At 32.0% G+C, this 72,089-nt stretch overlaps 1 protein-coding gene across 1 annotated transcript; it reads right to left on the bottom strand.

Annotated features, from left to right (window-relative positions):
- Positions 1 to 12,323: 12,323 nt before the first annotated feature.
- On the bottom strand, positions 12,324 to 46,033 carry LOC140438861 (uncharacterized). Its single transcript, XM_072528504.1, has 3 exons — positions 45,948 to 46,033; positions 17,346 to 17,382; positions 12,324 to 12,491 (listed from the first exon to the last, which is right to left on the bottom strand). The coding sequence occupies exons 1-3, from the start codon at positions 46,031 to 46,033 to the stop codon at positions 12,324 to 12,326; spliced, it is 291 nt and encodes a 96-aa protein (XP_072384605.1).
- Positions 46,034 to 72,089: the final 26,056 nt, after the last annotated feature.

The raw sequence follows: 72,089 nt of genomic DNA on the forward strand, positions 1-72,089 counted from the left end.
GTATTCTTCCTTGTATTATTAATTGCAGCAAGTTATAACGCTCGCCCCTCATGACATGTCCCAGATATTGCAGTTTTCTGACTTTAATTGTATTTAAAACCTCTTTATCTTTTCCCACTCTTCTAAACACCTCGACATTCGTGACTATCTACCCAACTTATTCTATCTAATAACCTTCTATAGGTCCATAATTCGAAGGCTTCTAATCTCTCCGAAACATCTTTCTTTAATGTCCAAACCTCCAACCCATAAAATAATACGGAGAACACGTAGCATCTCAGAAGTCTTATCTTTAAAGAAATTGAAATGTCCCTGCTGCAGAGTACTTTTTTCAGTTTGTTGAAAGAGTTTCTTGCCTCTCCTATTCTTGCCTTAATCTCTTCTGTGTACTTATTATTTTCGTTAATTATTGTACCCAGATATTTATTCTCAAGCTATTTTCTTGTGGCATTTTAAAGTAATTACTATTTAAATGGGAATAAGCCACAATTAAAGGTTAAAGTACGTTTATTGACGTTTTAATTTCCACTTCAGAAATCGTTCTCAAAATACAAACATTGTTATGGGCCCAGGGTTATTCAAAATTTTCGGAGATTGGAAATTCTATACAAGAAACTGGCACATTGCCAGATATTTATATTTTTCAACTTTTTTAATTTGTTCTCCATGTATTGTGATGTTTTCTTGGCGCTGTTGGGCTTTTGTAATTACCATAAATTGTGTCTTTTTTGTGTTTAGGGACAGTCCGTTTTCTTTACTAACTTCTACCACTCTATCAACCATTTTTTGTGAATCCTTAAAACATTCCGCTAATAAAATAGTGTCGTCGGCAAATCGTATATTATTGATTGGTCGGCCATTTACGTTTATTCCCATAGTTAGTTCTTCTAGTGCTTCCTGGATTATTTCCTTTGAATACAAATTGAACAAAGTAAGAGACAGGACACAGCCCTGCCTGACGCCCCCCTCAATCTGTATCTGTATCAAATTTCATTTGAAAAGACGTTGTTCTCTTTAACCACAGCGATCTGATTATAATAGATAGCGCTAATGATCCTGATGTCTGTCATATCTAAGTTTTGTTGTTAAGTAATTCGATAAGACGGTTATGTCTGACCTTATCGAAAGCTTTGTTGTAATCCAAGAAACACATATATACTGGCTGATTAACACCCATGCACCTATGCACAAGTAAATTCACAGCGATTAGCGCTTCCCTCGTTCCCATTGCATTTCTAAATCCAAATTGTGTGTCACTTATGTCCTGCTCCTCAAGTTTGTTATGTATTCTCCGGTGTATAATTTTTAAAAATATTTTAAGCGTATGACTCATTAAACTTAGTATCCGGTGGTCCTGGAATTCTTTTGCATTTGGTTTTTTTTGGTAATGTTATGAATGTTGACATCAGCCAATCTTTGGGAATGATTCCTGTACTGTATGTTGTATTGAATAAGTCGACTAATATTGCAATTCGCTGTTCTTCTATTAATCGTATTATGTCTACAGGTATTTCGTCAGAACCTGTTACCTTGTTGTTCTTTGTTCGCTTTATCGCCTCTAATACCTCATCTTCTGTTATGTCTGGGCCGTTGTCGAACTTTTCCTGCTATAGTACTATCTCAGTCCTTTCACCGACGTCTGTAATTATTTTGCCGTTTTTATCCAGCAGTATATTTGATTTTTTCTTAATAGTAGTTATTTCCCTAATTTTTTTTATGAATATTTAAGCTATCATGCTTTTCTACCAACTGTTTAATCTCTTCGCATCTGTCACTATAATATCATCTTACCTTTGCATCTCTGATCTTTCTCTCTATTTCTGTGTGTATAATATTATACATGTTTTTGTCTTTGGTTTTATAAGATCCTTGCTTCAATGAGATCCAGAATCTCATCTGTCATCCATTCATTTATGCTCTTGATCAGCTTAGGTGTTAGTGTTGTCTCACATGTGCGTATAAGAGTATCTTTTAACATATGCCATTTCCTGTTCAAATCTTCAGTGGGAATAATTTCTATTTTGGTGAGCTCTTCTTTTTTTTTAGTGTGACTTGCTCTTTTGTTGATGAATCTCTCAAACGGGATACTTGTATCCTGTCTACTTTAGTTTTAGCCACAAGCTTTTTTAGATTAATTCTAAACCTTCCTACAACTGGGTTGTGATCTGATATCACATTACCTCCGGGGTATGATTTTACTGATTTTATGGAATTTCGGTATCGTTTTCAGATGATAAGGTAATCAATTTGGTTTCTGATGACGTTATCTTGGTTGTCTGCTGGAGATTTCCATATATAGAGTCTCCTGGGCGGCAGATCATAATAAGTATTCGCGAAAGTAAAATCGGTCTTTTGGCAGAATTGAGCCAATTTGTCTCCTCTCTCCTCTCTTGGTTACTTATAAAGCTTGTTGTAATTCATTATAAAACTGTTTGAGCTCTTCATCCGACTTTTCTGCTGTGGAAGCATTATACTTGAATTATATTGACTCTAGATTGAGCTGTTTTTAGTGTTACCATCATAACTCTATCCGAGATGGGTAAGAAGCCGGTTACAAATTTCTAGGTAGTTTTGTCAACTAAAACTGTGTATATACCCATAGATAAATGTATATTCTATAAATAAATAAATATTCTATAGTGTCGGAGACCGGTGAATATCAAGCCCAAAATTGGAATTTAACTCAAACCATTCACTTGTTTTTAAAACATCGCTTATAACAAATCTATAGCCTCTAAAAAGAAAATGAACTTGAAAAATAAATTCATCAAATAGCGAGAACTTTCTAGTCTTGTTAGTCTTGTATCTTGTCCGTCAAAGAAATAACCTTTACCCAATTACGTGGTTCGTATGCGCCAAAATACTGACACAACTTGATAGCTCCATTTGGCAAACTGAAAAATTAAAAAGTTTTATATGAGTTTAAAATACAAAAAAAAATACGATATTTGTAATTTATTTCTAGGTAAAAGTAAATCTTTTAAACAGTTTTCCAGATTCATTTTTAAGCTTATAAAATCAGACTTTTAGTGTTAACATATTGTAAGTTATAATTATGTCAGTCTCTTAAATTTCGCAACCAAAGTAATATTTTTATTACATGCTTTTGTTATGTTTTGTGATTAAATATCACTTATGGTTTTGAATATTAAATACATTCTTACTTGCTGTAGACATCAAGTTTATAGAGGTTCTGAAACTATTTTTTTTTGAACATTTAACTAAAATATTATTTATATCTGATTAAACCAAAATTTATTATTGTAATAAACATTACAATTTCCGTTGGTTTTAACGTTTTGATTTTCACCCCGTAAATTGTTTCAAAAAAATAGTATTTTAAACATAAAATAACAAACTTAGTTAAGGGTTGACGGTTACCAGTTGAGGGTGTGATGTGTCAATATTGACCAAACAAAATTAAGTTTGACAATTCAACCAATATTGCAATCGGCGCACGGCTCTGACCAGCTATGAATTCTCCTATTTTCATTTCAGTACTCTCAGTTGACCTACGACCATGGTGCGTGCGGGCGACTGTTTTTTAAAAACTTAAGAATTCGAGTCACAGTTGACCCAGTATACCTTTAGTGACATTATTTTTTGTTTTTGTTTTGTTTTAAATAATGGACCGCCGCAACAGACCTCTTACACAACATAAACTGGAACAATAGGTTTTAGACGCTTATATTAGTGATTATTCCTTTATTGTGAGTAAGTGAAGCAATCATACGAGGAAGAATTCAACATAGAAAGGCAGTAGTTTTTAAAAAAAAATTAATACAAGTGGTCTAAAATATCTCCAGAGCTCAGAAAAACTCGAGCAGAAAACATAATCAGAACACGCATACCTGCTGTGATAGGTAATACATACAGGAATAAACTAACCAAACTAGTACAAACATAGAATTTGATATCTGACAATCACATGCTTGAGGTTATAATAAAAGAAATACTATTAAAAAAATTACTGATTTGACAATGTCTACGGTGATAGGGCCTTAAACAGTCTAAAAGCCCTAAACCATGTAAAAAGCTGAAAAGAAAGCCTCCGTTGGTCTGCTTGTACTGTCTGGTGCTTTAATAATAAATACGTTAGTTCGTTATGGGCCACAGATCTAATGAGTCGCGACATTTTTTGCGCACTATGAGACTGAAACATTGTTTTGATATTATTATAAAAAGAAATGAACGAATCTAGAATGGAGATAAACTTGCTGATATTTCGGAAATGTTTAACCTTATAATTGTCAACTTCTAATAAAATAAAGCCTGTGGTGAGTTATTGACTATTGATAAAATGCTTTTAGGATTTAGGGAAAGATTTCAATGAAAGATGTATAAATATACCAAATATCTCCAATAAATATGGCTACAAATAATCTGTTTGTGTAATTATTTATTGCCAAACAGATTATTTATTGACTGCGTTTATATATAATGCTGGAAAACATGATTCTCCCAATCCGGAAAAACTATCAATGCTCACACTTAACGTTTTAAAACTTGTACAGCCTATTGTAAACAGTAATCTAAACATCACGTCTGATATCTGGTTTTCATTCATTGAATTGGCCAATGAATTAATATAATGTGGACTAACCTATAGTCAGTTCGCTATATTTACGCGGGTTTCGGATTAACAAAATTATGCTAATGACTCATTGATAACCAGTTGCAGTAAACGACTTCCCAGAAAATTAGGTAAAAACTGCATTACTGGTCATATTTTAAAATACATTAAAATAACATTAGGGTAGGTATAAATTTGTTACAATATTGCAGTTGAATTGATTCTTTGCCAGTGTTGACATTGTATGTTTGGTGGAAATATTTAAAAATGCCTAGAAGTGTGTTAGATGTAGATAGTCTAATTTATAGTGTACATAAGTATTTTACGGATGAAAAAGAAAATGGCGGTCCTTTAAAATCGGTAATGTCTGTGATGCTCTAGGAATTAGTGAAACCAAACTAAGAGGAGTATTACAAAATCGCAATAATGAACGGCCGAAAGAAGATCACCGAAAAACTCGCCTATCATTGAAAACGAAAGATATTCCAGATGGAAAAAAATTTGAAATTCGTGATACCATTTATCGAATGCGAGCCAACAAGGAACATGTGACCCTAAATACAATTCTCTCGGAATTAAAAGATAGAAAATTTGACAAAATTGGCAGAACAAGTCTATGGCAAGTGATACATAATTTGGGTTCCAAATTTCAAAAGGAGGATAACAGAAAAGCCCTTTGTGAAAGAAGTTCTGTTGTGCATAAAAGAATTAATTTTCTAAGAAAATATTCTAAATTAAAAGAAGAAAGGGCAAATTTTATATATTTAGACGAAACATGGATATTTTCTAGCGGTGCAACCAAGAGAATATGGCAAGATGATAACGTAAAGTCTATCAAACATACTGATGGAGAAGGGAAGCGACACATAATTTTACATGCAGGAGGGAATTCGGGTTTTATAGAAGCTGCCGATTTATTATTTTCATATGAATTAAAATCAAGTGACTATCACGATAATATGAACACAGAAATGTTTGTAAAATGGTTACATGAAAAACTTCTCCCAGGTTTAAGTGAGCCCAGCGTAATTATTTTAGACAATGCACCTTACCATTTTGAAGTATTAAACAAAAGTCCAACGAATTCTTGGACTGTTAATAAAATTAAAGAATGGTTGACAAAGGAGCATATACCATTTACACAACATATTTTAAAATCAGAATTATTACGCTTGGCAAATATCCACGCAAAACCAAAAACCTTTGTTGTGGATCAGATTATTGAAAGTTACGGTCATCAAGTTTTACGTCTGCCACCGTATCATTGCCAGTTTAATCCCATCGAATATATACGGGGAATAGCAAAACAATATTATGACAACCATATTGGGCCTAACGGTTATAGCGACGACGCAGTTCGGGAAACTTGGCGAAAGGCACTTTCAATTGTAACTCCAGAAGTGTGGTGCAACTGTATATTCAAGTGCGAGAAACTAATAGAAGATTGGTGGACTCGTGAAAATAAAATAAACGAAATAAGTCCAATCATAATAACAATTAATGGTGATGACAGTGATGATGATGACGATTATGATATTTTTGATGATAATGACTGATTTTCATTTTTGTTGGCAAGTTAAATTTTTTTATTTTTCATTAGAAATTCTCTCCATGGAACAAATATACATAGACCATATTTTCTGTGTGAAGTGTAATATAAAATTATTATTAGGTTTATATTAGCCACATTAGACTCCATTAATGAAGTAATTCTCCTAATTATACTGTCAATTATATAAAAGATTTTTCATTATTATTTAATTAAAAAAAGTTATAGATTATTTTGATTTTATTTGACCAATTAATATTTCCCCAAAGAGCAGGTAATTAAAACTGGGTACTTACAATAAAATTTTTAATCCGAAACCCGCGTAAATATAGCGAACCGACTATATACAGTGTGGCATGCTAATTTTTTCTATCATTGGCCTGTATTTGCAAGACTATTCCTAGAGAGATTATTCATTTTTATAGCTTCGAATGCCTATATGTGTTTAAAATACGCCTGTTCTTAAAAGAACTTTTTCGTCATAAATTATGTTTGGGCTATATTATTACATAGACGAATACTTTTTGTTTTAAAACACTCCATTCAAGTATCAATTATACATAAACCCTTTGGTGATAAATATTTTAAACCACAGTGCACATCCCCTTACCAAAAACTAATTAACTTGGGCCTAATTTATAAAAAGTCAAAATCCCATTTTAGTTGTCAGTTCCAAGTTAATATATGAATGTTAACATGCATTCAGACATGTATCTCTGTAATTATTAAGAAACTCAAAATTTTGTGGTAAGTTGTTTACTGTTCGTTATTAATTAATTAAAGACATTCTTTTTTTTTTCTTTTAATATAGATTCCCTCTCTAGCAATTTAGTTGCCGATATTATTCACTCACGAGCTCCTGTTATCAGGTCGAGGCCCTTTGAAATATGTTTGCCAAAGAGGTAAAAATGTTGTAGCGTGTTTTAATAAAACGAGCGGTTTGAATTTATATAAATATATCTTTATTTATAAGTTTACAGCACGATTATCTCTTATCAACTAAAAACTACTCCTAGAAAGTACGCTTATATATAAAAGTCACTATGTACTAGAACATTCGGGATAGCCCACCTCTAATTCGCCTATTTGACGGGTTGATCTCTCTCTCGCGCCCGAGACATCGCCGGAAAGTTCTAGTCGTTTTCGAGATGCAACCGTTACACGGGCCACGCCGAATGCATGTTCGTAACAATATTATATTTCAACCTCTCGATCTTGATAACTAGGAAGACTACGAAAACAATGGAACGAGAACTTACTGGAGGCACATTGAAGAACAAACTGAGACATGTCTATATAAAAAGAAGAAGAAGAACCTCTCGAAGACCATCTGTTTATCACCAGGCAAACGGCCCTATCATCACAGTTTACCAAACTATAGTGAATGAATATTTATAAATGTTTATTTTTGTAAGGGACAATAACTCTTATCATTTTTGGTTGATATTTTATTTTTAGTTTATTTATTTTTTTTTATTTTTAGGTTTTTAGTTTTTTATGTAACATAATTTTGTAACGTTAATTAAGTAACTAAAACGAAACAATGGCCAGTGATTTTCGGTTCAGGTTGTAGTCAAAGATTCAGTTGATTCAGTTGACTACAATCTGTTTTAAAGTTTAGGATTTTTAATGACAGTATGTGTCGTTATATTTTTTATTAATATGTTTTTAATAATAATTTTTTTTTTTGAGAATTAGTAACACTGTTTATTTTTTATTTTTTACGTCAGGTTTTTTTTTGAAAGTAAATAAACATTAATTTTTTGGGGCGTATTATTGTATTTTTGAGTGGAGACGATATAAATTATTTAAATCTTGTCGTAGAAGATAATATTAATTCTTCTGAAGTATTTTATTAAATACATAACTTTTCTTGCAGCTTATAGTTAGATATATCAATTTTTATAGTCGTCTTTAGTCGATAATTTGCTAATATGTTTTCTGGCGTGTGTTCTTTATGTTTTTCTGATGTTTTTCAGACAAATTTTCAGACATTTATATTTATAATAAATGTTATCATTTATACTTTATGATCAGAAGAATAACAAAGATAAAATTAAATTAATAAATGTTAGAATGAGGTTTTCCAACAACATAATATGTGAATTCGTTATTGTAATGCATTGAATTAATAAAATTAAATTAAATATGTAAAAATTGAATTGAAATTAAATGTAATATCTAATGGTGGTTTCCTACCAAAATTTTGATTTATTGACTTAAGAAAGGCCTCTGGCTGAGTTCAAAATAAACAATCGATCGAATTCTAACATGCGACATAGAAAATGAAAGGGGAGCGGATAACGATTAAATTAAGATAGACAAAACAAATAAGATGACTACCAAAACGGCACTACACAGCATCTTCGTTATTAATGGACGTATAGTTACATACGAGATATCATAGGACGCTATGGATGAAAATAGATTTACTATAAGACAAATTTTGATTTATTAAATCAAGGAAGGCCTCTGGCTGAGTTCAAAATAAACAACTGATTGAATGCTAACATTCAGCATAGAAAATGAAAGGTAAGGGGATAAAGATTCTATTATGATAGACAAAACAAAGAAGACGACTACCAAAAGGGCACTACACAGCATGTTCGTTATTAATGGACGTATAGTTACATACGAGATATCATAGGGCACTATGGATGAAAATAAATTTACTATAAGACAAATTTTGATTTATTGACTTGACCCAAGAAGGCCTCGGGTTGACTACAAAATAAACAACTGATCGAATTCTCTCATTCGCATAGAACATTAAAGGGGAGAGATAACGGTTATATTAAGATAGAAAAAAATCGGCATCTTTGTTATTAATGGACGTATCGTTTAAAAAAAGATTCGTTTTATCTTGTAATGTAATTGATTTTCTATCTTAATATATTCGTTATATACTTCCCTTTTATTTTCTATATCGCGTGATAGGATTTGATCAGTTGATTATTTTGTACTCAGCCAGAAGCCTTCTTAGTCAATAAATCAAAATTTGGCATACGGTTTTGCTTTCGTATTAAATTATTAAAACAGAAGTGCCGCTTCTGGCGGCATTTTTCCAAGTGTAATACCTTATTTTTTTTAAAACAAAATTTTCGTTTATGAAAACATTTTAAGTTAAGGTATATCTGTATTCAAATTTGTATAATGGGATTTCAATTTCTGGTAACATTTGTAATCTGGATCACGTGAGCTTTATTGTTTTTCAAATAAAAACTGAAAAGATAATAATAAGTTACTACTTTTGATGCGAACTAACACACAATTTACTTTAAAAAATAAGTGTATTTGATGTTTCGATTTCGATCGCTTAAGTGTCAAAACAACGTTGCCTTTACTGCTTTATTATTTTTGTCAAACCATAAGTTTTTTTTTATTTTACAGTAGGGAAGCTAATTTTGAATCTCCTTGAAAATAATACGAACATTGTATATTTTATCTTCGTTGTTCATAGTAAACAAATCTTTAATTGTACATACTGTTTTATTAATTTGATAGGAAATAGGACATATGAAAGCAAAACCGCACGCCTATGGAGTCTTACGTAGCATAGCCTGGTTTTGTTTACATACTTTTAATGCACGTCGAATTTGAATGAACTGTATATTTTCAGTCCAACATTATGGCATCCTCGAGTAGAAAAAGATACGTTCACCCCAACGATAATAGTTATTAGGAAATCTAACGTACAAGGATGACAACGATTCCATAACTAGTGAAAGTGAAGTATCGGAGGCTGATGAAGAATACGAGCAGCCTACAGTATACAAAGATAGTTCAGACGAGTATTTCGAAAATTCTTCGAGTAGTGATGATATAAACTTGAATTGAAATAATTCAACAATTAAAACAGCAGATACACCATTTATTAGCAGAAACAATTTTGAATGGAAATCCACGCCACCTTTGCAAGGAAGAACAAAAATTCACAATCTATATCGTTTCACGGCGGGGCCGAAATTAAGAAACGAAATGTTGTCTCCGAAAAATGCTTGGGATAATTTTGTGACTGCTGAAATGGTTGAAGAAATAAAAATATGTACCAATAGAGAAGCCAACCGAATATTGGAGGCCAAGGGAAAGGTTTGGCCAAAAATTGAAAAAGATGAAATTAACGCATTTTTTGGCCTGCAGCTACTGGCTGGTGTCGAGAAGAACTGGGATACGCCTGTCAGAGAGTTATTCTTAGATAAATCATCAAACCCACCGTATAAAGCTACAATGACAGTAAATGACAGTAAATCGGATAAAGACGATTCATACGATTTGACGACCGATAAACACGTTCAACTAGGTTGGAAAATGACAAATTTACTTATGTCCGGTATGTATGGGAGTTGTTTGTGAAAGAGTGCCGAACAGTTATGGTACCAGAATTGAATGTAATCATTGACGAACAGTTACTCGCATTTAGAGGTCGTTGTAATTTTATTTAATACATGCCATCGAAACCTGCAAAATACAGCATTAATTTTTTTTGGCTTTGTGAAAGTGAAACAGGATATGTGGGCAGATATACTTAGGTCGTCAACCTGGTGAAAATATTCAACAAAATGTAGGGGAAAATGTTGTAAGGTCCTTTACCGCTTTCATAAAAAATTCTGGTCTCAACTTGACAATTGACAACTTTTTTACTAGCATCCCTTTAGCACACCATTTACTGTCTATAGGAATAACTTGTGCTGGGACATTACGAAAAAATACGAAAGAGAGAAAGAAAGAATTTCAAGCTTTAAAAGAAAGATTCGTTTTTTCCTCTATTTTTGGATTCAATGATAATTTTTTTTTATGTATGTATGTATTCTTTGGTAAGTTACATGCAAAAGAAAAATAAACCTGCCATTCTTCTTAGTTCCACCCACCATGATCAATCTGTAGATATTGATAGTCAAGCAAAAAAGCCCAAAATTAAGAAACTTTACAACCAAATAAAAGGTGGTGTTGATAAAATAGACCAGATGATCGGTAACTACACGGTAAAGCGTCAAACTAGATGTTGGCCTCTTGCCGTTTGGTACAACATTATGGATGTAGCAGCTCTTAACGCGTTTCTCCTTTATACTAATCAAAATAAAAATATTGCTTTAGGAAAAATAAATAAAACACGATAATTTCTCAAAGATTTAGTAAATGAGTTAGTTTTACCATTTATGAAAAGAAGGGCTAGAAACCCTTAATTTAAAAACACAATCCGAAGACCTATGGGTAATTTGATCGAGTTTCTTCAAGAAAATGTAGGGATATATTTGGCTCATAGAAAGAAAAGGAGATGTTCCGAGTGTCCTTTACACATTGCAAGAATGAGTACACAAGTTTATCAAAAGTGTAAGTGTCCAATTTGCAAAGAATACAGTATTTTAATATGCAAGAATTGTATTGAGTAATTCCTTACCAGGTATTTATTATTTGTTTATGCTTATAATATTATAAATAAAGAAATATTAAATAAATATTAGACTACAATTAAAGAAAATATCTATTTTAGTACTTTATTTAAAAAGCGAGTCTGCGCGACTCATGTTATGCCAAAAATAATAAACTCATTAGAGGAGTTAGTTATGTCACAACTTTAAAATCTTCAAAAAAATTGATAATCATATTAATCTTTGACTACAATCTGACTAGAATCACTGGCCATCTTTCCGTTTTACTTAGTAAATTAACGTTACAAAATTATTTTACATAGCATACACCAAAAAAGCTAAAAATAAACTATTAACAAAAAAAAAATGATAAAATTATTATCCCTAGCAAAAAACATTATCATTATAAAATATTCACTCACACTGGTTTGTTGACCTGTGATGATAGGCGTAGGCCTGGAGATAAACAGATGGTCTTCAAGAAGTTGAAATATGATATTTTTACCTCTTCGGCAAAATGACGTGACTACAGGAGCTTGTGACTGACTACAGAGAGAGGGACTCATAATTATAGTGAATTTCTGTAGAACTGAACAACAAATAACTACGTCTGAATGCATATTGACATTCAAATGGAATATAGCCCCCGACATAATTTATTACTAAAAAGTTATTTTTAGCACAATGGTCTTTTAAACACTTATACGTACTCAAATTGATAAAAATTAATTACCTTAAGACATAGTTAAATAAAAATACAGACCAGTAATAGAAAAATTTTACATGCCACGCATATAAATCCCAAATTCGTATATTTGACAAATTTATTTAATTATAATTTTTGGGTTACCTGTTTTGCTAAATTGAAATCCAGCAAACATATTCCAGGAACGTGTTTAAGCATAGGTCTCGAAGTGATTAGTAGTAAGACTAATAATAATTTTCTGTTGCTCTCATTCCAGTACACCCAATTAGTATTATATAATGCCTCATTTAATCGGTTTGACTAAAAGTTATAAAGTTATAATATATATATATATATATATATATATATATATATATATATATATATATATATATATATATATATATATATATATTCGAAGTGATTATTTCGACCAAAAAATGATTTATAAATACGTTCGAATTATCGGGTAAAGTGGTCTGTAATGAAAATCTTTCTTTTTTCTGAGATACTCAATATTTCGCCATTTATTTAATAGCTTCCTTAGGAGTAAAAGAATTTAAAAGATTTCGCAAATAAAAACTGACATTGAAGTTTTTATTTCCGAAAATACTTCAATGTCATTTTTTATTTGCGAAATCTTTTAAATTCTTTTACTCCTAAGGAAGCTATTAAATAAATGGCGAAATATTGAGTATCTCAGAAAAAAGAAAGATTTTCATTACAGACCACTTTACCCGATAATTCGAACGTATTTATATATATATATATATATATATATATATATATATATATATATATACATATATATATATATATATATATATATATATATATATATATATATACATATATATATATATATATATATATATATATATATATATATATATATATATATATATACATATCTATATATAAAATAAAGTTTTATTTTGAGGTTGCAGTCATTAATAGGGCAGGAAAGTGAAACTCTTTGTTCTTATATCAAGCTTTAACAAAATTTATTTGCTTCTTCAGGATATGCTAAAATATGGTATTAGTAAATACAATGAAATTATAATTATATAACATTGTATAAAACTAGTATAAAAACTTACAACATGAGGCTAATCCATTAAATTTTTAAATTGACAAAACATTAAAACTTAACTTATTAAAATTATATATTTATGTAAGTACAATATTTTAATTTTATTTAATTTTGTATAAATTCATTATGACATTGATTATTATATTGATGTTTGATTTATGTCAAAAAGACACTCGTTTCTGATTATTATATGTTTTGTTGTTGATAACTAGGTAACGTACAAAGTGGCGCCAAATATGAATATTTAAATTTTTTGAAACTATAGTATTTATCGTCAGAAAATCTAATTTTAGAAAATTATAGTATTAATTTTCGTAAGACAGAATGTAATTATAGATATTGCTTAGTTTATCAATATCAGTTTTTTTATTAACGCATTGATATTTATTTATGCATACCATGCAATATGTCTGCCGTTTTACTGCTGATCTTTTACCGTCTGGTCTCTCAAAAAACACTCTCTTTAGCACTCTGCCTTCATTTGATCTTACCACATGACCTGCCCATCTTATGCGGTTTGCTTTTATATATCTGACGATTTTTTCAGTACCATACAAAGACACCAATTTAGCAATGCTGCCTCTTATCTACTCTTCCGACAATTCATCTCTTTAAGGGCCAAATATTATTCTGAGAACATTCCTTTTAAATAACAGCAGCTCATTTATTTTCCGCTAATGAAGTGTCCATGTTTCACTTCCATATGTAACAATTTGATGAATAATTACTATGTACAGTAGGGTAGAGCGCTGTTATATAGAGAAAAATTAATAAGAATTTTCACAAGGGGTGTAAAATCAAAGATCCTGTGAAAAGGATTCGAAAAAATCGTTGTCATTTTTTGATATATTCGCTCTGACATCTGCCCCAACGTGATCATATTTTGAAATTTAAAAAAAATTCATTTTTACATACGCGGGATGCGGTATCAATCCACTTCTAGGATATAAATCGAAAACTTCTCGCTATTTTTATCAGAATATCTACCCCGGTGCTATTGAAATAGATCTATTTTAAATTTTGGGCCAACTAACTTTCTAAAGGTGCAACAAATCAGGTATAACCTGTCACAGGAGTCGAGCCCCACTTTTTCACTTAATTTCAATCCTAGGTAGGTACTCATTATTCAGTAATGTTTTGTAAATCGGTGGATTTAGTATCGTTTTCTAAAGCATAAAGCGCAATCGTCAATGTTTACTATTGTGAAAAATTTTGAGTGAATTTGTTTACAGTTGTTATAATACGGTTACAAATATGGTACTACTCCGGAGTGAAGTATCTTGTCCAATAATTGGTTCTGACAGTGAGCTCCCTAAAAATGTTTTATCTACTTATGATGAAGCTCTTAATATTCGTATCTCAAAGCTATAAAAATAGTATAGCAACTGTGTGAGCACAACCAGTAAAATTATAACGGAAAGAGTAGAGGAGATGTGCTGCAAAGCTTCAATGTCAACCAAAGAATACACAAAATATTGGCTAGACTTATAGGTTACCACGATAAGTATAGAAAATTATAAAAACCTTATAAACACAGGAAGGACGAAAACATTTACAAAGAGAAGATGTTCAAGTATGGTAAGAATAGCAATTAATTGTTTAATATTGTTACTTGCGAATGTTTACTGTCTTAGAAACCACAAAATTCCAATACCAGAATAAAATTTCTTAATCGGACAACTGACTGACCTTAAAATGATGATTGGCAGTTTCAATAGTAAAGCCACCAAAAAACTGAGAAGAATTTACATAGATTACACCAAACAATGTGAAGAACAAAGAGTCTTGCAAATAAAGGTAAAATTTATTTTTATTACCAACTTCTAAATCATTTACAAGGTCTTTAAATCGCAATCGATTATTTTCGTTTCTTTACTCACAATGACTGATGTCACATTTTCGGTTGTTACCAGAACATTAAATTGTTATGGGGTTTTAGATTGTAAAGCTGCACCCATTTGTGCAATTTTTCAAGACATTGGTCTCATTACTGAAAACGATTTGGTTCGTTTTATGCGATTAAACTGTATCTACAAATATGTCAGTATATCAATAGTGGACATTGTGATCAAAATTCTACTAAAAAAAAAATCCTGGTAAGCTAGTACGCTCCAGACGATTGATAATGTCGGACCGGATATATATTTCAGGATCAAGATTGGGCCAATTTGAATTTTTGGTGCCAAATATTTATATGACACGATAAATATTTCGCTCGATTTGTCAGTTATATAGATAAATGCATTCTCTGGATATTTAGGCAATGTTCCACTAGAAATGCTAGCCGACAACGCACAGTACGTCAGAGAACTTGCACTCCGCAGAATATTGAAGACCACAGAGACATCAGACATCGGATCCGTATACAGGGTGGTCCTTAAGTAATTGTACAAACAGAAACCGTAGATTCTGCACTTTAAAATATTACGATTTAAGTCAACTTGCTTTAATAAAATGTTGATATTAAGAAAGATACAGGGTGTTAAAGTGGAAATTTAAAATTTTATTTTTCGCTATAACTTTTACTTTTCTAAATATTTTTAGACAAAAAATTTACAATCGGATGCATTTAAATAGGATAAATTATAATTTTACTCAAACTTTAATGTAACTGATAGAGGGCGCCACATATGTGTGGTATAAATTTGCGCGTAACTTTTTTGCTCTTTAAGTTAGCTCTATTTGTGTTAAAAAATATTAAAGATACATTATTTTTACAAAGAAAAGATATACTTATTAGCAACCTGAAAATTCAACCGTTTTCGAGATAAATGCATTTTATAAGTCAGCTGCACAATAATTCTTAATTTGATATTTGTGCGGTAAAGCACTGAATATCTGTAGAAAATCATAATTCATAGTTTATTCTTATGAAAACAACTCAAAGATTATAATGTTACATCAAAAAAGGCTTTATTATGGCTGCTAAATATCTTATTGGAGAAAAGATTTTTCATCTTTTTCTTTAGGTGTAGTGTCCGTATTTAGACGTTGGCCGTCATTATGTTTACAATATCCCTTTTCTACCGCTTCTTAAGTTTGTATAATGGCGTTGTATAACTTTTTCTTTATTGTACAATGCTAAAAACCCAAAATATGTGAGTAAGATGGTATACCTCCATATTCTAGAGAGAAGGCAGTGAGAACATACTTAAATACAACTTTTCTAAACGTTGAATTTGTCGTGGTAATTCCTTGGCAATGTGGTGAGATTTTGATATAATTATCTAATTCATAAAAAATCCCAAAAGAATACTTATTATTCGTTACATAGTAAACACACAGGCAATTTAGTTCAGCATAATATTAGTTCGTTAGTAAATCATAATAGTTCATTTGTTCGAGATGTAATTATAGTTACTCGTAAACTGTAATTTAATCATATAAATAAGTAATGTCATCGATAGGATATACTGTGTGGATATAAGTAATCAATGAACAAGATACATCACAGCTTAATACATTATTTAGCCTCTGCGACAACTAAGGTATAGTTCCACAATATACTTAAGATTTCGATATATAGCCAAAATAATATATTCATCCATTATACATTATAGCCACCACGTAGCCCCGAATTTAATCCGCTTGAGTTTGGTGTATGGGGTGCATTAAATCAACGTGTTTATAAGAATCCCATAAACATTCGCAACCAACTCTGGGAAGAAATAAATACTGCAGCAGTTTCTTTAGACCCAATGATACTATTTAATATGAGACGATCTTTTATGGAATATTATGACAAATAAATTAAAGAAAATGGTGGACACATCGAACACTTGCTTTGACAAAAAGTTATGTTATTTAGTTTAACTATTTCTTAATTTGGTTTGTAAACAAAATGTTTTGATTATGACTTTAATTTAACATAAAACGTAAAATGTTTGATGTAAAATCCCATTATTCTGGTATTTTGTCAAATCTTATTATTAATTATCCTGCTGATATATTTATTTTATTTAATATTTCGTTAACTATTAACTTAAGTTAAAGGTATTTTATACCAAAATTCAGAAGTATTACTGTTTTTGTCTATTTTTCTTTGGTTACCTGGAGTAATTGCCTTAAATCAGAATTATGCAGCTGATTTTTAAAATGCGATTATCTGGAAAACTGTTGAGTTCTGAAGTTATTAACAGGCATACCTTTTTTTTGTTAAAATAATATATCTTTAATATTTATTGTCGCAAATGCAGGTAACTTAAAGAGCAAAAATGTTAAGTGCAAATTTATGCTACATATGTGGCATATGTGGCGCCCGCTATTAGCTACATCAAAATGTACATTAGATTAAAATTTCTCATATTTAAAAGTACTCAGTTGTAAATTTTTATACATAAATGTTTACAAAAATGAAAGTTATAGCGAAAAATAAAATTTTAAATTTGCACTTTAACACCCTGTATCTTTCTTAATATCAAAATTTTATTAAAGCAATTTGGCTTAAATCGTTATATTTTAAAGTGTAGAATCTATTGTTTCTTTTTGTAAAATTACTTAAGGACCACCCTGTATATAGTACCTACTTTAAATATGGAAGCTAATGATTATATTCATATGATAGATTGAAAAACCAAAACAGAACCTCCGCTTATAAAAAATATTAGTAGTAAAATAATATCTCAGGCCATCCAAGAGCCAGAGATTGTGGCAAATAAATCCTAAGAAGTATTAAAAAAATTCCGTGTCACACAAAATCCACTAAAAGGTGTGTCAAATTAGTTACAAAAGCAAGTGTTGCCACCTGTGGACCACAGAAAAGAGACGGGTTCATTAGGAATAAGATCAAATCATGTCTTTTGGTGCCTGAGTTTGATACTAAGAAAAGTTCATATTGATTTTTTTTTAATCTTCAATTTGTAAGCATAATTTTTCATTTTTGTACTGACTATTTTTTTTCCTTTCTTCATATCATAGTCTCAATAGCTGAAATGAGTATATCAATGAATAAGAAACAGTATCGATGACTCATATTGAATTTTTTCTTGAAAAGTTGAAACACAATCATCAAAGTTTTAAAAGTACTGGAAAGTTGTCAAAATGAAAATAAAAAAAGTGTCTTAAAGGTTTTTCCGCATCAATTGCAAAGTAGCATCAATTCCGCACCTCGCGAAAATGAAATTCGAAAAAATAAATTTGAGCTCCACCTTAATGTAGTCTTAATTTAGATTGTCTTTTCAACAGCATAGATCATAATATTAATGATAGTAAGTGTAATGCTCTATACCCCGCAGCTATCCTTGCTGAAACCTCTACTTCTATGTGGTTGTCATCTGTAATTGTTTAACTGAAAAGATAATAAATCACGTACTTCATAATTCTATAATTTACTGTGTACAGGCATATGACAATCGAAACCGAGTTATCCATAGCGTAAAATAAAATAAACAGAAACGACTGTTCTTTTTCTCTTTCTTCTTTAGTTTATTGGCCTTCACCTACTTAAGTATTTGGCCAGCTCATCGTCGCGGAATAAAGGAAAGATTCCTTATTCACCTACAATTTGGAGTTAGTATGGGACAAACAAAACAGAGGTAAGAGCTTTTATCCCTCAGGGGCAACTGGTGACCATTAGACAATCCTCAAATATTGTTTAGGATAAGGATAGTGAAAAATAAAGTTGATTAGAAAATGTTTATCTAGAAATAAGATCTAATCTAAGAAATGCTTGGTTGCTGCATTACCTAGATTTGTCTTGCGAATAAATTTTTATACACCCGGTATAACACAGTCAATACAAATTAACTATTATACTGCTAATTAAAGAATCGTTAATAAATTACACTTATTGAATGTGTTGACAAATTTATTTGATGAGAAGTAATTGACCCTAATTTTTCTGTAAAATATACACGATTAATTTTGAATTTTCAATGATTCGTTCACCGATCAGAAAGGCATTTTTATATATACTTAGTAAAATTTAAATAATATTTATTAAATATTAAAACATGTGACTTTTATAAAAAAAGGTAGAATTATAATTAGAACTTAGTAAATAATAAAAAAATAAATGTCCTTTATACAAAATCGTATTACTATCTTTAAAAACAAAAAATAAATCAGTTTATGAAAGTTGATACAAATTTACGGAATTTTATTTTATTCAGAATTCTCGCTTGGAGCACTGGAGAAAAGAAACAAGAAAAACCACTTCCAAGGTTTTTATCACTCTATTTATCAAAAACCCACCCACACCAATCGTTACTTGCATGCCAACTCTCATCATCTCCCTTCACAATTATTACATTCATTCATTTATTCATTACTTCACATTAACTAATTCAGTTAATAATGCGCTTGTCTCCAGAATAAGCCCTCATCTAAAACGGTTACCGCGAAAATCACATCAATGGGAGCATGTACAGATATCAATCTTCCACTCAATCTCAACTCAAAGACTCAGACTCTTATCATATGAAAGCTTTTCTTCCTTACATCATAGGTGTCACTGACAAAGTCGACAAAATTCTAAAATCAAGAGATATAAAACAATATTTACCCCCAACAAAAACTTTCACCTCTTGTCCTATCAATCAAAGACAACATTCCAAATGAACAACACGAATAAGTAAAAGAAATAAAATAAGACTTAGTTACAATCAATTTAATTTTACTACCAAAACGACCGGTTTCGCCTTCTACAATTTGCAAAGCATCTTCAGGTTAAACGGTACAAAGTAAATTACACGCTAAAATTATAAAAAGCCCATATTAGGATGCTGTCTTATAAAGATAAAAATCAAAAAAGGTTATAGTAATTATGCCAATATTACCTGTCTGTGTTTATTAATATGCATAAAATTGATTTAGCAGACAAAGTGAAAACCCACAAATTGGTAAGAGATAATCTATTGAATTGTAATAAATTAGAAACAAACAAAATACTAATGTACATGCCGGTACAATAATTCTTGTATCCAAGCTCTACTCTCAGAAATATTCGCTCCAACCCCCGCGGCAAACTCCGTGCCAATTACCACGCTAACCCCCACGCCAACCTTCACCCAAACCAGTTCATCATTGGCGGTATAAATAAACCGTCCGCTTTCCCAATAACTGTCATCGAATGCGATAGTCTGTGGACTAGTACGCATTTCGATGCGCATCGCCAAACCAACCAGTTCATCATTGGCGGTATAAATAAACCGTCCGCTTTCCCAATAACTGTCATCGAATGCGATAGTCTGTGGACTAGTACGCATTTCGATGCGTATCGCCCCGCCTCGAATTTTCCCATTGACCTGGAAATCCCTATTTATCGCTCGAACAGCGCATATAAATATTGGCGATTTTCAGGTCAGCCAGGTCAGTCCCTCACGGGCTTTCCGACAGCTTAGTGCTCTCGGGGCTCTGCTTCCTGCATTTATTTTCCATACTCTGTGGCTGAGAATTGTTTCAACTTAACTTGGTGTTTTTATTTCGACAAAGAAATTGTCATGTAAGAAATATCTTGCCTTTTTCAAGGCAAGACACCGAAGATAAATACTTTCCAAGTCCTTAACCCGAAAATGGACTTAAGTAGAGTAGCTCTCGACAGTATATTCGAAGCCCTCTACAGAGCACCCGGGGATATCAGAAGGTGGTTAGACCCTTAATTGTTCCCCCGAGGTGACATAACAGTAATACATGGGTTGGTGATTAGAGTAGTAGTGTCTGGGGGCTTGGGATACTGAGACCTTGGAAGCTCTAAAGAAGATGTCAAAGAGGATGTCGAAATCTCGGCGCACTGATAATCGACACGGTTTAACTCGGAAGACTGTTGGCAAAGGGACTCCAGTCATCCCCAAACGATCTTAGCCATTCATAAATCTGCCTCAGCCATGTTAGGTCGTCCTTAGGTATCCATACGACCTCTACAAATCATCCATACGTCCTGTTTAGTCCGCCAGAAGAGACAGCAACTAGGAGTATCTGCTTATTTGCATTCCAACGCAGAGAAAAAACTTAAATTGGACGACCAATAGCACTAACGACGAACACAATAGTCCAATATTTGCAAAAAAAGATTACTATTTTTTTCTTTGTAAAGAAGTGGGAGAAAAGCTGTAAATACCCTATTCACACTTACGCCGATAGAACGTAGCTTATACAAAAAATTTAACGATTACCCGAGTTATGGAAAAGTACTACATTTCCAAAAGTTTTTTAGCTTTTATTTTAGCTGTTATAAGTAATACTTAATAAATACACAAAAACTAAAAAACTTAATTTTTGAAAAAAAAAAAAAAAAATCTGGCACTAGTAGGTTATTAAATTTTAAAAGAATATTGTGTATACTTACAGCTGTTACTAAATCGTCCCAGATGTAACAACTACTAAATAATGCACTCATACACACAAACGTTATTGGTACACCAATAAATGGACCTTCTTTGCCCCCCTAAAATATTGTTATTAGATATTAAAAATGTATTTTTTAATATTGTTAAATTAGTTAGCTAGAAATAAATACCGGAATTATATTAAGGACTATAATGAGTAATACGATGGAGAATAGTTATAATTATAAAGAAATATTTCACAAGTTGAAAAAATTTAACCATATTTATCACTAGGCTGAGTGAACGTGGTTAATTTGATCAAAACCAAACCGAATAAATCTGTTCTACAATAGCCTACAGTCTCTTTGTTCTTATTGTCAGTGTTTATTCGAGGTAGTTCAATAATAACAAATCTTGTTTTATAGTATTTTTAATACCATAATTTTAATTCAAAATACATTGATGTTTTGATTTTTATGGAAATATTTCTCAAAACACAAATTAATATTATACAAATTATTTCTAAAGTGAAAACATGTTAAATATTTCACGACCATATTAAGAAATCGTTACGGACCTATCGTTACCCACGCAAACCGGTTAAAAACTGGTTTTTGTTCTTTTTAATGACCAACATAGACCGATGAAGTTATAAATAAGACTTTTTTCGTCATAACTATATAGACGGGTTTGAGAATTGTAATGTGTAGTATGAGAGAGAACAAAAAGATTCTTATCTACGGATTCATCAATGTTTAAATGGAAATTGTTTAAATAAACAATCAAAACGTCAAACTTATTATTTTGCTTATAACTTAAAAACTTGTCTATTTAGAGATTTGACGTAAAGGGGCAACTTTTTCAGAAATAAAAGATAACTATCCAAAATACAATAGATGTTATTATTTTAACGTTGTACCCCAGTTTAAAAAAAGAACGACCAAGTCAACTAGAATCTGATATGTCATTTTTTTCCGAGTTCTCTATGTTGAAACTCTGTTGGATTTTTTGAAGAATGTGGCTGGCGCTTCACTTGGCTAGGCCCACTTCTTTTACTTTAGTCGAAACGAAAAGTACTCTTTGTTTGCAACATTTCTTGTTAACCATTATGTCAATACCCAAGTACCTGATACGGGAATCTATACCCGTGCTACCTAGGTACCCGGCATTGTTTCGGTAAACTTTGCTTGTACATTCCGAAAATAACAAACAATTGGGATTTTTCTGTTTGCTATCAGTGTTTATTTAACTGTGCTTACAAGTTGTTAATATTTTTGTGACTATATGCGTGTTTTATGTTGTAATTACTTGTAATAATGGCAAGAAGAGAAGTGAGTGCTAGCGAATTTAGAAGGTAAGTTATTACTGTTTATTTTTACAATGTTTTATACATAGATCATTCAATTTTAGAATGACGTATGAAAAGCAACAGAAGTACTTGCAACAATTTATAGACGATATAGATGAGGAAGTAGACAAAAATATCGAAAACCAGGAATCAGATGAGGACTATGTTTCGCAAAACAAACCAGATGAAGATGAAGCTTCTAACGTAGAGGACGTTTTTACTGATATCAATAATAAGATTGAAATCGATACCGACGGCGACTATAGTAGTGATGAAGATTTTGACGATTTTCAAGAAAGTTCTTCCCAAAGTGATGTTCTGGTTGCAAAAGATAAAACGATTTGGCAACGAAAACCGTTTACTGCAAGTCGAACACTAAAACGTAACCTTTTGCGTGAAAAAACGGGCCCAGTACGTTCTACTAAAACTCTTTCGATTAGAGATACATTCAAATGTGTTTTCAGTGACGTAATGTGTGACATAATTATACGCGAAACCAATCGAAAAGCTAATAGCGTTTGTGAAAAGTATAATGTTGAAAACCCTGACAAACCTCGAAATGTTTGGAAGTCACTCACAACAGAAGAATTTGATGCATACGTAGGTATTCTTATTACAGCAGGAGTACGGCATTTAAATTCAGAGCACTCGAAAGATTTATGGAAAACAGACTCTTATCTTTTGTACCGAGCAAGTATGGGCATAAATCGCTTTTGGAGCATCAGCAGATTCTTACGGTTTGACAATGACAAAACACGTGCAGAACGTTTGCAAAATGATAAAGCTGCAGCTATTACAGATATATTCCATCTTCTTAATGATAATTTACGTCGTAACTATGTACCGTCGGATTCTCTTACTGTGGATGAACAGTTATTTCCTTTTAGAGGTAGGACACTTTTCACGCAATATATGCCAGCAAAACCTGCCAAGTATGGCATCAACGTTTGGTGGGTTTGTGACGCCAATAATTTGTATCCACTTACTGGACAAATTTATACTGGAAAAAATTCGACTGGACGTGAAACTAATCAAGGTGAACGCGTAGTAAAAGATTTGTGTTACTGATACAAAAATTCTGGACGAAACATAACAATGGATAATTTTTTCACAATTCTTCCACTAGCCCGTCTCCTGTTGTCTTGGAATTTATCATTAGTTGGTACTTTGAAAAGAAACAAACCATATATTCTACAAGAAATGCTGCCAAAGCGTGAGCCTGAATCGTCATTATACGGATTCAGTGCAGATCGTGTTACTATTTGTACATATGTACCAAAAAAGAAAAAAAGCTTTATCTTGCTGTCAACAATGCATGACAACGATAATGTAAGTGGCCCAAAAAATAAACTTGAAATAATTCAGTTCTATAATACAACTAAAGGAGGCGTAGACAACATGGACAAAATGGTTTCTCATTATTCCACTAAACGCAGAAATGTGCGTTGGCCAGTAGCCTTCTTTTACAATATCCTAGACGTAGCTTGCCTAGCAACCTATATAATTTATACAGAGAATAATTCACAGAGTTCTACTGAAACCAGTAAGCGTAGAATTTTTCTACAAGACTTAGGGAAACAACTAGTGATGCCTGCAATTTCTGCTAGATCTAAAGTACCAAATGTATACCGAAATTTTTCATCAAGGTCAGGAATTGAGTGTATGTTAGGAAAACCTCTACCTACAGATTCAAGTAATACTGCAGAGTCATTACCACTTCGAGATTACACTGGGCGCCTCAAAATTGTTGGAAACTGCTACATTTGTATGTCTTTAGCGAAAAAGCGGCTAAGAAAGACACGAAAATCATATAATGTTTGTAATCGTCCACTATGTAACGAACACTCAGTAAATATAAGTAAGTGTGGACAATGTGTTTAAAATGTAACTTTTATTTACGTTTCCATATCACCTTTATTATAAAAAAAAACTAGACATAGCTTCATAATTTACTAAACATTAGTGTTACCCAGGTGCCACGGGTGTGGACGTAATGGTGTAAATACTTGACAGGTAATTTTAATATATTATATGCATTTTTTTCTTTGGTTTTTATTATAAATCTCTTTGTTCTAAATAATTTTAGGAATAATTAGAAGCTCGAATAAAAATATTTATACTATCGTCAATGATTCAGATAAAACAATTACCAAGGATACCCAGGTACCTGGGTATAGACATAAAGGTTAAACAATTTTCAATAATTTTGTTTGCCAAAAGTTTTGTTAAAAACGTTTCTTATAAAGTATAGGTTTCAGCTAAATATTGGTAATTTCAAACCATAATGTTGTTAATTAACGTTACAATGATTTTGGTAACAAAGGGCTAGCTTGGCTCCTAAAGGACGTAGAACCTATTTTTTTGCTGAAAGTTGTGTTTTTTAACTAGCTTTCCTAATATTTTTTGCCATTTAATTTGAATTAAATTCTACGAAGTTATTGTAAATGTTTATAAGCTTAAAAAGTTATATTTGTTATTAAATAATTTTGTGTACATAAATGCAATTTTTTAAAACTTTTTTCCATAGGTTATTAATGTTTTAAAAAAGAAAATAAGCTCTGAAATATTGAGATATATTTAGTCAAATTATCTGGACCTGTCATAGAAATTCTTATTCTCTCTCATTTTTCATTTTCAAAAAAATAATATAAAAAGGGAAAACAAAGTACCTATTACTGGATATATAAAAACTAAGTAGCTTTAAGAGGAGAATTGATCTCCGAAGAGTCGATCTGGATTCATTCTTCTATCGTAAAGCAAACAAAAAAATAATAATTACATAAAAACCATTACATACATAAAAATATTTTTGTAAAATACAATATGTTAAATAAGTAGCTAAAATGGAATGGGAAAATCAAATTCCAAATTCAGATAATTTTCAGAGTTATTCTCACACGTTAAAAGATGCAGCATATGAGAATCCACCTATAAGAAAGTCCGGTCTGGCACGACTCCTTCATCGTCGCTTAAAAACAGAACAAACAATCTTTCCTCAAACGAAATCAGGATAAACGCAACTAATAGCTCATATAATTGTACCTCAACGTCGTCATGTTTGTCAGACAACAAACTAGCACAACAAACAGAAGCCACTGAACAAACTCGTCAGCATGATGATGATAGAGGTTAGACGTTAATTCCAAATAAAAAGCGTCAGCGATCAGAAGATAGCCCTCCGCATAGAATTAAAAAGCAAACTACTATTCAGGATTATTGGTTGCAGAAACCTATGCCAACAACCAATAGATATAACCCTTTAGCTACTGATGATATACAAGAAGAAAATAAAAATGACAAATCCAAAAAACTTCCACCAATATTCATTCAGAATGTCGAATATATAAAACAAATATGCGAACTGCTTGATGAAAAAATACCAAATCTATATACCATTAAATGTCTTAGGGATAACCAAATTAAACTCCAAGTAGATTCACCTGAAAACTATTCGGATATTATTAAAAGTTTACCAGCAAAAAAACGCTGTTTCACAGATATCAGATAAAACAGGACCGTGGATTTCGAGTGGTTATCCGCAATATTTACCCCTCAACAGAAATTAATGATATTAAAAGGGTAATCGAAGAACTAGGACATTTAGTCAAAAATATCTCCAACATAAAACGAAAAGAGGATAAAAAGCAACTACCACTTTTCCACGTAGTATTGGTTGCTAATGCAAACAATAAAGTCATTTATATAGTAAATTAACTACTTAACTTAATAGTTGAAGTTGAACCACCCCATCCCAAAAGAGAAATTCCGCAATGCCACAGATGTCATTTCGGACACACTCACAAATATTGCAACAGAATGCCTCGATTCGTAAAATGTACAGCCAATCACTTGTCATCTGAATGTCCAAACCAAACACGACTTAAAGATGTGAAGTGTACAAATTGCCAACAGAATCATCCTGCCAACTACAGAGGCTGTTTGGTCTACAAAGGGCTCCAAAGAAAACAATTTCCAAAGTTAAGGGAGAAAATACAATCTCATTGCCCGCCAAGTTCCTCAAATACTCGTCGCCCATCTGTTACATATTATGCAAACGCTGTGGAGTGACCAAATCATACTACCGCATCTGTCTTAAATACTACACAGGAAAAACTGTATACAACAAAAACAGGTAACAGTCTAGAATTAATGGTCCAAAAACGTATGAAGAGAATGGATAAAATGTTCGACCTTCTCATAACGATGTTATCAAAACTTAATGTTCAACCCTAAAATTAAAATTGGATATTGGAACGCAAACGGCCTCACAAACCATAGTAAGGAGATTAAGGCATTTATAAAGTTAAATAATCTTGATACCATGATGGTCTCTGAAGCTCATATGATGAACAAGAGCCATTTTAGTATGCCAGATTTTTGCACCTATGTCACACCACACCCAATGGGAAAAGTTCATGGTGGAACTGCGTTAATCATTAGAAGTAACATAAAACATCACGAAATAAATAAAGTGTGTGAAATCAACATTTAGGCAACCTCTATATCTGTAGAACTTAGTAAAGGACACATAACGATGTTAGTTGCAACATTTTTCTAGTTATTTCAATGGGTTTGGCCATCGCTTTATTGCAGCAGGTGATTTTAATGCAAAACATACAAGATGGGGTTTAAAATTGATAACAACAGGCGGAAGAGAACTTTAAACGAAAATAACTTGACTACAATTTCTACTGGGCAACCAACCTACTGGCCTACAGATAAAAATAAAATACCAGATCTTATCGATTTTGGTATCACAAAGGAATACGTAACAACTTTTTAGCTATTAAACCTTCCTTTAACCTTTCGCCGGACCATTGTCCCATATTTATTGATGTAATGGAACATATATATAATACAAAAAAATACCCCATGTTTCCAAATCATAAAACAAATTGGAGTCTGTTCAGATTTATTATTCAAAATGCAATTAACTTAAATGTTCCTCTTGAAACAAATGAAAATATTGAAGAAAGCAGTTCATCACCTTACACCAATCATTCAACAGGCAGCTTGGAGAGCAACCCCAACTCTACACCAGAGTAATAACTGTGAACCATATCCACATCATATAAAAATCTTAATCAAAGAAAAGAGAAAACTAGGAAAACAGTGACAAACTTCCAGATCTTCTGAGAACAAAAATGAACTGAAGAGGGCTACTCGTTTGCTTAAAAGAGAACTACACAAATACAAGGATTAAGGCATAAATGAATTTCCTGAAAGTTTCACTGCGATGGATGACAAATTACTCTAATCAGATTAAGCATGATGGTCCCATGATTGGGCCAAGGCCGATGAAGATAAAGCACAAGCATTCGCTAATCATCTTAGCCAAGTTTTTTAACCTCACTCCAGAACTATCTGAAAGGAAGAAGAAGAATTTATTCACAAGAACTTAGATGCTTCCTACCAGATATCACCTCCTATAGAAAATATCAAAATTAAGGAAATTAAACTGGTTATGTACATATTATTTAACACTATACTTTCCTAGGCTATTTTCCGTTTCAATGGAAAATGGTACAAATTATTCTAATACCGAAACCAAATAATAAAGATCCACACGAACTATCATCCTATCGTCCAATCAGTTTGCTAAGATATTTGAGAAGATACTCCTTCAAAGAATGAATTCTATAATCGACAGATAAAGGTTATTACCTGATCATCAGTTTGGATTCAGGCAACAACATGGAACAATTGAGCAGGTACATAGAGTTGCCACGGTAGCAAGAGATGCAATTAAAAAGAAAGAATAGTGCACTGCAGCTTTTTTGGATGTCTCACAAGCATTTGATAAAGTATGGCATGAGGGGCTGCTATCTAAAATAAAAACTCACTTTTCTCATTCTCTGTATGCACTTCTGAGATCCTATCTTACCAATCGATTTTTTCAGGTCAGATAAAATGAAGCAGTTACAAACATATCTCCAATTCTATCAGGAGCACCTCAGGGGAGTATATTGGGACCAACTTTATACTTACTCTATACGGCAGATATTCCCACAAGAGTAAACAGCACAATTGCTACCTATGCAGATGATACTGTGATATTGGCTTCCAGCTCGGTTCCTGTTACAGCCTGTCAAAATTTACAACTTCATTTAAATGAACTAGAGAAATGGTTGAAACTGTGGCGAGTTAAAGTAAATAGCAGCAAATCAGCACATATAACATTTACTTTACGAAAAGAGAGTGTACCATCTGTGAGCATAAACAATACCATAATACCCAAAAAAAGTGATGTTAACTACTTGGGAGTACATTTTAATAGCCGACTAAATTGGGGAAAGTACATCTGGACAAAGCGACTGCAGCTAGGATTAATATACAGAAAAATGTATTGGTTCATGAACCAAAAATCCAAATTAAGTCTACAAAATAAATTATTACTGTATAAATGTATTCTAAAGCCAGTTTGGACCTACGGTACACAGATATGGGGTACAGCATCTAATTCTCACTTACTGAAACTTCAACGGTTCCAATCTAAAGTTTTGAGACATATTACCAATGCACCGTGGTATGTGCCCAATTATGTTATACATCGAGACCTTCAGATTCAAAATATTAAAGATACCATTGTCTCACTCCGTGGCACTTACAAAAATAGACTACTGAACCATCCAAATACGCTTGCCCAAGACCTACTTAAGCGACCGAGGAGAGGAAGACTAAAACGCCGTGATCCCTTAGACCTTTCTATACCTTTAAATACATAAACCTATACTCTATCTTCTATCTATACGTGTCTGTATTTTAACTATTGCTATTTTTTTTAATATGTTAGTAAATGTCTTTGTATAGTGTTATTTATATTTCAAATATTTGTACATATTAGAAATTTATCTTAAAGGATTTTTGTCACTGGACGGATCTCCTCTGTGTTAATTACATGATAAACTTATTGATTATTGTTTTTATTGTAGAAACAGATTACAATAAATAAAGGATGTAAAAAAATTTTTTTTCAAAAATCTTATAAAAATATAAAATTAAACCTTGCTAATCTTTTGCATACAATTTAAACACAATAAGACCCTTAAGTTAAGGTACATTAAAAAATAATGGATAATAAAAAGTTATTAGCAATATTTAAAAACAGCGGTTTTGATGTTTATTTTGCAATAACTTTTTAATTTATCATCCGATTTTGATTTAGCGTATCTTATTTTCTGTATATTTTTTTTTCTAAGTTGATGAATCCCTAGATGAAAGTCTTTCTGTAATATCTAATACTACACATTTCAACTGTCAAACCCATCTATGTATACAGTTGTGTCGAGTAAAAAATTTAAGTTAATTGGCTTAATAGCCAATAATGACAGTAAAACAGTTGTTAGTAACTTGAATATTAATAATTATTAAAAAAATATATAGCTAATATGACTGTCACCCTCTTACTTAGTTTATTCTCAATATTGACATCAAATCTAAATATTTTATAAATATATTATTTTTAATTATATATCATTTGACCTCGATATATAATATGTATTATTAACTTACTAATGTTAGTATTTTTAGAGCTCACTTTTATTATTGATTATTAAATCGTACTTTTACTAAAACTAAACAAAGGACCTTTCTCGGTTCTTTTTAATTTTGAATTTTTAAATTTTTTTAGTTTTTACTAATTTTTTTATAATTTTTTACAATTTTTTTAGTTGTATTTAAAAGTCTATAGAATTTGTTTTCATTCTATTTAGTTTTGTTTTTTCGATTTCATTTAATTTTATTAAATTTTGTTTAATTTAAAAATATAATTAAAATAATAAATATAAAGTTGTTATATGTATTTATATTGTGTAGATTACGGTATACCGCAAGTTTGCTACATCCGTCTCGATTTTTCGAGTCACGCTAAATAGGATTTCGGGTCCGTGCAAAACATAGTAACCAGCGACAAGAAGTATTTACTTTAAAAATGAACACGCTTGATTTCTCGAGCATGACGGCGCATCGAAGTTCTCAAAATAGAGCAGCTGTTAAAGACCTGTTATCGATGAATATTTTATGCTATTTTTTTTAATTGGTACACTTTAAAATAATGTATTATTACTTACTACAAATAGTGAATTAAGAGCTAATAATGTAAAATGGTCGAATTTGTAATGTACATCAGTATACCTTTCGTTGTTCTAGAAATGAAAAAAACAAAATTGACAAATAAATTGACAATCTTCCATATAAGATTAATTGTTATTACTGGTTGTATATTGCTTAAGAATGAGTTCTAACATTGATTACTTAAATATCGCGGCAAAAATCGGAAGGCGCTTATAAAAAAGAATACGAAAAGTTCATTAAATGGATAAAACAGCAAAAGGTAACAGACAGAGATGAACGAGTTGTACCTGCTTAAAAAAATGTCGCAACAGTACACACAATCGACTATGTGGGCTATCCATTAGAAACTGCAAAGTATGTTGATAAACGAAGAGGTCGAATTAAAGTCATTTATGAAAGTGCATGCATTCATGAAGGCAATTAGCAAGAATAACGTGGCCAAAAAGCGTACGTAGATATGAAAAATGATTTGCGGAAGTTTTTCACAGATGCTCCGGACATTATGTATTTATTTTGGAAGGTGGTAGCCATTTGTGGTATCTTTGGCTCTTACAGAAGATGTGATTTGTGCGATTTTCGCTTATGTGGCATCCAGAAAGAAGAAAGCGTATGGCTTATTACTACCCGACCATCTAAGACTATAATGTCTCGACTTTTTACAGTTGCTGATAGCTATGCAATTAATTTTGTGCGTTTGGTGAAGAAGTATTTATTAATGCGCCCCAAAAATGTAAGGGAAGTGCATTAATCAAGTAGTTGGTATAAATACGTTTAGATCATGTCCATTACAAATTGCACCTCATCTAAAATTAACTTATCCTAATAAATACACGGTATATGCGTTACGACGTACGTCTGTTACAATTATAGTGAACAGTGGCATGACAATAGATTAAATCCAACGATAAGTAGGATGGAAATCGGCAGATGTGGCAACTGGTTACCATGAAGAGAGTAGTACTAATAAAAAGATTTTTTAAACATTATTGGAAGTGCCAATAATAAAAATACAACCCCATTGACTTCCAAGAATGTCATTGTTAAATTTTTTCACATGCGAAAAATCATGTCATTTTTTCGCTGTATTACTAGCTACCATTCTACCACAATTTTACAATAATTATTTCCCGTTCTCCAACCCTTCCTACTCACATTTTAACCCCACTCCATTAGAACTATAGACAGTTGTAAGATAGCAAAGAAGAAAGACACTCTCTTCCCTGTTGTCTCTCGATGATAACGGACACTCTCTCTTGACTGCTGACTGTTGCTAGAAACAGTCGTCCTCTCTTTCGTCTGCTGAGTCCTACTAGGCAGACGTGTAATCTCTCTATCGCTACCTATCGCTTGGTACAGACTTACCACGCTTTTTCTCCACTCTAATTATCTCTCTCGCTTATAGTTACGCGAAAAATACCGCAAGTACTATTTTAAATCGTGTACAGACGCAAATGTGCTATATCTCGTGATCTCAGTGTTAGTACCGCGAAACACGTGTTCAGAAACCGGTAACCGGACAGTTTCCCCGTATGAAGAACAACCGCCACTGAAAGCCTCTAAATACCGCGAGTGTGTGCATGTGCAGCAGAAGAATTGGTAAGACTTTGTATAAACATAATTTGCTATAATCTGTATAACCTTTTACCACATATCCTAATTTATTTGAACCAGCCCTATGTAATACAGTCCTCATCAACTGAAATTATATTCATAATTTCACATACGTACACCCTTTTTGTACAGTCCATACTATTAATTTAAAAAGTATTTCGAATAAATATTCAAAATACTTTTCAAATATAAATTCAAAATACTTTAATTTTAAATTTCGAATAAAAAAATCAAAGTATAAATATTTCAAATAATACATACAACACTTTTCACATTTATTTAAAAGATTAAGATTTTCAAATATTTGAATAAAGCTTTTAAAACATTTGTTAGCAATATTTAATTCATATTTTAGTTATTCTACCTTACAAGGTATATATTCCTGTCGGGTAAGATCAATATTTAAAACTTTAGATCTTCCCATGTTAACTTTAACACACGCGCGGTTTTTAAAGTTTAATTTAGATACGCTGAGGCGTACTTTACATTAGCAAAATGGAGTACTAATAAAAAAACTTAAGTAACCTTTAATGTACCTTCCAATACAGAAGTAATTTCGTGATTTATTGTTTTATTATCCAAAGATTTTTAATCGTCCAATGTAAGTATAATTTTTAAAAAACTAATAACAAAGTTAGTCATAGGTCGAGTAATATCTTGGTTCTCCCCTTTGTGAGAAGCGGAACGGAGTGGATTAGCAGGTAGAGGTTGAGATGGTCCAAATATGGCAAATTTATGAGAACATACAAAGTGGCTGAACAGAGTTAGAAGATACAGCAGGAGAAGAACTGGTTTTTCTGTTTTTGTTAGGAACTCAGTAATTTTTCGAGCTTTGGCAAAAAGTTGGATTAAAATGAGTAGCTGCATTAGAAGTTGATTGCGCAGATATTAGGGATATTTTATTTTGTGTAATAATAGGAAAATTTTTATCGTAGTTAGATAAAACTAAAAACTTATTTTGGCCTAGAGCTTCTACGAGTTTTCATTAATTTCCTTGGCCTCTATAAAAAAAAATATTTTTGATCACACCTAAAATTTTCAAATTTCTGTTATTTTGGTTTTCTTAAACACTTAAACACTAAGACAATTTTTTTAAACCGAAACATATTCATTACTCTTGCAATAAATGCAACTAATGTCTGAATTTTCGCATGTGGTTATATTTATTAGCTCCATAACGAATACATAAAAGTTGGGAGCTTATACACTTTTTAAAATGTGGCTATATCCAAATCAGCAAAAGCTGATCCGCATCTAACTTCTGAACTTTTGCTCCCCATAATCCGAGAGGTGTGGAAAACAAACCACATTCCAGCGGGCTGGAAAAAAGGTAACATTATCAAGCTTCCAAAAAAAGGCAACCTCACACTGTGCAAAAATTGGAGAGGAATAACCTTACTTACTGTCATAAATAAAATTTTCACGACCATCATACTGAAGAAAATAACAAACAAGGTTGAGTTTCGAGCTAATCAAGCAGGCTTTAGACCAGAATCCTTCTGCATAGACCACATTAATACCGTGAGGGTAATAATGGAACAATCGGTTGAGTGGAACACACCCCTATACTTATGATTTTTGTTGATTTTGAATGTGCCTTTGATAGCTTGTCTCACGCTACTGTATGGAAAATTTTAGAGCTAAGGAACATCCACAAAAAATAATTTCTATTATAAAGTCATTATATATTGATGCGAAATGCAGCGTGATACACTATGGGATCAACAGTGACGAATTCGACGTACTAACTGGAGTTAGACAGGGATGCGTGCTTTCTCCGTTTCTTTTTAACATAGCTATAGACTATGTTCTCTCCAAACTAGACTCCGACACAAGAGGGATACAATGGACGTTAACCACACGCCTAGTGATCTAGAATACGCGGACGATATTCGCCTATTAGGTCAAAGGTTCCAAGATCTGGATTACCAATTGAAAACACTTTCCACTGAAGCCAATAAAATGGGTTTGAAAATCAATATTAGTAAAACCAAGTCCATGAGAATAAATGCAAGGAACAACACGCTATTTACTATCGACAATATGCAGATTGAAAATGTGGAAAACTTTACGTATCTTGGAAGTGTCATACGAGAAAACGGAGGTACAGAAGACGATATTCGTATGAGGATACGAAAAGCCCAACAAGCTTTCAGCACGCTCAACCCTGTTTGGAGATCTGGCGAGTATACTACAAGGACAAAGATCCAAATATTCCGATCAAATGTCATGTCTGTTCTAGTCTACGGATGTGAAAACTGGAAAGTGACAAACACCGTCACAGACAAACTGCAGGTCTCTGTTAACAAATGTTTACGAAGAATTGTTCGTATATTCTGGCTTAACACCATCAGAAACGAAGATCTGCTACACCTGACCGAACAAAAGAGGGTACAAAATGAAATTAAGTCCAGAAAGTGGGGTTGGATCGGTCACACACTCCGAAAAAATAGTTCCAGTATCGCAAAGACTGCCCTAGAGTGGAATCGCCAAGGGAAAAGAAAAAGAGATCGCCCAGTACAAACTTGGAGAAGATCCACACCTATAACACTGAGTAACTCTACCTACAAACAAACAGTTTGTTTTGCAACATACTTAATTGTTTCATTTTTTTTACCAATCTATGCATTCGTTTAATACCTATTTAAAATACGTGATGGAGATTTAATATTTTCCTGTAAATATACAGTATTAAATTGAGTATCAATTTATTCCGAATTAATCCTTTGCTCTATAATAAATGTCCGGGAATAAAGGCTTTTAAATTTTTTTCCTTTGATTAACTTTTGGTTATAAAGACTATTTGCATCATGCATAGAAGCTACTGCCACTTTACTTCTGTTCGTACCAATTCCCTTTGCTTAAACGATATCAGAAATTCCTAGTTTCTTGTACAAAATATGACATATTGTAATTATATATAAAGGACTAAGTGGTGTTATTTATCCTCTGTATATAAAGAAAAGTATTTTTAAGATTATACTTATTTAAATTTATGTTAAATCCTCTATTGGGTACCACGTTTTCTCCAGGCTCCAGTATTTCAGATGATCTAACAATATTGTTAGAGGCACGAGTCCATGTCATCCGCCGGAGAGGAAAGTAACAAATGTGTATGCACTCTTCGAGTTTGTTAAGCAATAACTATTGCTTTATATTAACGAATTAAACTTGTAAAGTGCGGAGTGATTAAAAATGTGTATCCACAATTTGACAGTTATTTGTCGATAATCGCTTTAATTATGTTGATACCGCAAATTATTCTGCATGTATCATATCAAAAGGAAATGAATTAATTCATCAAGCCCAGAACAGAGAGAAATTTGCCATATTGATCGCCAACCTCAACAGAGAAGGCACTTAGGAGGGAGGTATCAGGTTTGTGTAATAAAATTTAAAGTAGGTATTCGAATTCTATACCTTCACTGTATTCCCGCTAATCACCTCATGGTAGATGCGGTAAATTTTACAGTAAAAAAAATACAGAACAATCAATCCCTATCATAAAAATGAGTCAAATTCCAGAAAAAGGTTTTAGAATATGTATTTCGTTTTACCATACTTACCATAATAAACACTAGTATTCCCGATACAAAGCACAGAAAACCAGAACAAAGAAAACCATAGACCATTACACATTTTATTTTATGTATTAAAGCAAGGTATCTGAAACAGTTTGGAAATAACCTTAAAGATTTTGACTTAAATAACAAATGTAATTAATTTACTCTTAGATATAAATATAGTATTTTTCATATAAAAATGCGTGCACGTCACAAAATATATAAAGTGACGTCACTTATATTTAAAATTTCCAGAACGTCAACCTTAGAGTTCAAATTTTCCTAACACAGCTAATAATACGAAACCCATAAGGAACTACTCGATGTTTCATAGGCGCCAACATGGTATAATAATCAGAAAAATTTATTCATCATTATATTGGGAATTTTAGAAATATATTGATTAAATAACCAAAAACATTTGTTATTATTAATAATATAAATTTTATGAAATAACTCTTTAAGTCTAATATTCCACAAAATAATAATTTTAAATAATAAATATATTAGACAATTGTACGCAACTCAAAAAGGGAATACTTCAAATTTTTTGACAGTTCAGCGTGTGGTAAAATTGTTTAAAGTTGCCGCTTTTTTAGAGTAAGAATTTTGTTTATTTTTTGATTTCTTACACAATTTGACCATAATATATTAGATATTAATAAATTGTATTTATAAATACATATTAAATTTAGATTAATAGCTTTAAAAACTAATTATTGTGGTGTATTGTGATTATACTATGTCAAAACAACTAAATAGTATGTAGAAAGCTGATAAGCTTTCATACAAGATAGATTATTTTGAACAAGAAATAATGTCGGGACGTTTTTACTATTAATGCTCTGAAAGAGGTAAGTTTAAAATTTAGAATATGTAATTTTGTATTAAAATGTTTTCTTATGTATTTTAATGTGTTGCAGAATCTTAAAACTAAGTGTATTTACTGTTAGTATAGTAGTTTGACAAATAGTTGACATTTTAAAAATTCCTCATTTATTAACTATTCTGATGTTTTGGCAAATAATATATATATATATATATATATATATATATATATATATATATATATATATATATATATATATATATATATATATATATATATATATATATATATATTCCACTTATGGAATAAAATTTATCGTGTCCTTATTTTAGAAAATAATAAAAAACGTTGAGATACCTTAACTTTTAAATTTAAATGTGTGCTTTTTAAACATACATTTTAATGTACAGGGTGATCCACGCAAGTCTGGCATAGTTCATAATCTATATTTTAAATAAAATACCCTGTATATTTTTATGTTTTTAAAAGCTCCTTAACAACCCGATCTCAACGAACTATATCATGTAGGGTCTATTATGAATAATACAAGGTGAAATTTTAAAATTAAGTATAATTTTCAAGACAATCATTATTCATAGAATACCCTAGGTAATTGATTGGATTACATTAAAATAAATGCTCAAAATGTTCTCCACCTTGTTGTTGGCAATAACACAGTCTCCTATAAAATTCGTCCCGCACTTTGTTTAAAGTTTGACGTAAAATATTCCGTATTTCTGTTTTTATCCTTTCTTTGAAGTCTTCGATGCTAGTTGGTTGTGTTGCATATACTTTGTTCTTGAGATAACCCCACAGAAAAAAATCCAAAGGCGTAAGATCTGGCGACCTAGCTGGCCACTCAATAGTACCCCTTCGTCAAATCCATTTATTGAAGAAAATTTCATTCAAGTAATTTCTTACCATTAAAGCATAATGGGGTGTTGCACCGTCCTGCTGGAACCAGACAGTTTAATGCGGTGGGGTCAGATCTATTGGATTGGGATATAAGTTAGCCAACTGAGGAAGAATATCGTCTCTTAGCATGCTTAAATATTTTTCCGCTATCAAATTAACATCTACAAATATAGGACCAATAATATGATCTCCTATAATACCTGCCCAAACATTCAACTTTTGGGGAGTGTGTGTCTCACGCCGAGAGGATTCTCCGCTAACCAATATCGACAGTTTTGTGGATTTACGTCTCCGTTCAATGTAAATGTTGATTCATCAGAAAAAAGAATTGTGCCAAGAGCTATTTCATTTGTGTTAATTTTATTTATCATTTTTTCGCAGAAATCTGGACCCTCTTCTGTTAGATCCTGCACAAAGTTTGACATGTCCAAGTTCTCTGAATTGCCATAAATTTTAGACACAGTACCTTGTGCAATATTAGACAACTGAGCATACCTCTGATTAAAAAGTTTGCTACTTCTACAATTCTCCCTGTAACCGATCATCATTAAAATGTCAATTCGGTGGGTCTCAGTTAAATATTCAATTTTTATTTCTGCAAGAAATTAGCTTTTAATTAGGAATTTATTATTTTCAAAATGTAAAATGTCAACAAACCAACAACTGATTGATAACAATACGCATTATTTACCGATTTAGTTTAATTAGCAGACTATCTAGACAGTTTTTACCTATTCATGACAAAAACTGTTAACCCTGTTACTAAACAGAAATTTTCCCCAATATACTGACACTTATAGTAGAAGTGTATTGTCTGTATTTAGCTAATTAAAAATAATACCATAACACGTGATAAATTATTAATTTCAAAATTCCACCTTATATTATAGACGCTACATGATATAGTATGTGGAAATCAGGTTGTTAAGAATCTTTTAAAAACATAAAAATAAACAGGGTGTTTCATTAAAAATAAGGATTATGGACTATGCCAGACTTGCGTGGATCACCCTGTACATTTAAATTTATGTTTAAAAAGCGTACATTTAAATTTAAAAGTTAACGTGTCCCAGAGTTTTTTATTATTTTCTATAATAAGGACACAAACAATTTTATTTCATAAGTGGATTCCACACTGTACATATATATGTTAATATTGAAATGATATTAACATAGGAGAAAAAAAGATGGTGTTTAAAGAAAATATTTTATAAGTTACACACTAGATAATGTTATACATAAAAAGTATTTGGTTATTTTAATAAGTTATATACTATAAAAATTATTTATATGAGGGTATTCTTAAGAAATTAGCATATAATAAGTGTAAAAAGTTTTTTTTTTAATAATTATAATATTGTAAATATATTTAAGTGAGCCACGCGCATAGGCAACCAAATATACTCTGAAAATGACATTTAAGTGATGGTTGCGAATATAAAGTGGGGTTATTTGTTAATTTAAAATGTTTAGTTTACATATAATTACGGATTTGAAATAGTGTAATTTAATAATTTAGGTTGTTTAAATTACATATAACTTTATATTCAGATCTGAAAAGCCTAAATGTCAATAAACTTCTCGATAGAATAGTAAAGAATTCTCTAGAATACAGAATTTAACCTTTGTTTACGGTAGAACCTTCGCGAATATGGTTATGTCTGTGGATCAAAAATATACTTTTTCGAGAACATTCATATATAGAACAATTCGAATATGATTTCTTGCCAGATGGTTCTGGAACATTGAAAAGGTATAAATACTCGGTGATTTGGATTCAAAATGTCCAGGTTAGTCAGTGAGTAAGCGGTCAGACAGTTAGTATGAAGTCAGTATAAAGCAGTCAGTCAGTCAGTAAGGGGGTCAGGACAGTTACTATGAAGTCAGTATAAGGTCAGACAGTTAGTTATAGAAAAGACAGACACAGTTAGTTACAGTTAGTGAAGTCAGTTGTTCAGTAAGTTCAAGATTAGTCAGTCAGAATTAGGAAGAAAGTATAAAGTATGCAATAATCAGTGATTTCGTATTAAAATTTGATAGTATTGGAAAGTATAATAAAGAGAATATTATTGAAGATTAAAAATTAGGTTATGTATAAATGGTGATTGGATAATGGAAGAAAATATTAATTCAAAATTAAAATTATATATTATATTTGGTAAGTGGATATTGGTATATTAAAAAGAAGAATAAATATAAATGCTATTAAGAAGAAAAATATTTTAAATTGTTGGAAGCTGATTATTGGAAAAAGGAATTTCACAAAAACAAGGATAACCGAGGCTAAGAACGAAGACATTGAGTGGTATTTAAAATCTATATAGTGGAGGACAGTTCATTTAGGCATTCAGTGATAGAAAGGTACAAAATTTTGTTAATATAATTTAGTTAGTGTCATAACAGTCATAACAGTAGTGTTTAAAATTTACATCGTCCATATAATTTAATTAGTTTCATGAGAATTTCAATTTAAAGATAGTTTATTTTAAATTTACATTGGCTATGTTAAATAGATATGTGTGTTTCATAATAGATATAATAAAGATAATTTCAAAAAGTGCTTACAAACTAATTCTTTGAGAACCGCGATAAAAACCCTATATATATATATATATATATATATATATATATATATATATATATATATATATATATATATATATATATATATATATAGATATATATATATATATATATATATATGTATTATTAAAAAACACTCATTGCTCATTAAAACATCATTCACAAATAATACATCATCACAATATATATATATATATATATATATATATATATATATATATATATATATATTTATTTATTTAAAAAATACTATAGTTACATATTCGTTGAGTGTACTCCATGTTTAACTATTAAATAGCTCTTTACAGGATGTTTAAAACCTTGTCAGTGGTAGGTATTTCTTTACGTAAATAAAAATACTGAACTTTAACCCTACACTGCTCAATGTATCATATATGAGACATACCAAGAATTTACATGTATAACACAGTGAAATAATATTAAGTTCAAATAGCACTATGTAACATATTCAATATATACCACTCTATTATATATACACATTTTGTAACCTGGCAATGTCGTCTAATATTTTATAAATCGCGCGAATTAGTCAGTTATCACTTAAACGTCGTGTTGACGATAACGCTGAGTTTAAAATTTTTTTATAGGTGGTTATTAATGAAAATTGAATGTGCAAAATTGCGTTTTCTGCTTATTACACATCCACAAGTCATCCAGTATTAGTTTTATTTAGCATCTACTATTATTTTTAAAGGTATGGTAAAAAATTTGTTTGTATCATTTATGATACATAATGTAATTTGGGTATCATTTTAGAGGTCTAACTGGTATATGAAGAGGCCTTTATTAGATAAAGAATTGCAAGTTATAGTCGACAATTGGGAGGATAGTGAAGATGATTGTGATGTAAGTGATATTAAAGACTTGAATAATGATGCAGATTTAGAAAATATAGACGTATCTAATATTCTAGTGGTATTTGAAGATGATCTGAGTGGGGCAGAAATGGAAGATACAGCAGAAAATTAGCGAGGACGACCATCTACAAGTTCTATTGAACAGGATATACAATTGAAGAAAAAGAAAGGGCCAACAAGCTATATTCCTCCAAAAGATATTCGAACAGATGCTGTAGGATATTGGCCAATCTACACTAGCAATCGAACCCGATGCAAAAAGCCAAATTGTAAAAAATTAACCTATGTTAAATGTGACAAATGTGGTTTGCACTTATGTTTTAATAAGGATTTAAACTGTTTCTTTGAATTTCATCAATAAAAATATTATATTATAAAGGTACTTGAGTATTTTATTTCATATATATAATTTTGCCCAAATGCACTTTGTATCATATTTGATACATTACCGAAAATGTCCTGAAATTAAAAAAAAAATAACTTTAAATTTTTTTAAGTATTTTTTTCGGGCTTCTTTATAAAATAGCTATACATATAATTTTTTCCAACCTAAAATTAAAAATTGAGCATTGTAGGGTTAAGACGCTCGTTAAGAATAAACTTAAAATTGCACCTTTTATTCCAACCAAGTATTGAACATCTTTTTCGATGTATATTAGAAAAGGAACTAAATAAGAAAAAAATATAGATATAAAACCAAAATGCTACAACCCCAAAATGATAATAAAAAAAATGCTTATGAAGTATTAGGAACAGAGAACAACGACAAAAAACATCACGAATCACCATGGATGACAGAAAACGTAAAAGAAATGATACAAGAAAAAAAAAACAAAATATGTAAGAAATGACTAACAAATAAAACATCTAGCAATAAAGTAACATATCAAAGGAAAAAGGGAGAAGTACACAATCAAATAAAAAAGCAAAAAACAATTTCTGGGAACAGAAATGTGTACAAGTTGAAAATTTAATTGGTGGTTCTCAGACTACGGAAGCATGGAGAACCATTAGTAATCTAAAGAAAAAACCCATAACTCCTTAAGCAACTTAATTTATATAGAAAAGTGGGAAAATCACTAGGAAAATTTACTCCAAGAGTTCAGATTGGAATATATGGGAGAGGGATACAGTATGGAGAGACAAACAAATAGTAACATTATTACTGCTATCAACGAGGTTCGTACTGCGTTAATTTAAATGAAAAACGGGTGATCTCTAGGACCTAGCAATATATCTGTAGAGTTACTTAAAGCAGGAGGTCCACTAATAATAGAACGAATAACTTTTCTATTAAATAAATGCTGCCAATAAAGTAAAGTACCATATGAATGGAAAACCACTCAACAAGTGTCCATCTTTAAAAATGGTCATCGAAAAGATCCTTACTGCTACAGAAAATTACGTATCCTACCTACTTTCAGGAGATTCACTGGCAAGTTAATAAATGGAAAAATACAAGATGATGTAGGACATCTAATTAGCGAAGACCAAAGTGGATTTACGCCAGGTAGATCTTGCACTGATAACTTGTTTATACTCCAACATTTAATAGAAAAAAGAATAGCTAGGTACCGAAATATATCTAGCCTTCATAGATCTAGAAAAGGCGTATGATACAGTTCCAAGACTTAAATTGTGGCAAGCTTTACAACAACTCGGCATTTATCCATACCTTTTAGGAATAATCACAGAAGTATATAGGGATAACACTCCTTACCTAAAAATCGGAAATAGACTATCAGAGCCAATAAAAGTATGAAAAGTATGTATATATATATAACTAAAATATAAAAAACTACTGCCAGGGAATATGAATCCCCATAGGAAATGACGTACTGTTCTCTATGAACTTTGCGGATGACCAAGTCGTCCTAGCTCAATATTCTTATGATCTAGAATTTATGATAAAGAGTCTATACAGAGAATATGTAAACTGGGGGTTACAAGTCAGCACGAAGAAAATAGGAATATTTAGTTATCAATTCAGGTGCAAGGTTTGAAGTGTTGATAGACGAGGACGTGGAAATCAAACAATTGGAAAAATTTAAATATTTTGGTGTACTTATTGATATGAACGGCTTGGGAGAAACCAAAATTAAACACCGAATTAATCAGGGACGTAAAATTGTAGGATGACTGAACTCCTTATGGTGGGATCGCAATATTTCCAAAAGAAATAGAAAAAGAATAGGGCAAACCATGGTTGAATCAGTTCTTTGTTATGGCTCTGAAGTATGGACAATTAATACAGACCTGAAGAGAAGATTGTTGGCAGTTGAAATGGCTTATTTGAAAAAAGTGCTAGAACATCAAAGCTGGAACGGAAGACCAACGAATCTATAAGAAATAACATGAATGCTACAGAAACAGTCATTAACAGAACAGAAAGAATAGGTTAAAAATGGTTTAGACACCTATTTAGAATGCCTGACGAACGTTGGCTCCAAAAACTTCACAGATGGAAGCCCCCTGGAAGAAGAAATAGAGGTAGACTTCGAAGCCTATAGAATAAAGAAATTAGAAGAGCGATGGAATCAAAAGGTTTGAAAGAGGAGCATGCCTTGGATCGGGAGGATTGGCGGAGGAGAACGGGATACGGCGATAGCTTTCTCCAAAATGTATTGTATTTACAAGTTGGATCCTGTAATATATATATATATATATATATATATATATATATATATATATATATTTATATATATATATATATATATATATATATATATATATATATATAATATAAACATATATATAATATAAACATATATATATATATATATATATATATATATTTTTTTTTTTAGTGGATTTTCTTGGGCTTAGGTTCATAAAAAAATTTGATTTGGTACTAAGGCATTTTCATATATTTATTCGACGTTTCGGCAGGAAATCCATGCCTTTTTCAAGAAGTAATATTTTTTTAGTCAATATTACTTCTTGAAAAAGGCATGGATTTCCTGCCGAAACGTCGAATAAATATATGAAAATGCCTTAGTACCAAATCAAATTTTTTTATGAACCTAAGCCCAAGAAAATCCACTAAAAAAATATATATTAAGGTTCAAGAACTAAACTCAAACTATATATATATATATATATATATATATATATATATATATATATATATATATATATATATATATATATATATATATATATATATATATATATATATTATATATATATATATATATATAATATATAATTCGAAAAAAATGAGTGCACTTAAAATATTGAGCCCAAAATTTTGCGCCTACGCTCTTGGAGTATTTTTATTAATTAGTTATAAACTAAGCCTCGAAGACAATTAGATAATGTCCAAATGGAACAGATTGTAAGGAGGATCAACGAAGTGGTAACGCAACTTAACGTGGCTCAACGTTTGGGGTTTACAAAAATAGTTACATAATGGCCAGACGGAATCCAACATATACTACTTTTATGCATCAACAGAACATTGCGTTAAGCTACTGGAAGAATAATTTCAAACCAAAACGATAAAAAAGAGGTAGCTTATGATCAGTTTACAAGAAAGAAGATGTTTATATCATCTAGTACTAACCAGAGAATAGTGCGGATTGAGAAGGCTATGGGCTAAAAAACACCGCAACTAAACAATCAACGAATGAAAAAGCTGTTTATTTACAGATGTGTCTAGATTTTTAATAAACAATTAGGATGGTCGTGTTTTGGTTTGAAGGGATCGAGGAGAGAGGTAAAATGAACATTATAGGGTGCCTACAACTGCTTTTGTGGTAGGATCTATTCACTTTTGAGGTATTTTGTTTCCATTACTGCAAAGAGTTAGAGGTCCTGACAAGTGCTACGATGATGGCTCAGAGATATAGAGACATGGTTGTAGAACCAATTATTGTACCAATTGCGGGTAAAATCGGAGAAAATTTTACCTTTATTACCGACAGTGTCCGTCCCCACCGTGCAATAATAATGAACGAAAAATTACAGCATCACGGTATTGACATAATGGAGTGAATGGAGTGGTCTGCCCGGTTACCAGATGTGAACTGCGTAGAATATGTCTGGCCCTTTATAACACGACAACTAAATGTGTTAGACAATCCTGTGAATAAGCTTTAAGAGTTAAGTGAAGCTGTGTAGGACATATAAATAACTTGGATAAAAATTTTTTATCCAAAATATCAAATTTTTTTTATTTAATTTTTATATGTCAATTATCTCGTTATTTTGGATTTTGTAGAACACAATTTTATTTTACTTTTTTTCAATAAATTGTTATTTTTGTTAAAATATTTTTTTTCTTTTGATTACGTATATTTAAATATATATAGTATATATATACTATTTATATAATATATATATATATATATATATATATATATATATATATATATATATATATGTATATATATATATATATATATATATATATATATATATATATATATATATATATATATATATATATATATATATATTCTAACTATAATTAACAAAAAAATAATAATACGCCAACAGACAACAGAAAATCTTTAAAATAATAATTTCGATCCTTATTAATTTTTGAGCAGTGTATATAAAAATAAAATTTTATGTGTATTTAATAATTATAATATTACCTAAAATACTTACTGTCTGATTTCTAAGTATCTTGTAATAACTTTCCTAAGAGTATACTTTACTGCAGAACAATATGCAGGATTTTCTTGATTGATCATTATGTTATTCCAATTATTAAGATCTTCAACCCAAACGGTTATTAATATAACTTGAAATTTTGCGTGTTTTAAAAAATAGAAGGAACCATTAATTAACTGTGATATTGCCAAAATACATGCTAGGAGATAAATAAAGACTGCGATATCTGCTAAATATAAAATTTCTTTACTGAAAATTTTTTTAAGGGCATTTAAATCTATAGTATCACATTCAAATATGAATCCATATTGAAAGCCAACAACCGCACATAATTGTGAAATTATAGTATTCAATATTAAAATAAACACAAAAGTTTTGCTTTCTTTGATTATTTCATCTCTTGTTTGTTTTTTGAAGCTTGCAATCGAAAAGCAGTATTTGTATCCAGCCGTTATAAATTGAGATGGATCTTGCGTTAAATATATCATATTGACAGTACACAACTGTAACAAAAAATATTTTAAATATACATCTTTATATAAATAAAACTTTATATGTTATATATGTATATATATATATATATATATATATATATATATATATATATATATATATATAGCATTCCCACTCGACACTAAGGAGTAATCAGATTGAGACCTCAGTGCCGTTTGACCATTCTTGTATTTCTACAGAACAAGATACTAGTACGTCATGAGTGAGGGAAGTAGGCAGATTGAGTCCCCGAACTCGAACGAAACCATATCCCTCTTGATAATAACTCAAGAATGGGTGCTGAAACGTCAAATTATAAATTCTCAACGCGATTCTTCCCGCTGAAATACGTGATGACATCCCCGGTATATCCGGAGAAATAAAAAATTCTTTTGGATAATTTACGACTTCGTCTTTATTAACAATGCTGTCTATTGATTTAAAAAATATCAGATCATTTGGTAACAACTGTTAAATCTGAAAGTTTATTTCGTTAACATCAACATTTTTCGTAGTGAAAATTGCGCGCTCAATGAGCCAATTATGATTCAAATAATTATTCCAGAACCAGAACGGAAAAACAATCATCAAGAGAAAACACTGGATGGCAGACAGAACGCTGCAACTTCTCGACGAGCAAAGGAGAATCAAATCTTCCATTAATCAAAACGACAGCAACAAAAACGAATTATCGAGGTTAAATAGAGAAATTAAGATAGCATGTAAGGATGGTAAAAATAAACATATAAATGAAGAATGCGAAGAACTAGAGAGACATGCAAACCAGTATGAATCCCATGTTATATATAACAAAGTCCGATATCTATCCAGCGAATTTGAAGCAATCACACAAACATAAATGGATCCAAACCAACATATCAGAAATGACGAGAAAGGGATTGCGGAGGTATGGAGAAAATACTGTTAAAGTCTATATGCAGATAATCACGAAAATGCAAGTCACGACGAGTTTACTGCAGAGAGAGAACCAAACATTCTAAAGTTAGAGGTAGAAAAAGCAATCAAAAAGTTGAAAAATAGAAAATTTACTGGCGTAGACCAGATCACCGCAGAAGTTTTAAAAGAGACTGAAGATGTTGGAGTAAATGTTATAAACATGATCTGTAAAAAGATTTAGAAAACCGGAGAGTGGGCCAACGACTGGACAACATCCACTTTCATCCTTATATTCAAAAAAGAAACTCCGCTAGATTGCAACAACTACAGAACGGTAACCCTAATATCCCATACAAGCAAGGTTCTACTTCATGTAATACATGAAAGACTAAAATCTTTTTTATTGCCTCAGATATCAGAAGAACAAGCGGGATTTGTCCCAGGATATCCTTAACGCCAGACAGCTATAATCCTATGCTTATGTGCTTTGTGGATTATACAAAGGCCTTCGATAAAGTTAAATGGCAGCAGTTATGGTCCATACTAGCGGAAATGGGAACACCCCACCACTTAATTCAACTAATTAGAAGTCTATATGAAAATAATAAGTGCACAGTAAAAATAAACAATACCCATTTCGATCATTTCAGAACAGAGGCAGGTGTCAGGCAGGGATGCGTAATTTTGCCAACTCTGTTTAATATCTACAGGGAACACATTATACGAAAAGTACTAGACGGATGGAAGGGTGGAATATCAGAAGGAGGTCAAAAAATCGGTAACTTGAAATATGCTGATGACACTTTAATAACCGCGGCAAATCAAGAAGAAATGGAAGACATAATGAGATGTCTGGAGGAAAAAAGCAAAACATATGGACTAAAGCTAAATAGGGATAAGACAGAGATAATGATAGTAGACAGAGCTCGGAATAATATTCAACACATTAAAGAAATTGGGGGCTTTAAAGTAGTAAATAGTTTCATATACCTGGGATCCCTAATAACTAGACTTCGGCAAATATGCATATTGCATATTTTGCATATTGTGCATATTTTATGCAAATATTTCATATTTTGGTATATTTGTATAAAAGTTTGCATAAAGTACATAAAAGTTCAGATTTTTATACTGTATTTGAAAATTTTTAAACATACCAATTTATTTCAATTCTTGTATAAAATTTTGTAGTCATTTTAATCAAGAAATGATCTAAGTACGTAATCTCTACAGGTACAAAACATTTACAATTTCAAAGAAGATCAATTTAAGTAGCCCTCAACATTCTTAGAAAGTCTCGGTCACTGAGGCATTCAGTTATTGGATAATCGCTAAGGGTTCGCTCATTTGCATTTTATGATCTAATCCCCAAATCTATCTACAATTTATTGTATCTTAATAGCAGGTAAACGGCTAATAGTTTTGTTCCTAATTTAGGGATTTTCCAAAATCTCCCAGTTTATTGAATTAGGTACCTAAACATTTCTAATTTGATGCTCAGATTTGTAAATCATTTTTGTTTTGATATTCAAAGCGTAAACACTCGTTGTGCGAAACAAAAAGGAAGATTATGATTTTATAATGCCTAAAACAACCAGTGCTTCAACTTGGATTAAACCTTATAAAGAGCTGTCTATGGATATGGGAAAAATCTACTGTTCAGTCTGTGGCAAAATTGTAAGTATCTAATATTTTCTATTAAATATCTACTATTTCATACATACAGGGTGTTTCCAAATGACACTTACAACGTTTGACTGTAGATACTTCTCGAAAAATTGAACAAAACGATATAGTTAATGAGGGGTCAAACTTATTTACTTTTCGAGATACAGGGTGTTAAAATTAAAAAAAATTAAATTCTTTTAGTTAATAACAACAATAACTTTAAAACCAATAAACGTATTTACTTGAAATTTAGTACTCGTAGGTTGTTTTTAAATGAAAAATAGCTTCCTTTAGTGAGAAAAAATTGTCCATGGTACAATACAATGGTGTGTATTTAGAAAAATTTTTCACCTTTACTTTTTTTATGAAGTCAGCTATTCTAAAACACAATTATTTTTATTGTAATTGAATTAACAAAAAAAAAAAACTTTTGTTGAATTTTAAAATAAGTTATATGATGTACTAATGGTTAGTAACAAAAACTAATTTGTGGATTAATACTGCATTTAAAACACTTAGCGAGTGTTTTTTTTCCAAACCGGTTATTTGATTAACCAAAAACACCTTGTATATTTTTATATTTTAAAGGTTGGGTTAAAATAAAGGTTTTTATTTTTATTTATAGATAGCATGTGAGAAGAAATTTCAGATAGACCAACATGCGAGAACTGCTTCACACATTGCAAAAAAAGGAAAAATAGGAGGAAAACATCAAACTTCAATGGCTAAATGTTTCCAATCTACTTCAAAAAAATTAGATGAGCACGAAACTTTTAATGAAGACTTGTGTCGCGCATTAGTGTCTGCAAACATACCGCTTTCAAAATTAGCAAATGTAAATTTTAGTTCGTTTCTAAAAAAATATTGCAAACTTAATGTTCCAAGTGATCGGTCTCTAAGAAGAAATAATGTGAACGGGCTATACTCGTCGGTGTTAATTAATATTAAGGAAGAACTTGCAGATAATTATTTTTACATATCTGTAGACGAAACCACTGATTCCTCAGGAAAGTATATTGCTCATTTATTGATTGGTGTTCTTAAAGAAGATACCTTACCAAAATCTCATCTTATTTCATGCCAGCAACTTGAGAAAACAAATGCTTTAACAATTTCGCGTTTTATACAAGAAACATTAGCAACTTTTTTTCTTCCGACAACTATTCGTTCTAATAAATTACTGCGTATTTTATCGGATGCTGCTCCTTATATGGTGAAAGCAGGACAAAATTTAAAAATATTTTTCCCAGATTTAATACATGTTACTTGTGTAGCGCATGGATTAAACAGAGTTGCAGAGAAAATACGAAAAAAGTTTCCTCTTGTAAATACCATGATATCTAGTGTCAAAAAAGTATTTCTTAAATCTCTTATAAGAATTCAACTTTATAAAGAAATGCTACCTAACATTCCTCTTCCACCACAACCTATTTTAACGCGATGGGGAACATGGTTAGAAGCAGCTAATTTTTATGCAGATCATTTTGTTAAAATAAAGAACATAATTGATACGTTAACAGATGAAAGTTCCCAATCTCTTTTGGATTTTAAACAAACTTTTCAGAGTAACTTGCTTCAACAAGAACTTTCATTTATAAAATCAAATTTTAGTTTTGTTCAAAAAACAATTACTTAGTTAGAATTACCAAAACTGTCATTGTTCGAAAGTACAGCATTAATAAAATAATTTGCGTCATGTTGTCGGAACGTTAGAGGTAATATTGGGAAAGATATTTTAAAAAAATTTGAAGCTACTATGGAAAAAAATAAAGGTTACCATATTCTTTCTGAAGTAGTCAGTGTTCTAGCTGGAAATAATTCGGAAACAATTAATTTAGAACCAAATGTTTTGGTTAGTTTGAAAAATGCTCCCGTTACATCAGTTGATGTTGAACGAAGTTTTTCCATATATAAATATATGTACTCAGACAGAAGCCACAAGTTTTTGTTAGAAAATTTTAAACACCACTTGGTCATTTATTGTTACCATAATTCTAAATAAGTTTATTCATACTTAAAAATGATGTAGTTACTTAAAATAAATGTAAATCTTAATGAATAGTAGGAAATATTTAGTTATGTACACTTTTTTTTTAAATAAAATTGTTACTATTTTACGATTTTTTTATTTATTTGTATGCATATTTTGTAAAATATTTGCATATTTTCGGGTAAACACGTGCATATTTATACGCATATTTTCTACATTTTTATTTGCATAGTTGCCGAAGTCTACTAATAACAAATGACGGAGGGTGTGACAGAGAGATACGTAGAAGGTTGACTATTGTTAGACAGCTATGATGAAACTGGTAACAATTTGGAAAAATTCTAGCATAACAATATACAAAAAACTAAGGCTGGTAAGGGCACTCATTTATCCCTCAGCCACATATGCATCCGAAACGTGGACCTTAAAAAAAGCGGATAAAAATAAATTAGATGCTTTTGAAATGTGGATATATCGTCGCATGTTAAGAATATCCTGGATTGATCATCGCACTAAAGTATCGATATTAGAACAACTTAAAGTAAAAGATAGATTGCTTAAACAAAAACAACAGAGCTATTTGCAGTATTTTGGACACAAGGCTAGAAGAACAGGTACTATGGAAAAACTGATAGTCGAGGGTAAAGTTGAAGGAAAGAGACCTAGGGGAAGATCTCCAAGCCGTTGGGTAGATAAAACAAAAATATTATTTAACCAAGGGTTACATAAAGCCAAGCTACTATTCCAGGACAGGAAATGATGGAGGGAAATCGTGAAAAAACTCTAAAGGCCTGATGGTGTCACCACATTCCGAAAGAGATTAGGACTGATAAGGAGAAATTATTCAGTATTGCTGGGAAGACACAATTAATTCATGTTTGGTTTTACCAAAAGTGCAGAAATTATCTAGAAGTTTGATGCATTGTGTATTTGAATACAGTTTTATTTTACCGTATTCGTTATTTAGCAAATGTTTGGAAAATATTGGCACCGATAGATCATTTTGTACTTGTACTCTAATCTTAGTGGTCAATTAAACTGTTTGGACATTTCGCCATAAAAACGATTGTATTAGACATGCATTAACCCCAGAACACTATCGGACGTAATAAAAAGCTTAATACTCTTAAAGCGTAAAATTTACGTATATTGAATTAACAAATCTAAGAACAGTGGTAAATTAATAAAATATTTGATGCAAACAGAAACACACAAAAAAACTCTTATTAAACACGTTAAGCGCTTTGTGTATAAAATATATATACAGTAGTCGGGTCCAGGGCGCCGTGTGTATAGATTTTATTCACGAGGCATAGCTGTATTGTAGGCCGTGTGTATGCGATTTCTGCACAGTTAACGTAGGTATCTTATGGGATATATGTATTGGTGCGGCGCTACATTACATCATATCAAATTGGCAGAGAAATTGGTTTTGTCAATAATTGTTTTTTACAGTTTTGTTGGGACGTTTTTATTACAGTAAAAAATTATTAATTTTAAAGTAAAGTATCTATGTTTGTACTGATAATTTGTTTATTGTGTACAAATTACAAATTAGGTAAAAGTAGAAAACAAATTCAAATGTAGAATGTTTCAAAATAAAACAAATTTACACATTCTAAAAACAAAAAAAAAAGATTTTAAAAAACATTTCAGTAGATACTGACATCAAATAGAAACTCGTAAATAAAAAAATATTAGATATATCAATTACTTTGGTTTACACACATGAGAATTGAAAAGCAGTCTATACAAATAGGTGGTTTGTCCGGACATGCTGGACAGATATATCGTCGGTATACTGCGAAAATCAGGTAAATGTCAAAATACCGAAATCGAGAAAAAACGTTTTTAAAGTTTAGTTTTTTATTGTGAATTAAGCAGTCAGCCTGTTTTTGATATTAGGTATTCTAGTGAAAGATGCATATATCTGAAATGATATTCTATCATTAGTTTGAAAAAGTTGAGGCACCTATCTGAGTAATCCTAAATTTAAGTTGGAAATGCTATCACTTACCTGGTTTTACCTGTAAATCTAAATAAATCAGTTACTCTTCAAATAACATATTTAACACAAATATAATAAACCGAGTATAATACTTTCCAGTTTTGTGATCGAGATATGAGGCTTTTACTAGGTAATAACAATGTTTTAAGGAATGAGTCGATATTTATGACATTTAACTGGTTTTCCCTGAAAATTTTATTAACAGCTGTTTGCAGTTATAGTTATTATTTATATGAATGATAGGCAGTTTTATAGAAAAAACAAATTTATTTCGAATATAATAATAACAATATTATATATTTTAATAATAACAATATTATTACGAGGCTTCCTCGTCCGATTCGTCACTGAAAGCAGGCTCTGGCAATATGTCTGTTACATCATTTCCCGTTTTAAAATTACGATACCACCCGTGGTATTCCTCCGTTATCACTCCCTTATCACATAGCTGTACCAAATCTCTCTTTTTTGCTATGCTAATTGGCAAATGTTCATCATAAAGTTCATCAAGATTGCTTGTTTGTATTAGTTGATAACTTGACGTGCTTTTTTCTTGTTGACTGCCGTGCAGTATCAGTAAGGAAATAATTGAAGCTTATTGACATGTCATAATTAAAATAGGTTCTGGTTGTCTCTCCTTTCACGAATCTCATTCTTTTTATCTTCAACCACATTATTTTTTCGCCGTTTTGGTCTTTCGTTCGGTTTTTAATTAAAGTGCGTAACAAATTTTTTGAATCATAAAAGTCGTAATATATAAATTCTTTACATTTGTATGGTTCTATACATACTTTTTTATCATAAACCTTGATATTTTTAGTTCCTCTTGCATTTTGAAAAACAGACAAGTAATCTGGCATCCCATAGATAGATATGTGTTTTTTAGCGGTTTCGATACTATGCATAGAGTCAACTTCCATATAGGAATGTATATATAATAACGGATTTATTACGGCTGTCGCCGCTTCTCCGCCCCCAATTTCTTTTTTTTTCTGTCATATGCAGTTGCCTCTTCTAAGTCTCTTGCCGCCATTGCTTCATCAATATCGTTGCGCCAACTTCTCCGTGGTCGTCCTCTCTTTCTTCTTTCAGGAGGGATCCATTCCAGTACTCTCCTAGGCCATCTGTACTCTGGCATTCTTTTAACATGTCCGAACCAGATTAATTGTTTTCTTTCTATGTCATCATTGATATTTCTCTCCATTTTCATTTCGTTTCTTATTTGTTCGTTTCTAACTCTCTCCAGTTTCGATCTACCGCAGCTTCGTCTCAGATAATCCATTTCTGTCGTCATAAGTTTGTTTTTATTAGCTTTGGTGACGTCCCATACTTCCGAACCGTAAAGTGTAATACTTTGAACTATACTACCGTAAATGTGTTTTTTGGTTTCTCGTCGAATTGTTTTTTGCCAGAGAAGAGAGTTTAAGGCACGGGTCGCTGCTCTGCCCTTGTTTATTCTTTCCCTGATTTCATCTGCGCTATTTCCCTTCTTGTTGAAAATGACCCCCAAATATTTGCAGGATTGCACGCCTTTGATTTTGTCGTCTTCCAAGACTAGGTCACATATTTCATCTGTTCCCACTGAGAGATATTCACATTTTGTCATATTCATGTTTAGACCTGCCACCTCATATTCTTCTTGCAGTTTTCTTACCATATAGCTAAGATCGTAGCTGTCTTCGGCAATTACTACCTGGTCATCCGCAAAGAAAAGTGTATATAGCTTGTTTTCTTCCACCGTTATTCCCATGTTTCTACATTTTTTTACCCATTTCACTAAGGATCTGTCCAAATAGATTTTAAATAAGGTGGGTGACAGACAGCAGCCTTGTCGTAGTCCTTTTGTTGTTTGAAAAGGAGAGGTGATTTATTGTCCCATTTTAATTCTCGCAAAGTTTTGTTCGTAATATTTTTGAGTGGCGTTAATAAGAATTGGGTTTATTTTCAAGTTACCCATTTCTATCCATAGTTGGGAGATCGGTACACTGTCATATGCTTTTTCCAAATCTATTAAAGCTATATGAGTTTCTCTATTTCTCTGCACTCGTTTTTCCATTGCAATTTTTAATGTGAAGATATTATCCATAGTGGAGCGTCCGGCCCTAAATCCCGCTTGTTCTTCGGGTTGTTTGTCTTTGATATCATTTTCTATTAGGTTTCGTAGTACTTTTGAGTATAGTCGGCCTATAGTAGCAATCACTGCGATCCCTCTATAGTTTTTAGGATCCATCTTTGTGCCTTTCTTGTGTTTTGGAGAGATATACGATTGTCTCCATTCTTCTGGAACTTCTTCTCCGTTTAAGCATCTTTCGAATAATTTTCAGATCATCTCAAACAGTTTTGATGATCCATATCTAATCAACTCTGGATGTATTCCGCCTGGGCCTGGAGATTTTTTTAATTTCATTCCCTTAACTGCTTCATTCACTTGTTCTATTGATATTTCGATTCTTCCTTCTACTTCCACTTGTTCATTTGTCTGTTTAAACCTTTCTCTTCTCTCTGTTAATAAGTTCTCAAAATGCTCTACCCATGTGTTCTCTGGTATTCTATTTGTTATGACTTGGTTTTTTGTCGTTGTTCTCATCGTTTTTATAGTTCTCCAGGCTTCAGAGCTCTTTGTCCCTCCTATATGGTTGTCTAGGTAATGGCATTTTTGTTCCCGTGTACTATTTTTCTTTTTAACCACTTCTCGTTTGACTTCTTTATTCAAGTTTTTTATATTGTTGTTTTGTACGTTCGTCTCCCTGTTGTAATAACTGTAGATATACTTCCTTCTTTCTTTTTATCTTTTCTTCCACTTCTTTATCCCACCAATATGGTTTATCTACTCTTCGTACCTGTGGCCCTAAGGCTTCTAGCGCTGCGTCTTTCATGCAGTTTTTTATATGTTCGTATTCATCCGTCGTTGATCTGTGTGATTCCTGGAATACCTGTGGATTCCATATAGGAATGTACAGACTAAAAATTTCTGTTGAATAATATTTAAATGGTCTATGTTTTGAACATCCCATAGTAGTAAGGATGCAACATGCTGATTACGATTCTGTCCTCTGCAAGTATCAGAAAATAAACTTATTTTACTAACATATTCTGGAACACATTTTGATAAGTAGTGGAGTATAATGCTTCCTATTTCAGAACTTCCTCGTCTACCGTTAATTTCTGACCAGGCAAAATAGTAAGCTGCATTTGGTAATGCGGCTTCATATACACACAAATTGTAGAATTTTGTTTTTTAAGATTACATACTTCTTTTCTTTTCTGATGTTCTCTGTAACTGTCTTCGATTCAATTTGTCAGTTGAATTAGCCCCATCATATTTATTACAAACTAAACATTGATCTCTCTTAGGAACAAAGAAGCTTAAATTATAGTCGTTAGAAAAACACCTTCCAGTTTGTTCTACACACAGTCATTTATATAAAGTTGGTACATTTTTCTTATACTTAAATTTTTGTCCAAATCTCTACGCTTTGAACTTTGGTGAATATAATGTGGGTCCATGGTTGGAAACGACTCAATATGAGCCTTCACGATTTTTCGGGTTTCACTGCTTGTTTTATTTGGGGGTTTATGCTTGCCTCTTTTATCCGTATCTGCATAACAGCCTAGAATATCAGTTTTTCTTACAACATTTTGTATTAACGACGCTGATATACAAAGTGTCTTACAAAAAAATTTCTCACATACCTGTATGTCTTGACCATTCAAAGAAAAGTTTTGAAAAATGCACGTGTTTTTTTTTAACTTCGACAAACTGCAACGACTCTCTTTGGTAGCTCGATTTTATTACGCGCAATAAGAAAATTTTTCTGGCCTATATATTCTAACTTCCAATAATCACGACATAGTCTTTGTCTGTAATCTTCGCTGAAATAACTGGCACATTTGTAAACGCACTCTGAACAGTTAACTGGTTTTGACAATTTTGCTGGTCTATTCTTTTTTTTTATCTCATAAGGCAAACCCTTAGCACGCCTCCTTTTTGCGACATTTATTACCCATTTTTTGGAGTTAGCTTTTCTCCAACGTTTTAGTGGATGTACGTTTTTCCATACTTTGTCGAAGTAGATTTAATATTTAACTAGCTAGGTATTTCAGTTGATACTAAATTGTTCGTAGGTGCATCTATTTCAATATTTTCTATCTCATCATTTAGGCTATCAAGGTCAGCTGTTTGTAATTCATATAGACTTCCTAGAGAGAGTAATTCCTCTTCAGTTGGCTGATATGTGGGGTCTATATCTGAAAAGTCACTATCAAAAATAGATTCCATCATTGAGACTATATTGTTCTGAGAATCATCAAGAATTAAACTGGTGTCTTCAATTTCAAAGAAATCTAAAAATCACAAGATATTGCACAACAAGTAACTAATTAATACCTATTAACAAAGTATTTCAAAACTTTCTTTCTAGTCACAAATATAGAAAACAGGCAATTTTATTTAATAGTCTGCTTAATTTTAGCATAATCTTTTAACTTAACACCATTAAGATCATTTATGGTTTTAGCTTAGTAATCATTTCTAAATTTTAACTCAACCCGTTTTCAGGTAGAATGAAGTAAGTGTACTTAAAGGTTTTTACTAGTCGATATGAAAGAGAAATATTAATAAATCATACACGTAAAATGTATTAAAGACACTTATCACCATTTTACTGAATATGGTATGCAGTAGTAAAAATATATTGTTATCCGGCATAATAATATATGTGGGCTTACTTTGTTTTACATGCAACAGAACTTTAATTTTATGGAAGTAAGTAGCGATATATTGTTTTATTTGAAAATGAAAAGTTGGTTAGGTGTAACTTATTTGTTTATTACACAAATTATCTGCTGAACGGTAAATCGTATCATTTATTGGGTTTTACCTGTATGTAGAGCGGAAAAAGCTGAGAATTTTGGTATACTTAACTCAATATTTTAAAATTTGTCATTTACCTGGTTTTTGCAGTATACCGACGATATATCACTTGTTTGCTGTGAGCAGCTGCATATGTTCTGTTATGTTATCCTGCTAAACGAGTGTAACATATTTTACACCGCTTCCGTTTTTCTGTCGCCTTCAGTTCATGTTTTTCTAGTCTATTATTATCTGTAGTTGCAGAAATATTCTCGACACCTAGTAACTGCAAACATAAATTTTCTCTAAATGTTGTAATTGACATACCGCTATCACGCACTGAATTATGTAAAATCCAGGACATAACTACAGCAGTACCTGTTAAGGCCTCAACTGCAATTTTTCTAAATCATTTAATTGTTTTTCGTAAAGCAGCAGAGTAGGATGACATCTGGTCCGACACGTCAATAAATGATTTGGCAGAATAGTAAGAACAAATAGCAGTAGGTTTATTTCGGACACCTCCTTCTCTTGCACTAACCCCCGTTATTTCATTTCCGTGTTTAGTACTTATAAATAAAATGTACCTATACCATCCTTCTCTTCTCCATAAATTTCACCCCTTTTAAGTTTTTTTGGACAACTGCCACTGGATTTTCCTTGCGGTTACTTCGTAATGTGCAGACCAAATGTGTACTATTTGCAATTAGTTCTTTAGCTAATCCGACGCTATTATACCAATTATCAGCGAATAGTGTACGGCCATCTCCCAGAAGTCCATCCATAAGTTCAAGAACCATTGTATTGGCTACGGGTATACCTATACTTTTATCTAGTCTACAATAAATCTTCATATGGTATGTATAGCCACCCTTTAGACATAACTTGAAAACATTAAACCCAAATTTGTGTTTCTACCCTTTTATATATTGACGAAATGATATTCGTCCTCGAAAAGGAATCATGGAATAAAAATTCCTCGAAAAGGAATTTTTATTTAGAATATTAAGTAGGGGTTGAACTTTATACAGCCTACTTCCTGGAGGACACTCCTCATTATTGGAGAAATGCCACAATTGTAGTAGTAGCTCAAAGCGATTTCGGCTTATAACACTTGAAATTTTATTTTTGTAGAGCAAAGATCGTGATCAATAATCTTTTAGGGTTGGTTTTCGATCGAGTCCCATCCAGAGGATGACTCCTAAAAATTTTTTCATTTCTGCTGTATCTGTTGGAGTCCATTCATTTATTCTTGATTGTGGACCAATGGATTCGTTCTTAATTTTTTCTACAATTTTTTGATCAGCATAAATATTTGTCTGCAAAATATCTCATCAGTTACGAATTGTTGAAATGAGTCTAATTCATTTTACCTTAAATTTGAATGGTTATTTCATCAGGAACTCCTACAGGTTTATTGAAAACTAAATTTTTAAATTTTTAATGATTGGTCCCCACATTTGTGGTACATTTTCAGGAACATTGACATCTGAATTCGAGGAACATGCATGATTTGTAGTTGATGCAACGTTTCGTCTTTTCACTTGAAGAACTTCTTCCTCTGATTGTGAATCGGAATTTTCAATGTTATCATTTTCGGTATAATCGGGATCATCATCAAAATCGGCAGGAAATGGCTCTATACCGCTCGTATCTGATTCAGAATCAACTAATTCTTCATCACTCATGTCCATATTGTTTATCTCTTGTAAACATTCCTCCATCAGTAGTTCCAGTCTTTGCCTTTCTGCTTTCTCACGTTTGTAAGACATCTTTTTACAACAAATACTGCTATTTCTCGCTCAAGAACACACTGTTCAGAACAAACGTAGAACCCAAACTATTATACAACAATATGCTGTGCCCTGTTAAATATAAATGACCATAAAAAGTGTAAGTCTGTGCAAGTTTGACCGTCCAGCTGTGGTATGCATAATACCAATACACGGGCGTAGTCTTATATATTTTAATCAGGCGCCGCGTGTATATATTTTAATCACACTTTTAATTGGCTTAATCTTAATGATTATTATTTTTTTTTTCTATAAACATGTTCCTAGAAATATGATCTAAATACGATTCAGCCATAAAATTTTTACGGCGCCACGGACCCAATCGCAAAATATAGTTTGGCACTTAATGTGTTAATAACATATTCAATAAAAAAAATAAAAACATATTCAATAACAGTCTTAACACTGCTTAATTTGGTGTTCTCTGCAAATAGGTTTTTTGCATTTCGGGCAATAAGTTGTCATTCGTTTAATTGTTGTGGGACAGATTGAGTTATAATTCTTTGGACCTTTCTGGTTTTCTGTTACGACTTTAGGAGTATCTTCTTTTTCGAAGACCTAAGAAATAATTTTTTTAATTTATAGTTAAATTGGAACCAAAAAACGTGGACCCTAAAAACATCAACCGTAAATAAATTGGAGGCCTTTGAAATGTGGATATACCGGAGAATGCTCAAAATTTCATGGACATCGCATACCTCAAACGAAGAAGTGCTGCATAGAATAGGCAAGGAAAGAGAACTTTTTAACACAGTAAAAGTTAGAAAAACATCATACCTAGGCCACATACTGAGAAATAATAAGTACCAATATGCCCAACTTATAGTGAAAGGAAAAATCGAGGGAAAGAGAGGCCTAGGAAGGAAAAGACTATCGTGGCTCAGAAACATCCGACAATTGACAGGGCTAAATTTTGAACAGCTAATAAGAACAGCTGAAGATAGAGAAGATTTTAAAATTGTAGTAGCCAACCTCCATTGAGGAGAGGGCACTTTAACAAGAAGAAGCGACTTGTTTGGTGAGGGTCTGTAAGTTTTTTATGAACCTTCATCATAAATTGCTGTCTTTGTTAGGGTTTTCCACCTTTAAGTAAAAACGTTATGCGACTAAATAACGTGAGCATTGATGCAAGCCATATTGATCATATTATAAAATATGCACATCGGCCATATTTTGGTCTTGCGGTTAGCACACATATTTTGACACATTTGGTCAAACGTATCGACCGCTCCTTTTGTGGAATTATACGACATTATTATTTCGGATTTTTTTGTATTTGTGTTAGCTGTTCCCTTTTTATGCATTGTTGATAGTAGAGTCTCCATTTGATTTTTTTTAGGTTTATAGGACACCAAGGAGCAAGTAATTACTATATGCGTTCATAGACGTGATAATCTGACGTTGCTTATTATTTTCCAATAATTCTGATGGAATGTGTGGTTTATTCTTCCAGATCGTCCCAAGTATTGTCAAATTATGGTGTCTTTTTAGTAATTTCTCTGCCAAAGGAATATTCGTAAACCAGTTGTCCATGGTCAGGTTCCGATTAGTGCCGTAAATTGGAGCTGTTAAAACAGTTACAAAGTGATCGGCTAGAGGAAGGCCATTTGTTTGGGTAGATTTGTCTAAATACGGTTCAGCATTGACCAAGTACTTGGTGGCGACATCGCATAACAAAACCAATTTTAACCCGTACTTAGCAGGTTTATTTAGTATGATCATGCGAAAATTGCATTTTCCCCTAAAACCCACCAGCTGCTCATCAATTATCAAATATGAACTGGACTTGTAATTTGTTTTACAATGGTTACTAAATTCCTTCCATATTTCTGATATGGGGACAAAAGCACTCTCCTTTCAGCTCTAGTTGTCTTATCATCGAACCTAAGACAAGCAGTCAGAAGTTTAAATCGAAATTTGCTCATCGCCGCCCTGTATCTGACACCGGAAAATGATGTATCAAACATAATATTTGATGACAAGTGATTGTCCTTTATCACTGCAGCGAGTATATAAAGTCCCAAGAGCACCTTCAGTTTTTCTAGATTGGTTTCAGATGTTCTTTGGGCAGCGTCATGACAATTTTTGTTTTTTCGGTTTATTTCTTAATTAGTATATCACTATTTTAGTTAGCATGAAATCGGTGAAAAGTATTTCGAATGCACGCAAAGGTTCTAAAATGCCCCTGAACAGGGCCTTAGGACCAGGCCTTACATGGACAACGTTGATTGCAGGTGTTTTACCGATTGCATGTGGCGTGGTTTCCCAAAGATATCCATTTTTGCCCATAAGGGTATCTCTATCTGGAACTATAATGTGTTCGAGATCAATAGCGGCACCCTTAAAATTATTGAGATTAGTTTAACAATTGGCACAAACCAAATTAAATAAATACCTCCAGAAAATTGGTACTGGAGGACTCCCCTCTCAGCGTATGGTCGGGTGGGATCATTATTTCAGTATCGACAGCAACACGTTATAAATTACAAAAATAAAATTTATTGCAGGCTAGCCAATGAATTATAAAATCTACCTATCCCTTCAAAACTCATACTAGGTGATACTTATTTTTGTGCCCTAGGGGCATTTGAAAGTAGTCTTCGCTTTTTTGTAGGCACTGTAGTGGCTCTTTTTATTTTTCCGTATATATCTTGGATTTTTTTCCACGTCCTCCTCCACATTTTCTTCATCGGGAACAAAATCAGGATCAACAATGCTGTCATCAGGATCACTATCAATTCCAGCGCTGTCCACTACAATATGATCTACTTCCTCACTCTTACTACTCTCGTAAATCAACCGTTCAAGTTCGGCGTATGTTAGCGCTTTTCTGCTTATTTTATAATAAAAAAATGTCCGATAAACGTACGTTTATTTATCTATTAATGCTCTTCACACGTAAAATTTACGTGTTGACCCTCAGGGATCGCGACACACAGCACCTACTTAGTCGAGATTTATATTACAACTGGCGAAAAATATTACCAATAGCCTACTCGAGGCTACTGCTAGTACTTGGAGTGGGAGAGTTGACGCGTTTGACAGTAATTAGCGATGTCTGTCGGAAGACACCAGACAATGTAGTAATACAGCATAGCCTAATAGTTTGTTGTTGTCGTTTAAATATTGCATCATAGTTCTATGTAAAGGTGGGTACACATATGCGAGCCGAACGGTATACGTACAGTACGCGTACAGATCCTTGAAAAATATTCTACATCGTACTAATCGCATACTTATCTCGATCCATGGAAAGCGACAAACCAACAACGAACACACATGTGCGAAATGATTCATTTTATTTATAATTTGGGTACTGATTTATGTTCCTGTTTTTGCTTGTTTAACAAAAATAAAATTATGTACAGTAATCATCGACGTATAAATAAAGATTTTATCTTTATTTATACGTCCATGACAATAATCAGTTTACTGTTTTCTCACGTCTCTCTAGGAAGGAACACGTCATTCACACAATGTCGATTTGATGACACAATAAAAATGTTCGCTGCGTCTAGTAAGCGCCGTCCAAACTAAAAGCCGAGCTTCCTTTGAAGTCGTGAAATAAACCGCAACAATTTGGTTCGCGACGAGTCACGATGAAACAGTACGCAAGCGGTTTTCTCTGCCGTACACATTAACGAATATAGCGTTCACAAACGGTTCGCGAACAATTCTGCTCGCAAATGTGTACCCGCCTTAATGCTTCGAGTAAATATGTATGAGTCATCGTACATTTATTCCATATAATAACTGAACATGTTTGCATCACTACAACCATTACACTTCTTTTTTAATGTTACATTTTGCATTTGGTTTGCTATGAACGTCTACTGACAGCTTACGTACTAAATGTGCTGTTCGTCCACCATCTAACAATTTTTTGAATCAATAACTCTAATTTGCCTACATTTGGCGCAACACAACCACTACAAATTTTCATAAATTACGATTATAATATATTACTATAACGACAAAAATATATTTGGAAAATAGTATACTCAATGAGATTTTAAAATTGTTTAACATTCTCAGCAGATTTTAAAATTTAATTTTATGTAGAATTCTTTTAATAAATTAATGATTGCTAATATGCATTGAAATATTGCACAAGCTTATATTTTTAACTTATTGCACAGAAAATTCTAAAATATTTTTTTTATATTACTAAATATTTTTAAATTATTTCTAACTGAATACACAATTCTGTCAAAAATAAAAATATTATGCTCTAGAGTAAAAATAAAATTTTTCTAAAACAGTTCACATACTACTAATAAAAAATGATATCTGATGGTATACGGCAACGATACTCAAAGTGTTTTCCGCGGAACCCCAGAGTTCCGCGATACACCTGTAGGGGTTCCACGAGAATTTAGAAAAAAATTCAAAACACGTCTCTCTGGTCGACTGTTCTGATGCGGCGTAGCAGAATTTACGAGGAGCAGTCAAACTTAGTTGCCTCGTACAATTTTACTATGCCTGCCACTGCCCATATCTCTTGTGAGCGCGCAGTCCTAGTTCGATCGCGCCTCTACACGTAACACTTTGACACTTGATCAGTCGGCGTCAGTCGGCGATTAACGTTCGGAGCGATAAGTACCTATCTGCTATACAAATATTTATAGAAACAAAGTGTTTATTGTCCCACTGCTGTATTCTGATTGTATCAGTTTTGTACATTCTATAGAAAAAAAGTGTTTATTCTACTGCTGTATTCTAATTGTATCAGTTTTGTACATTTTTTCTTTGGACTAAACTGTTCTGCAGTAACAGTCGTGAGTTATTTTGTTGTTTTTAACAGAGAAGAATGGAACGTTGACTTAACGTTGGCGAATGTTCGAAAGCAGTACGCGCAGAGTATACAGCAATTACCGATCAAGACGATTATGCAACGACGTCAAGTTCCAGGGTTTCAAAGGCAAAAAAAAGGAAGTATAATGAGTCATATATCACTTTCGGATTTGTTAATTCCAACTGCTCACCTCTCTGCATCCTACGTAGTAAACTGTTTCCAAATAGTTCTATGGCACCTGCTAAGTTGCGCCGACATTTAAAAACTGTACACCCTAAGTCTAAAGGTAAGAATAAAGAATTTTTTCTACGTAAAAAAGAACAGTTATTGGAAAGTCAAAAAACTATGGTGCATGTAACTCAAACTATCAATGAAAAGGCCACAGAGGCATCATATTTAGTTAGCTATTGCATTGCACAAGCAGATGAAGCGCACACTATCGCTGAGAATTTAATAAAATCATGTGTGTTAGACATAACAAAATGTATGCTTAATGAAAAATCTGCAAAGCATCTTTCTACTGTGCCGGTATTGAAAGATACTGTTTCACAACGAATTCATGATCTGGCAAGCTACGCCAAACAAGAACTAGTTACACGTCTACAAAAAACATGATTCGCTGGTCTACCTATCTTGCTGGTTATCGTGAGATATCCATATGAAAGTTCTTTTGAAGAAGACATGCTTAAGGCTGATTTATAAACTTTACGTTGGCCTTGACGCTGCGTTCGCCGTTGACCTTGGCGCTGGCTATCATATACTGCATTTATAAACTTTCGGTTAGCGTTGGCGTTAAAGATCATTTCTAACCTTACATTTTTGATTTGGTATTAATAATTTTTGCTTGAAAATTAATACAATGGAAAATGAAAATGCTCGGCCTTTGTTAGGTGCAGTGGCACTTATACACGATACTTTGTATTCGAGCAGCATTGAGCCTTCGAAATAAAAGGCAACGTCAATATAAACGGAGTCCATTAACCAGAACAGAAAGAGAAGAGGTAATTTTAATTAGTATACAAATATAAAAAAGTAGGATATATAGCAGTTTTTTAAATATATATCAGGATGCAGGTTCCAGTATTTGAAAAATTACTGCAAATGGCAAAACCAAAAATAAATGTAAACTATCGCTCTAATGGAATTTCTAATATATCTTCTTCTTCTTCTTTCTTCTAATGGCGCTACAACCCTTTGTGAGTCGTGGCCTGCTTAACAATGTTCTTCCATTCTGCCCTGTCGGATACTTTCCTTCGCCACTGCCTGATGTTCATGGTTTTAACATCCCTCTCTACGTCGTCTATCCATCTTTTACGGGGCCTTCCTCTTGTTCTGTTTCCTTGGGGCTTCCATCTCTGGACTACTTTTACAGCTCGATTATCTGGCATTCTTTCTAGGTGACCAAGCCAGTTTAGTCTTTGTGACTTTACAAATCTGACAATATCTGCGCTCTGCATTAGTTCATCCAGCTCGTGATTCATTTTAATTCTCCACGAACCATCGCTGCATTGGGTTGGTCCAAATATCTTCCTTAGTATTTTGCGCTCAAATATTCTCAGTTGATTTTTATCAGTGGTTGAGAGGGTCCACGTTTCACATCCATATGTGACCACTGGTCTAATTACTGTTTTGTAGATTCTCAATTTCTAATATATATGGAATATAAATAAAATTATTTTAACTATTTATATATACATCGGCTTAGAACGTCTTTCGACGTTGTCCGATACCTAAACACCATCTCTTCCTATCTTCGCAGTCGTTTGTTGTTAAATTTCTTTCGCTCATGGACTTGTTTACGCCGTGTTGCCATTCTAATCTGGGTCTTCCTCTTTTCCGTCGACCTATCGGTTGCCATTCTATTACTTTTTTGGGGAGTCTTGATGCTGGCATCCGTTGAACATGCCCATACCACCTTAATTGTTTCTTCTTTATATCTTAAGTTATATTTCTTTCTATTCCCATACATTGTTTTATTACATCATTTCTGATTCGATCTCGTCTGGAAATACCTAAAGATCTTCTCATTGCATCCATCTCTACTGCTTCTATTCGCTTTTTGTTCTTTTCACTAATTCTCCATGTTTCAGCGCCATAAAGAAGAGTAGTTTTAATCATGGTCTCATATATATTAAATTTCCTTCTTTTCGTTATCTCTTTACTCCACAGTATACTACTGAGACATCCTAAGACTTTCTTTGCTTGAGTGATTCGTTTTTATATTTCTCGTATAACTATTTCACTTTATAAAAACGTGGAAATACAAACATAAACAAATAATTTAGTTTGATTTGTTTGACAAACCTTGTCACTTTTTCGGTATCGCTATTGGCTGCGGTGACAAAGACACAGTTTTTTTTTTAATTTTCTGTGATCGTGACTACAACCACAGAAGGGTTGGTGTATCTTGTGCTACAACGGTCAACGGCAAAAGATAAAGTTGGTTCATCTTGAACGGAACCGAACGCCAACGGCGAACGATGTTTATAAATGGACATACGAGTTTCCCATTTGACCATGTTGTAACGCGAACATCAGCGCCAACGTCAACATAAAGTTTATAAATCAGCCTTTATGTGTTCAGTTTTGCCCACAAACACAACCGGAGAGGAAATTTTTAATAAACTAAATATATTTTTTGAGGAAAATAATCTGAGTTGGAACGATTGCATTGATATTTATACAGATGAGGCCAACGCGATGACAGGTAATACAGCAAGACTAGTGTCATAAATAAAAAATAAAGCTCCTAATTGTAGTTCCAGCCATTGTATCCTGCATAGACAAGTACTTGCGATGAAGCAAATGCCGTCAAATCTAAAATTAGTTATGGATGAAGCGGTAAAAATAATTACTTTTATCAAATCACGACGTCTACAACCTCGATTGTTCTCATTATTGTGTGAAGATTATGGCAGCAAACATAAAACACTGCTGCTCCATACCAAATTGCGATGGCTGTCTGGGGGTAAAACTTTAACAAGGCTATTTGAACTTAGAGCCGAGTTACAAATGTTTCTTTCATATACTTCTTTTAATTTGAAAGACCGTTTGTATGATAAATCTTGGTCGTTCCGACTGTCTTTTATGGCGGATATCTTTCAAAAACTGAACGATTTAAATTTATCATTGCAAGGTCAACGGACAACAGTGTTTCAGACCTGTAACAAAATAACTGCCATCAAAAGAAACTTAGATTTTTGATTATTTGCGTCGGAAAAAGAGAAAGCTTTACGTCACTCAGTGTTCCAGTGAAATGTTTCAAGATGATGTATTTAAAGATTTGGTCAAATATCTCACTTCGATGCGTGCATCTATTGTAAAGTATTTTCCTGAAGAACAGAACACAAAAATGAAACTGAATTCATGGATTCATAATCCTTTTTTACCCAACTTATAAAAGCCCGAAAGTATGTCAATCGAGATATACGAATCTCTTTTAGAAATGTCATCAGACACATGTATGGAGTCACTGTTTAAAACGACGCCTCTCAATGATTTTTGGTGCAAAATCCGTGATGAATATCCAATGCTTGCCAAAATAGCTCTGAAAATTCTTCTTCCGTTCCCAATAACATATTCTCAACAACTGTGCAAAACAGGATTCTCAGCATATGCAGCCATGAAAACAAAATACCGCAATAGACTGGACGCCGAACCTGATATGAGACTTCAAATGTCCTCTATCAAACCTGATATCAACCAATTGATGAAAAATAAAAAAACAATTTCATACCTCCCATTAGTTAGAGTTTTCTTATTTAATAATCTTCGATTATTATACTTGTTATGTAAGTAAGTAATAAGTAACTGTTACATTGTACTTAGAATACACTTTTAAAAACTCTGTTCTATTGTAGGGTTCTAGTAAATTGCTGTTACTATTTTCCTTTTAATGTCGTCATATTTTCTTAAGTTTATGCAAACCAAAACAAGTAAATAGACGTGAAGTTAGTTTGTTAAACGTCACTTTATGTTTAAATGAACTACCACTATAGTATAGTGTAGTAGAGGTTGAGTCTTATAAAACATTTTGTATAAGGGAATAGTGCAACTGTTGTTATGTGAAAATAAAACTGTTGTTTCTACCATTGTCTTTATAATTTCATCATATTTTCTCGCCTGTTACTTCTCGACCTTCCTAGGACTTTAAATAATTACATCAAAACCAAAATAAGCCAAACCGATTCAGTCGTTCTCAATTTATTATAAAAAACGGTAAAAACACGTAAAATAACGTTTGTTAAACTTTTTTTTCTATTAATAATTAATAGAAAATATTTAATATTAATAATTATTAATAATTAATATGATTAATGATTAATAATTATTATTAAATCGACCACTTTCACCCTTTAGACAGGAAAATCGAAAAACAATTTCTGTCAGACAATGTGAAAAGTTGTTTTTGATGCTGCTGGTAAAAGTATCCTAAGAAAATTAGCTGATTATCTAGTAATTTCGGCACAGTCGTTTCTCAGACATGTTTGAGTCGTCATATGCCTTAAATGGCCCATATTTATCTTCAGACAAATTCATCTTCTCTTATAATGTCTATTTTTAAGCTCTCTTATAATATTTTAAGCTATTTAAGTAGAAAGATTAGATATGTCTATACATTTTTGGTAAGTCGTAAAATCAGTATGCTTCGGGAAAATTAAAGTAAAAACGATCCAAAACAAAAAAAGTCACAGAGCGAAACCGGGTCAGACTAGGCCTAACGAAGTGATACTCAAAGTTTGGAGAGAGTATCTATCATAAACTGTTTTGCCCACAAGTACTCTTACTATTAGGGATGGAGGTTTTTGACAAAATACCGGTTTTCGGTTATACCGTTTTTTTTTCTTACGGTTTAACCTGGCGGTTATAACCGGCCAAAAAAACCGGTTTTTTCAAAAACCGGTTTTCGGTTTTTTTAATCCAATAGGTTACAAGTTTGCACTTTCAGTTTGCTTCTGTATTTATAAAATAAAATAAAATTTGAATTATGGTTGTGTTTGATAACCTAATCTTAATCACCGTAAAAACCTAATAACCGGTTTTTGCTTTAAAAATAAAAAACCGGTTATAACCGGAACAAAAAAACAACCGATAAAACCGGTTATTGCGAAGTAAAAAAACCGGTTTTCGTTTAAAACCGGCAGGTTTTTCCCATCTCTACTTACTATTAGTGTCTAATAAAATGTTTTAACTAAATTGTTTTTTGTAAAACCAATACTCATACTAAATGTGTAAAATTTTCACTTGTTTAACTATATCTACGTTGAATTTTTTTAAATCTAAAATTTACAATATTGTTTACAGTTTTGTTACAGTTTTGTAAAGTTACGAAAAGTCAATACTTTTACTTACAGGAAATGTTGCGGCTGTTAATAATAAACTAGACTTTCCATCCAATATTAGTAACGAAAAAATTATTATTATTATGTGACACCCAATAGAAATTTTTGAGATCCACCGAAACCAAGGCTTATTCGTATTATTAATACACGATAAATATATAAGAAGGAATAAAGTATCATCTAAAACATAAGAATAAAAAAATTATCAATATATTAATGTGAATTTAACTATACCTTTTTGAGTCATCATCTGAATATTATATTTGTCCATGACTGCCATTCAACACAGTTCATAAGGGACTAAGAAAATAATTTAAACAATAAAACAGTAAGATTATGTACGTTATGGATAATCATTAAATTTCAATTAAGTCTAATTGGTTTGTTCATTTTGTATTATTTATTTAGAGCAAATGCAGCTTCTTATAGCACTTAAAGCATAATTATCATAACAGGGGCCATCAATATTGCATAATTTATTGTATTTATGTAATATTAGAGCAATCGATGTAGATCTTTTTATAATTATATAATTTGCATTTCCTTAAGGACTGCCTTCAACAGTTTCTTTAACCTAAATTTATAAAAAAACAAGATAATAAATTCTTAACGGTATAAATGAAAACAGTTTATTCTAAAACATTACAATTTTACAATTTGAATTAAAACTATTTTAAATTAAATTATTTGTCGGTGTTTGAATTTTAAACGAGACAGTCCATATTACCGGCATTCTGCTTATCTTTAGTGAAATATAAAAATAAAAATCCAGTTTTTTGTCGTGAAACAAATTAAGTGATTGATTGATGAAATCGCTAAAAACAATTATGAATTAAAAGTTCTTAGCTTCGATCAAGTCCAGCCAAAAACTGCTGACTACTATAATATAATAACAAATGCCCTAGCGGAAAAGAAGACAGAGTATCATACTTATCAGATAAAAAACGAGTGAAGTTTCAGGGTTGTTCTTAAAAACATGCATTACTCGATGGACAAAAATCTTATAAAAAAGGAAATAGAAGAGAAAGTTCACACTGTTAGAAATATTTGGAATATCAAACAACCTAAAACTAAAGACCAGTTATCCATGTTTTTCATCGACCTGAAACCTTCTAATAATAATAAAAATATATATAACACAGAGTTTCTATTAAACCATAAGATTAAAATTAAACCAGCGCAGCGTACCAAAAAAGAGAGATACCACAATGCTGTAGATGTCAACGATACTGACATACCAAGTCATACTGCCACCTTAGACCAGGCTGCGTAAAGTTGCCTGGGGATTATGCAACAGAAAAATGCACCAGAAAAGAAAGAAGTGCCAACGTTAAGTGTGTACTTTGCGAGGGAGATCACCCAGCAAACTACTAAGGTTGTAAAGTATACAAGGAGCTACAAACAAAAAAATTCCCAACGATTAGACCCAAGTCTAACATGCCGATTATTCACTCACAGCATATTCAAGAAGGAGTTACCTACACCCAAATAGTTAATAACTCACAAGAAATTCCTAATAGTAATACGAATCAAACAAAAGTAACTACTACCACTATTCCCATCTCAAATGACATAGCTGAACTAAAGGATACATTAAAAGTCCTGATGGAACAAATGGGTACAATGTTAAATCTGTTTAACACCGTCGTCACTAAATTAACAAAATAAACGAATTCTTAAAAATAGCTATTTGAAATGCCAACGGACTAACAAACCATGCTCAAGAGGTTAAAGCTTTTATATTAATACACAACATCGACATAATGTTAATCTCTGAAACATACTTTACAAATAGAAGCTATTTGAAAATTCCCAACTATGTAATATATAACATCAGACATCCAGATGGCACTGTGCATGGAGGAACTGCAATCATAATCAAGTCATCGATAAAACACCATGAATTAAATAAGTTTAAAAGAGACTATAATATACAAGCAATAAGTATTAGAATAGAAGACTGGAACGGTCCTTTAACAATAACTGCAATATACAGTCCAACACGACATGCCATAGCCACAAGTCAATACCAAGAATTCTTCAACACCCTCGGAAACAAATTTTTAGCAGGCGGCGATTATAACGCAAAACACACTCACTGTGTGAAACCAACGACCTTAAATACATATCCACTAGCGAACCCACATACTGGACCACAGACATAAAACAAAATTTCAGACTTGGTCGATTTCTGTGTGACCAAAGGAATACCACTCGAGTCTCAAACATCACAATCTTGTTTCGATCTTTCATCCGACCACTCTCCTGTCTTGGTCACGATATCCACAAATATCCTAGA

The sequence above is a fragment of the Diabrotica undecimpunctata genome, chromosome 4 (genome assembly GCF_040954645.1).
Source record: "Diabrotica undecimpunctata isolate CICGRU chromosome 4, icDiaUnde3, whole genome shotgun sequence".
Lineage (NCBI taxonomy): Eukaryota > Metazoa > Arthropoda > Insecta > Coleoptera > Chrysomelidae > Diabrotica > Diabrotica undecimpunctata.

What these genes read in the sequence shown, in the direction of transcription:
- LOC140438861 (XM_072528504.1), bottom strand. Translation starts at nt 46,033, where the DNA reads ATGATCAATCAAGAAAATCCTGCATATTGTTCTGCAGTAAAGTATACT. An exon ending in AGATACTTAGAAATCAGACA is followed by an intron (nt 17,383 to 45,947) that starts GTAAGTATTTTA and finishes AGAACTCAACAG; the next exon opens with TTTTCCAGATAATCGCATTT. An exon ending in TTTTAAAAATCAGCTGCATA is followed by an intron (nt 12,492 to 17,345) that starts ATTCTGATTTAA and finishes TTTTAGTCAAAC; the next exon opens with CGATTAAATGAGGCATTATA.